Source organism: Pinus tabuliformis, chromosome 9 (genome assembly GCF_031772625.1).
Source record: "Pinus tabuliformis cultivar Carrire ecotype Pingquan chromosome 9, CPIR1, whole genome shotgun sequence".
Taxonomy (NCBI): Eukaryota; Viridiplantae; Streptophyta; class Pinopsida; order Pinales; family Pinaceae; genus Pinus; species Pinus tabuliformis.
In genome coordinates, this window is record NC_142307.1 from 2,016,866 (window position 1) to 2,088,954 (window position 72,089).

Sequence of the window (72,089 nt, forward strand, 5' to 3'; positions counted from 1 at the left end):
TGACACCTAATCCTCAACGGATGGGTGAACTGGACAGTCATCAAGAAGATGAACTGATCCGTCATATTTATGTATATAAATGATAGTTAGCTAATGAATATTGCAATCAGTTTTTTCTTCCGCTCATTCATTCTGGAGTTACCCTGGCCTGACAGTATCATTTTCTATCAAATTTGAAAGAGCTTATTTATGCCCAGTGAAGTGCCTTGAGGCACCACTATCAATCAACCAATTACCCAAGGTATCCGACGGAGAGGCAGTAGAGAGGACAAACATAAGATAAAATTATTTTTGCTTGTTATCTGCAACATTAGATTCATCATACCTGGATTTTCTTGATCTTTTGGGAGGTCAACCATTTCCATATTGAGTAGCGGGAGTATTCATTTTTCCTTTGTTGTTGAACCTACCATTTTTTTTATTGTTGTTGCCCCTGAAATTGTTGTGGTTGTTCCTTTTATCATCATCCCAAGGTGAATCCCTTTTATTAGGACACTCCCTAGCATAATGGCCAACCCTATTACAAATGAAGCTTCTTCCCTTTCTTCCATCTTTGAATCCCTGTCTTCCTTGTCCTTGTTTCTTTGAAACAACATTGTTCTTTTTTTTAGCATCAGCAGAGAATACAATAGGATCATTCGTATTTGAAGGCATGTCTCTCTCATTCATCCTTGTCCCTTCTTGAGTACAGCTAGTCAACAATTCATCAAAACCTCGAATCCGGTCATTTTTTAGGATAATAGTAATGAACACGTCCCATACAGAAGGGAGTCATCCAAGGGCAATGAGAGCAAGCTCCCTGTCAGCTATAACTTCTCCAATAGATAGAAGATCATTTTTTATTTCGGTAATCCTGATGAAGTAGGATTGGATATCTTCTCCTCTTCCCTTCTTCATGTCCTTCAACTTGTTCTTGAGAAAGAGGACTTGGTTTTCATTGCTAGCTTTAAACATGTTAACCAACTTGTCATACATCTCCTTAGATGTGCCCAAATCGGAGATGTAAGAAACTAAATTCTTGTGAATAGAATATTTGATGATCTTCTTGACTTTGACCTCACCTTTCTTGTACTTTGTCTTATCGGAAGGTAGTGCATTTGAAGGAAGTTCAACAATTTTTCCCTGCAGATAGTCCATGGCATCAGGGTCTTCCAAAGTCAAGTCAAGAGACATCTTCCATGCATGATAATCATACTTATCATTGAGTTTGTCATCATATTTGAAGTAAGATGAGGAGGCCATTGAATCTTGTCCTTGTCCAATAAATCTCAATGATTTATCTTCTCACTCTTTCTTTGGCGTTGTCTTCACCTCATCTCTGATACCATGTTAATTTTAGATAACAATGGTATGTTATATGTTTTAGAGCAATTTACTTCAATTTTTCTTATTAGCCCAATATCAATTTCCAAATTAGCAATCACATTAACATTGATAGTAAATGAAGATAGAACATAAACAATAAGCAGAAGACAAGCCAAGACAAGAGGACCCAATATTTGGTAGAAGCCAGGGAAAAACCCCAATGTGGGGAAACCCTTTGATCAAATATTCTTATTATTCTTCAAAAGTTCAGCAGAGAAAGAGATTACATCATACAAAATTTACTTGCCCAAATACTGTCAAAACGATGCAATCAAACTACAGTCAAAAGGTTGCCCTAACCAGAAAGTCAACGCTGGTCAAACCAGTAGAAATTTTCCTCCAAATATGCTTGGTCAAACCAAGTCAACTCGGCCTCCAAAGATAGTTTGAATCAGCCCAAAACAATCATGAAATTCTCAGTCAAACCTGGTCAATGCAAAGTCAACATTGGTCAAACAGCTGCAAATTCCTCAATTTCTATGCCAGGAGATGCGACCTAAATAAATCAAATTTCCTGCCTGAAAAACATAGTTACAGGAGGAGGTTTGACCCTCAATCAACGCTGGACAACGTCCCTCTAATTTGCCCAAAACAGATCTGAAATTTTTAGCGTGTAATTTCAATCAACCCAATTCAATGCATGAAGAAGAAGATGCTCTTGATTCTTGTGTGAACCAATGAGAAGAAAAGAGAGAAATATGAGTGTTGATGGTGTGCAAATGAGGAAGGGACCTCGTCTATTTACACACAATATTGAGGGTGAAGAGACACGACTGTTGGGCTTCATGAGCCTACATTAGACTTTTGGCCAACCTTGACAATTTGTCTATAGAATAAATAAATTCATAATTCCATTTCTACTTGTCAGAATGAGATGATCTTTAGATCAATCTTGCACCTCTCGGAAAGAGGAATCCCATAAAAATATCATCTCCATCATATGAGTTGTCCAAGGTTGAGTTTGGCCCTAGTTGCCAAATTTAAAAAACCTTAATAATAAAATGTTAGAGCAAATCAAAAGTATAAAAGATAAAGAGAAGGATATCAAAGACAAAGTCAACACTTCAGAAAACGAAAAGATTTTATGCTTAAGGAATCATAACCAATCCTGTCTTACACAAACAAAGAAACTATGACAAAAAGTCACTAAATGAAAAGTTAAAACAACTTCAAGGAGAAGCATTGAAGTCCCCAGTCATTTCAGTTGAAGTTGAAAATAAAGGAATAAATATCAATCTAGTCAATATCACAACTCAAGAAGAAGAGAAATCTATATCAGTTAAAACCAATTTAGATATGACAGTTGAAACAATGGAAATTCCAAGTGATGATTTCGTCACCAATTCAACAACAACAGTACCTGACGTAAGTCGGGAAATCTCCACAAACATATTAGGGAAAGATCAAACCATAAGAGTTCCTTATCGACATTTGACTCACAAGAGAAAACAGCTAAGTCAGTCTATATATTTGAACCATTCAAAACGAAAACAACAGATTTATGTTCCTAGGAATACTGAAGTTTGCATAACCCAATTCTATGATAACAATTCATTACAAAATTCCAGTGATTGGAAGATTCCACAAAAGGTTAATCTAGGATGGTCTGATCCATTTTCAGTCCGACAATTTTTTCCATCACTCAGAGCATCATATCGTCTTGTATGAACGAATATGAAAGTATTGAGACAAGAAGATATTCGAAACAAGCAAAGATATCAAGCATTTTCATCAATAAGCTTTGAGGACAAAGCTTTTTGAAGAGGAAGGCAATCTTATAAATAAAAATACATATAAAATAATACAAATAATGTAAAACAATAATGATAATAGATAATGATTATTTAGTAACTAGTTAATGAAAAGGTATGTCCATAAAGACATAGTCATTGGTGAAGAGGTATCTTCCTAGGGTATATAAGCAAGCTCTCACCTTCATTGTAAATATCTCATATCAAGTCTTTATATAATATTTAACATACAATTACTTGTCCTACTATGGATATTTACATATTCCAAGTCTTTTGAAAATTACTCCACCTTCCTTTGGTGAATTCGTCCAGAATTCACAGGAGATCTTAGCAGTGCAGTGCATGTCAATTTGGAGAGTCGGCACAGTGCAACAGATTTATCTTGGAGGCCAAATTTTCATCTTAGCTATTTTGGTTGTATACGCGTGTAACCCCATTTTATCTATTATAATAAAAGTTGAGATTGTTTCTGTTATTTTGCCATATTTTATTGATGATATTTTACATGACAATTTTTAGTTGAATGAACGGTAATTTTATGGAAAAATTTGGTTGAGTTGGATATCTGCAAAATTAGTCAAAAACTTCTCGTTTGGGATATTACAAATGTGTTTCTTCTATTGTTCCTTTATGTTATGATGCATTGATGATGTTATTGTTATTTCTATATAATTGCATGTGTTGATGAATAATGTGGTAAATCTGAGTAATGTTACGAGTTTTGGGGTGAATTCAATATGTAAATAACAAAATGCAATTATCAAAACAAAGAACAATATAGCCCTAAGAAAAATTAACAGTCTAAGATAGAATTTTGTTGATAAAATTGTGGATCTAAACTCAGAAATCATTTGTATAATAATGTAATCAGTTTTGTAAAGAGAAATGTGTGTGCACAGGATAGAACAACGAGATGCTATGGAAACCAAGGTTTGATTTTAATGCCAAGTATGGCCAACTTATTGTAAATTTGACCAGGAGAGGGAGGCCTCTATGACTTTGTAATCATTTTTGTATTAATAAATAATTATTTTGTCCCTGATGTTTTAATTTGATGGATCTATCAGTGTTATAACATGTAAATGAGTGAAGCCCTTGTATGCAAGCATAATTTTTATGATGACTCGTCATTCAGTGTGAGTTTGTCGCAGGAGTTGATATTCAAGGGAGTTAGCTTCAGAATCGTGTATAGGTGTATACAAGAAACTCACAAGCTGCAATATACTAAGCATCAGCACTACTCAAAGCAACTGTATCTTTCTTTCTACGCATCCATGAGATCATGGAGGATCCCAAATTGAAACATCCTCCTATAGTGCTCCTTCCATCCTACTCACTGACTCCCAAGTCGGAATTTCTATATCCAATCAAATGGACGTCATTCTTCTTATCATATTTCGGGCAGTAGCGGATGGTTCCGTGTAGATATCTCAGTATATGTTATGTTGCTATCCAATGATCATGCTTCGGCTCCACTTGGAATTGACTGAGAACATTTATTGCAAAACATGTTTGGTCGAGTATTCATCAAGTACATAAGAGCCAATCAATTGTCTATACTTGGAAGGGTCCACAGGGCTCGATTCGGAACTCCTTAGTCTTTTCAAGCTTGTGATCATTGGAGTTGTCATTGGTTTGCAATCCATCATGTCAAATATCTTCAGCATCTTTATCACATACTTTCCTTGACCCAGACAAATCTCATTATGTCCTTGTCATACTTCCAGTCCCAAAGAGTAGTGCATTAGCCCTAGATCCTTCATGTCAAATTCTGCTTCTAGTTGCTTCTTGCATTCTTCAATTCGTCGTTCTACACTTGTTAAGAGAAGATCATCTACATACAGAAGAATGACTACCGGCTCTCCCTTCACAACCATAATATAAAGGTTCGGATCAACAGAACTCTTTGTGAAGCCTAATCTCTATAGGTATGCACCCATACTAGCATACCATGCCCTAGGTGCCTACTTGAGGCCATATAATGCCTTTTTCAATCTGCGAACAGATGCCTTCTTGTCTTTAACTTAAAATCCCAAGGGTTTCTCTATATAGACTTCCTCATCAATTGTACCATTCAGGGATGTAGTCTTGACATCCATTTGGTGGATGTTTCATCCCATCGATGTTGCCAAAGAGGCAAACGAACGAATACTTGTATACCTTGTTGTCGAAGAAATTGTCTCTTCATAGTCGATACCTTCTTGTTGGGAGAAGCTCCTAGCCACAAATCTTTCCTTTTACTCGTCAGCACTTCCATATACTGCATGTTTGATCTTATAGATCCATTTGGAAGTTACCACATATTTGTTTTTGGGCTTAGGTACGATCTCCCAAACTCCATTCTTCATTATAGATTGATATTCTTCATTTATGGCATCCTTCCATTCTTGGTGATTGACAACTTTTTCAAACGTGGATGGCTTTGCTTCTATTAGTTTGTCATGTTGGTTGCATATCTAGAATATCGTTTGGGCTTTTTGCTTTCTCTGAATGTGCCTTGAGTTGCTCCATGACCCTCTGCATCAAGTAGTGTACACTGTAGACTTCAACCAGTTAGGTCTCTTTCTTGATTCAGGGATGACCACAAGCTATATATGTTCATTGGGACCACCATCTTCATGGTTTGGTTCTTCGTCTTCCTTGGTAACTTCTTCTTCAAATACTGGAAGTTCTTCATCATTAGAGTCCATGGGGAGTTCCTTTGATTTCTTGAATGCAATATTTTCGTCAAATATAACATCTCGACCTACTTATATACGGTATCCTTCCTTTATGTAGATCATATAGACCTTAGAAGAGTTATTGTAGCCAACAACTGTTCCTCTCATGCCTGAAGGATCCAGCTTCTTTCTCTCGTCCTTAGGTATATGAATACATGCAAGACAACCAAAGATTCAGAGATGATTCATAGTTGGATTCTTCCCAATGAATACCTCTTCAGGAGTTTTGTTATCTAGTGACCTGTGGGGACTTCGATTTTGTATGATACAGTTGTCTTCGTGGCTTCACCCCATAGAAAATTCAGTATATATTGATCATGCAAAATTGCTTTTACACTTTCTTCAATGGATTGGTTCTTTCATTCTGCAACTCCATTTTGTTCAGGATTATATGGAACTATTAGCTCCCTCTTAATCCCAGACTCCTTGCAAAAAGCTATGATTTCATTGGATGCATAGTCTTCTCCATTATCAGATCTTAGTATCTTGATTCTTCTTTCTGTAAGGTTCTCTACTTGAGCTTTGTATTCTTGAAATTTGGTAAGTACTTCGTCCTTGGATTTCATCAAGTAAACCCAAGTTTTTCTTGAATGATCATCTATAAATGTGACATAATATAGATAACCTCCAAGTGATTTAGGAGTAATAGGGCCACATACATCGGAATGAATAAGATCCAAGATTTCTTTTGACTCTGAAGCACTGCTTCCAAATGGTTTCTTGGTATTCTTACCCAAGGCACATCCCTTACATACTCCTTCGTGATCTTCTTTTAGTTTAGGGATTCCATCTACGATAGAACTTAGAGTTGGAAGGATTTTGAAATGGAGATGACCAAATCTTCTATGCCAAAGTTCACACGGGTTCATTTCAATGTGAACCAAAGCTTGAGCAAGAGGAGATATCAACCTGTAAAGTCTTCCTTCACCAATGCCAATTACTCTAGCATTTTCTATGCTTAAGTTCTTACTCCATACTACAACTTTTCCATCAGTAAAAGCTATTATATCACATTTATCTTCTATACTTGAAATGGAGTGTAAGTTCTTATGCAAACTTGGAACAAATTGGATGTTGTTGAGATGAATATTGCTTCCATTCTCCAGCGCTATTGAGGTTGATCCAATTCCTCTTACGGGATAACTCTTATTATCTTCAAGTTCTACTGAGTAAGAACATTTTCCTTTTGATAATGTCTTTAGTTGCTTGTGATGACCTGTCATGTATCTTGATGCACCACTATCGATCACCCAAATCTTCTCATCTTGAAATGTGCCAGTAAGTGTCGAGAAAAGTCCTTCATCCTTTGATTTGGTCTCTTCCTTCTTTGTAGTAAATAGAAGATTACATGCTCCCTTGATACCTTTCTTGAGATGGCTTGCTACCTTTGAACACTTCTTGAGAAACTTCTTCAATGTAGAAGAGATCTTCATAATGCCCTTAGCCAACCTTAGCTCTAATACCATGTTGAGAAATCTATAAGGCAGAGCTTAGGGGATTTCTCTTTACTTTGATACGTGCTTGTGATGTCTTTTTACTCTAGGTTCCTTATTAGCTTCATTACTTATTATTATGTTTGTATATCATCAAATAGCGACCAAAACAAGAAGAACAACACAAAATATAGGCTGCAAGCCAAAGCCAAAACCTCTCCACTTGAGAGGAAAACCCGCAAGTCGCTTCTCTTCCTTATAGATTCTTCAATTGACAAATTCCAAGACCTTCAGACTAAGACCAATACCCCCCAAGACCAAGTCCAACCTTTCCGGATGATGTGTTATCCATGTTCAAGTCAAACCCAGTGAAATCTCTTCCAGTAGCACAACTTTGACCTTCTGCTGCAGAATTTCGGCCTTCACTACAAACTTGAAATTTTCAGCCCTCCTACAGTGGTTGTTGCCACGTGTGAGCTTTGTTTAGCCTCCCAAGGCTTCCTTAGACCTTCACTTGGAGTTATCTGACTTCTAGAGCTTGCGAATGACTTCTAGTGACCTTCGCTTGACCTTCTTGCCTTTTTACCTTCAAGATCGAACTTGTGGATGAAAACCCTAGATCTGTTGCAGAAACCCTACTCTTCCTTCACACGTGTGAGTGAGAGATAACCCAAAAACAAAGTCTTCTTCTTCCTCTTCCTTCTTCGTTGCCTTCCTCTTCTATCTTCGTTTGAATGAGAGAGAGATGAATGTGCTTCAAGGAGATCAAGTTTCCTCTTTTATATAGGCTCTTCAAGGTGGATGTGGCTCCTCATTTTAGGCCGACCTGTCAGCGACCAGATCTTGGAGGGTATTTTGACACTTTTAAGGACAAAAATAATTTTCTTTACAAGTTACAATGTGCCCGAATAGGTATTCAACTTATGACAATGACTCTTTTGACTTCTTGACCTAGGACAAACCCTAGAAGCACTCAATGGGTGCTTGACCTATAAAATAAAAGACCTTGAGCATGAAAGCCATGCTTCCAAATATATATATATAATAATGTTCGTCCATTTTACAATTTACAAGAATCAAAAGTACATTTCATATTTATGAAGACCAAACCTAGTTACTAATTTTTCAATGCAATCAACGCAAACTAGACTAGTATTAAGAGCATTCAATGACTAACATTAACATCAATGACAATAACACTCAACAGAAATGTATTAAAAATGTGGCAACATGTATATTGTTCCCATGAGGAACTAGCCCTGAAGCCATAGGGGCACCTTGTGGTAGTGGTCGAACGTGTGATTGCACCCAAACGATCTATATTAAAAATAGTCTCTCGACCCATGCACACATAAGTGGACCAAAGCCCAACCCCATGTCTTCTAAAAAAGTGCAAGCAACTTGAATGGGCCTCATGGTTAGGAATGTATTTCCTCGTTGCAGGTCACAAGTTCAAAACCAGGGAGGTAGAGTTTGTTGATTGATTAATATTGGATCATTGTGATGAGACTCAAGGGGAAGGCATCCCCCTCGCATGGGACGCCAAATGATCAATGATGGGAGTGTATCCGGAAGTTTTGGTCCTTACCAAATCACAAGTTCCTGCTAGTATTAACTTGTGGGTTGTCGACACTAGCTTCACCTAATTTTCTTGTCAAAAAAAATGGTAGTTGTCTGAATAAATATTTTGCAAACTCATTGAACTCTACCCTCCTTTTTGGCACAAAAAAAAATCTATGATGTGGATGTTCTATTCAATAAAACTAGATATTAATCCAAGGTCATCCTGATTCCTACTTTATTACAAAGATTATGGGACTTTGGACTAGTGCAATTTTAGTATTTACAGGTCATTTTATACTATGTATCATGTTCATATTTGTTCCCCTATTTCTTCAGCGAATGAAATTTAACCTATTCTCTTTCAAATGTGCCATTAGTAAAAAATATCTACCCTCCCTACAGACGGTGGGACTAGAGATGACGGAGGAGGATGATAAATATGGTAAGCTATCATAGCAGAGGAGGATGAGGATTTTCAGCCACTTAGTATTGAACAACAAAGACATCTAGGAAGAAAATATTAAAAATGGAGATGCCAAAAGTTAAAACAATCGAGGCTAGAGAGGCATGGACGGAAATAGGACAGCAATCTAGACCAGGAATTATGGGCTCCTTGGCGCATTATGCTACAAACAACCACTGTTACTCAAAGGAGCCCAAAGAATTCAGAAGCTTAAAGATTACATAGTTCCTCATTTCTCTCCAAGTTACCACCGCTTTTCCAATGTCTTTTCTAAAGACTTCTTGTTGTTAAAAATGCCAAAATCAATTGCTCTAATGTTTACTCATGTGTCTTTTACAACACATGAAAAGAGAAATTGGACCCAAGACAATATGTCATGGTTGTCTGCAAATGCAGTTCTATTATAAAACAATGGTTTCCAAAATGAATGTAGGTCTAACATAAAACAATGTTTCCATAATGAATGTGGTTCTAACATAAAACAATTTTCCCAGAATGAATGCGGTTCTAACATAAACTAGTGGTTTGCAGAATTTAATTTGGCCACAGTTCTAATCTCATCCAATTTAGTGTGGGTAAAGATCATCAAAACCCTCATTCATTTCTATGTGGAAGCCTTTAGAAAGAACATGAAATTGTTATGGCACAAGGGTGAAGAAGCCTTGTCTACCTATGCCAAAATTTTCATGAAGATACATATAAGCAAAAACTCGCCAAAATCTAATAATGCTCAACCTACAAGCAACACAGTGGCTGCAACCATTGGATTTAGAAAAACACGACATTCTAATGTAAACACTGTCATTTTTTTGGCTACCTTATAGGGGGTTGTCCAAAGTAGACAAACCAAGTGGTGAATCTCAAACCAAGTGGTGAATCTTAAGAAACCCCCCAAAACTGCCTCAATTAAGAAGGATGAGGATTTTCGGCCACTTTAGTATTAAAGAAAAAAGACATCTAGGAAGAAAATCTCAGAAATGGGGATGCCAAAAGTTAATATGGGAATGAAATCTTAGAAATGGAGATGCCAAAAGTTAAAACAATCGAGGCTAGAAAGGTACTGCTAGAAATAGGACAACAGTCTAGACTAGGATTATGGGCTCCTTGGCCCATTATGCTACAAACAACCACCCTAACTCAAAGGAGCCCAACGAATTCAAAAGCTTAAAGCTTACATATTTCTTCATTTCTCTCCAGTTACCACCCCTTTTCCGATGTCTTTTTTGAAGACTTCTTGTAGTTAATATTGCCAAATTCGATTGCTCTAAAGTTTACTTGCTTGGTACAGGACATATTTGGGGTACCTTGTAGCTTGTTGATTTGAACCCAAATTGAATGGTACAACAAAATCGAGCATATTTAGTACATCGTTTCTTAATTTTTCAATTCCTTGACCCTTACCTTCTATTAACAACAAGTTGGGAAATCCAATATAGATTTTGACCTTAATCAAATCGATCTTTCTGCGAATCTCTACACGTGCAATTCCTCCATAATTCGAGGAGCTATTTATATGCGTTCGTACATAGTTTTCAATGCAAGTACGTATTTTTTGATCTTCTCGGAGATCTTTGGAATAATTCCTTTGTTGTGCGAACCAATGGGAACGCTCATTTTTAGTTACACCAAGTCTAAAACCAAGTGGATTTATTTTTTGCGCCATACATATCCTTTTTTTCGGGATTCTATTGACATAATCGGATCATTCGATCTGGAGATTTCCTCCGATACAATAGTTATATGACAAGTGGGTTTCTGTATTGGATAACCGCGTCGCTGAGCTCTAGGTTGAATCCTTTTAAAAACAACACCCTCATTCACTTCGACTCTACCAACGAGTAAATTGGCTTTGTTCAAACCCATATTGTGATTTGCATTCGCCGCCGCAGAATGAATTAATTGTGATATGGGATAACAGGCCCCATAAGGCATCAGTTCCAATATCATAAGTGCTTGTCCATATGAATGACCACGAATTTGATTAATTACTCTACGCGCTTTATGAGCAGACATACGTATATTTCTCGCCAAAGCTCGTATCTCTGGACCTGGACTATTATTTCCCATTGACTCCATCCTCCCTAATGAATGACAAGTCTTTCTCAATTAACGACGAGATTTCTTATCGTTTCTTGCATGTCCCTGAAAAAGTAGGGTAGGTGCAAATTCCCCCAATTTCTGGTCTACCATACGATCTGTTACATAAATGGGTAAATGTTCCCTCCCATTATGAACAGCAATTGTATGACCGATCATTGTGGGTACAATGACGGATGCCCGGGACCAAGTAACTATTATCTTCTTTTCTTCTTTTATGTTTAGATTTTTAATTTTCCTCAATGAATGATTAGCCACAAAAGGATTTTTTTTCAGTGAACGTGCCATGATCAATTACCTTTATTTCCTTTTTTTTTTATGGATATCCAACCATTCTTACTCACGTCGACGAAGGATTGAAGTATCACTGTATCTATTTCTCTTCCGACTTTTCTTTCCAAGTGCACTATAGCCCCAGGGGGTCACAGGCTTTTTCCTACCAATTGGGGTTCTTCCTTCCCCACCTCCATGAGGATGGTCTACAGGGTTTATAGCTACTCCTCTTACCTCAGAATGCTTACCCAACCAACGTTTAGCTCTGGCTTTACCGAAACTTCTATTGTTTGCAGTGATATTACCCACTTGTCCAATTGTGGTTGAGCAGTTCTCAGATATTAAACGAACTTCTCCAGATGGTAATCTTAATGTGGCCGATCGATCTTCTTTTGCGATCAGTTCTGCTACAGCACCTGCCGCTCTAGCCAATTGTCCACCCTTTCCAAGTGTTATTTCTATGTTGTGTATAGCCATGCCTAAGGGCATATTGGTTGAAGTAGACTCTTATTCCGATGAATAAAAATCCCTTCCCAAACTGTACAAGCCTCTCTCAGGGCATACAGCTTTCTGGATGTATATTATATTCACATATATTGAATAAATATAATCGAGATGAGAAGGAGCATCTATTGTATTCTCTATGTCCCGATTCTCTACATCCTAGGTCTCTCTATTCCATCATCTGGCTTATATTCTTTATGTAGCATTCAGAATGAATGACTTTATCAAATTACGCTAATACTTTCGTATGTTATGGATAACGTAGGAGGCATATTAAACATCTTTTTCTCTTCTCTCTCTTTTTACTTTTTTCCTCTCCCCATCTTTTTATTTTGGGAATTACTACCACTGTCCAGCTCTGAATCCGCCTCTAACCATCAGATCAAATGTGAGTAACTTGTCTTTTTAGAGGGTGCCTCTATCCCATTTTGTTCATGCTTCGGACAAACAATCAGGTCCTCTCCATATTATTATATCTTCGGAACCAATGATCCGATATGAACAATTTTTGAATCCAATCACCTGCTGTCATTTATCCTCAGTTTCCCTTTGGGGTTCGTCCCGTAAAAGTGTCCTAGTTGGATCAGTGATAGATTTATAGGTTTCGCTGTAAACCCAATCGGTTGCTTCCGATCACTTAAATTAATAATTCAAGCCGCACTCAGAGGTAGGGCATTTCCTATTGATATAGGAGCTTTTGGACCAGAAAGAATAGTATCTCCAATCATGAGCCCTCTGGGATGCAGAATATACATCTTATCGCCATTCTTGTAATGCACCTTGCAAATGTATGCACTTCTATTAGGGTCGTATTCTATGGTTATAATTTCTCCTGATATGTGTTCCTTATTCTGTCGAAAATCAATTTGACGATACAGACGCTTGTGACCCCCTCCCCTGTGTCTTGCGGTAATAATTCCTCTTCCATTACGACCTTTCCCACAATGATGTTGTCCAGAGGTCAATTTCTTCTGCGGGTCCAACTGCACTCTTCCATCGAAACCTGATACAGATCTATTGCGTGTATCCGGAGTTAAAATTCTATATGAACGGATGGCCATTTAGTTTCAAATTTGAAATCTTATTGTTCTGAAAAGAGTGGAATAGAATCATCAGTTCTAAGCGTAATAATCACACGTTTACAACGTATTGGATGTCCTATCATTGACACTCTCTTTCCTCCTTTTTCAGGGAGGCGATAACTGTTCATAGCTATTACTTTAACATCGAAGAAATTTTCAATCCAATTTTTAATCTTTGTTTTGTTCGATTGCGAATCGACGTTAAAAGTATATTGGTTCCTTTCCAATAGACGAATACTTTTCTCCGTAAGTACTGGATATTTCACTTCATCCATAAATTTTTTCCCTCCTTTTCTCCTTTTTTTTTCCCGTAAAGCCTGTAGCTATTATTATATCGGATCATATACCAATTTAATTATACAGATATATCATAGTTTAGGTATGGAAGTTATGCACGAACGTAATGCTCACAACTTTCCTCTGGATCTAGCCGCTGTTGAATCTATTTCAATAGGTGGATAATACTCTGATGGATTGTTATCGTGTATTGCTTAATTGAAGCATACCAAGCCTTTCATTCATTTTATTAAAAGGCTTGGTATGCTTCAATTGTTTGGTGTTATTCTTCATACTTCTTCCCATTCCATCAATAATGGATATGTGCAGTTCCCCTGCATCCAGCAAGGGAGGTACCGAATAAGTGACTACTAGAATCAGGATTTTGAGCATAGAGATTCCACTGACCTGTGAAAAGCGGTTCTAAACCTTCGGGATGCGGTAATACATCCAAAAAATTATCCCATCTGACGTGCACTCCCCTTGATTCAGGAATAGCGACATGAACTAAATGCCCTGTCCAAGCTAGAGAACTGACTCCGAAGAGTCCTGACAAATGATGATTGAGACGGGATTCGGCATTTTTGAACCATGAAACACTTGGTCTCCATTTAGGTTGTAGATGTAACCTACCCGCTATTAAAAAGACAACAGAAAGAAATAGCAAGAAAAGAGCTCCAGCATAAAGATCTTCGTTAGTGCATAAGCCAATGGTATACCACCACTGATAAACACCGGAATAAGCAATATTGACCGAACCGGGAGCACCTCCTCGGGTAAAGGCTTCTATAGCTGGTTGACCAAAATGAGGATCCCAAATTGCATGAGCAATGGGTCTTACATGTAAGGGATCGCGTACCCATGCTTCAAAATTGCCTTGCCAAGCCACATGGAACAAATTACCAGAGGTCCACAGAAAGAGTATTGCCAACTGACCAAAGTGGGAAGCAAAAATTTTATGATAAAGGCGTTCTTCGGTAATATCATCATGACTCTCAAAGTCATGTGCGGTCGCAATACCGAACCAAATACGACGAGTAGTTGGGTCCTGGGCGAAGCCTTGGCTGAACTTTGGAAATCTTGATGCCATATACTTTTCAAATCCTCCTAGCCTTTATCCTATTGCAATAATTCTTGCCAGGAAGAACGCCCATGTTGTGACGATTCCACCCAGAAGGTAATGAGCTACTCCTACAGCACGTCCCTGTACAATGCTCAAGGCTCTGGGCTGGATAGCAGGAGCAACCTTCAATTTGTTATGGGCCCAAACAATAGATTCAATGAGTTCTTGCCAATACCCACGGCCGCTGAATAATAACATTAAACTGAAGGCCCAAACAAAATGAGCACCTAAAAATAAAAGACCATATGCAGATAATGAAGAACCATAAGATTGGATCACTTGAGAGGCTTGTGCCCATAGAAAGTCACGGAGCCACCCGTTAATCGTAATGGAACTTTGTGCAAAGTTTCCTCCCGTAATATGAGTTACCACTCCCTGATCACTTATATTACCCCAAACATCGGACTGCATTTTCCAGCTGAAATGGAATATTACTACCGAAATTGCATTGTACATCCAGAATCAACCAAGGAAGACATGATCCCAGGCAGATACTTGACATGTTCCTCCTCTACCAGGTCCATCACAAGGAAAGCGAAAACCCAGATTCGCTTTATCAGGTATTAAACGGGAGCTACGGGCAAATAGAACACCTTTAAGTAGGATTAAAACAGTCACATGGATAGTAAATGCATGAATGTGATGTACCAAAAAATCCGCGGTTATTATGCATAATATTCATATATTTGAGTACTCAAACAATTGACACATGGGGTTCACAAAGTTAAAAAATGTTTAAAGATAAAGAAATCAAAGGCGGGAAAGTAGTGGAGAACCCTCTTTGGCAACTAGTCAGAGTTTCTCCATAGGTTCAGAGAAAAGACAAAGCCTGAGTTGTAGGTAAACCTCTTTATTGCATTTTTTCTGACCCATCTTAACAACTGCATCAATGGCGGCTTCTAGGGTTTCGACATAATTATCGTGAACATACTCCACCAAAACCGCTGTGAAGACCATGGGAGTAGAGTACTTGGGTATGCCCAACATAATTTCTGTCAAGTAACATGAATCAACCTTGCTCCTAATGATGGACATGCCACTCGGAGGAATGACAATACCCATGTCTACCTCGCTCATATACAGAAACCCTCTGTCCTTTCTCATGAATCTGTAGTCATGGGCTAACGCAGAAATAAATCCCCATGTGGAAGCATGCCCATAGATGGCGACAATTTACGGTAACTTCAATTCTATGAGGGTTGTGACGAGCTACATGAATTTGAGGTAGAGGATCTCAAATTGACCCTCTCTATTGCAAGCTTCGATCCTTTCTGCTGTGAGCTTTTGGTGTTGTGCTGCAAGCTTTTGGTGTTGTGAGATGCAAATGTGTCGCAGGAAGCTCGTTATAATTGTTTCAATCTAATGGCAGATGATTCTTTAATCGTTTAACATAATATCGAGCATAATATTAGGCCCTACAAACAGATACACCATGGAAGCTATGAGAGTTGTTTTCAAAGGGAAGTGCCTTTTAATACTTTTGTAGCTGTTCTCAAAAAAATTACATAAACACTTTTTTTTAAATTCCCTTTTTTCACAACATAACATAAGATTATTTTTAAACAAAAATGAATCACCTTTATTTTAGAAATCCTTTGAGACAAGTTTGTTAAAACAAAGGTGTTTGCGGTACTAATAAACTCCACCTAAATCACAATTATTTTAGGAAAGACTTTGAAACAAATTTGTTAAAAAACGGTGTTTGCCTTACTAATAAATTGTGCCTTTACCTTTTTATGCAAACTGACTTTGTGCCGACTTCATGCTTCAAAGGAGTTTTCAATACGCTGACCTCAGCAATGTTTCAGCGATGTTTCAATGGGTGCGTTGAGCACAATGATTATATTGGAGAGATAACCAATAAATGAATGATTGTACTAATTGAATTAAATTGGACAAAGTGAAAATTGAATTAAGATGCCTAGGATGATACTTGGATGGACGGTTAATAGGTTGTTGAAATAAATTCTCCAATAATATTTAGTTATGCACTAGATATCTAACAAAACCATTTGAACCAAATTCCTTACCAATTTTATATGACGCTTGAAGGCTGTCTTCTTGTTCCAATCCCACTTCTTCTTCCACATAAGCATGATTGTTTTACCCTCTAAGGTGTTTTACAAGCAATAAACCAAACAAAAACTAATATAATACAAATTATTGCTAAACTCAATATTACGCAGTCACAACAAATTAAGCAATAAACCAAACAAAAACTAATATAATACAAATTATTGCTAAACTCAATATTAAGCAGTCACAACAAATTTTGTTCCAAGATTAATTTGAACAATTGGAAACAAAATGCAATGTTTTTTTCAGAAGAAAAAATATGTTGTTTTTTATATATAAAAAGAGAATTCATATATATAGTTTTTCATCTAATAAAGTTTTGTTTTTCTCATGTAATATTTATTACTTACAATCTGTCAAATAAACTTTTTAAGAAAATTATAATATTTTAGAGGCATGAATAGTCTTTTCAAAAAACATATTAAGTATTCAAAACCAAAATTAGTAAGATTAGAAGATATTAAAATTGTCGAAGTCAATCTTGTTGTCATGAATGCATGAAGTATATGAGATGACCCCTGAAGTTCTTGTCACACCTCTTTTAAATACCACATCTGCAACATGGTTTTGCTCCAGAAACATGTGTAAAAAAAAAGTGTCAAAAGTAACCCACCATATATCAAATCTTTAAATACCACATCTGAAACATGGTTTTGCTCCAGAAAAATGTGTAAAAAAAAAAATGTCAAAAGTAACCCACCATATATCAAATGGGCTTTCATCGAGTATGACATCCTTGGAGGTTGAAAGCAATTTATCCTTTATAGTGTGCTCTTTCATTGGTTACGGTAGATCCATCGAGATTTTAAGTGTATCTTCTGCGCACTCCATGTTCAATCTACGACACCCACCAAGTTATTATACGAATTATTAAATTCGAACAGAAACCCAAACAAAATTTAGAACGCTTTGCGGGATTGTCGATGTGTTTCAGGATGATGCAGTCCTTTTGTCATAACTAGAATCATCCGTGCGGTGAAACGGTTTGGTGGGCATAACTCTCACCAAATTTTCTGTTTTGTGGAGTATACATGGACGGTGGATATATAACTCGCTAGGTTTGAACCATTCCATGATTACAAATTATTGCATAATTTGACCATGATGCATTAACTTGTGTTCCCATATTTGCGGCTTAACTTACATAAAATCTAACGATCGTATTTCACCTCACACGTGCATTAATAGAACAAATCATATTAAGCCACTCATTTAATTCGTCGAAATATTCATCAATAAATTTAATGAAACAACTAGCAATATCATCAACCCCTGGACAACATTCAAAATTTAAAACATTTGCAGTGAACTAAAAAAAATGATGATTAGATTTATTGGTCATTTAATTGTAATGATATCAATGATATATTTCGATTGAAATTCTTGGCAGTTGAAGTGCAGCAATGTAGTGGAAGTTGGGTGAGGTGAGGTATGTGGAGGGTCTCTTGGCCCATTGTAACACTAATGATTTCCTTTCCTGATGAGTTGAAACTGTTGATAACCCGAAGATGTGGCATATTCTCATTTATGTGGATCTCCTTAGGATACCCCATTGCCTTCAAGATAACTGCACCCATGGTAACACTAATGATTTCCTTTCCTGATGAGTTGAAACTGTTGATAACCCGAAGATGTGGCATATTCTCATTTATGTGGATCTCCTTAGGATACCCCTTTGGCTTCAAGATAACTGCAACTTCACCTGGTTTAAGTGGACAGCGACACTCGTTTTGTTTTTGCAGTGCTAGTGGTAATAAGTGGGAACAATTTTTATAACGGCCAGGCCACTTTTTTTTGTCTGTAAGAAACCATCATTGTATTTTCAGCAAGGGAGCCACATTTTGATGTAATTTGAGCTTTGAAACCTCTTCTAGATAAAAAAAAAAAATCTTCTACAGAAATACCCTCCTGATAAAGTGAAAATAGTCCAAAGAATATGGACTCATTGGCATTTAGGACGTTAAAATAGAGTGGCAAATAGGAAGTGGAATTTATAAATATACATTGACTTAAAGGTCCTGTATATATAGTTGTTTTTCCAGAAAGATTATATTATGAAATTTTTAACTTTCAAGGCCAATTTTGAGCTTTGAAACCTCCTGTAAAACAGAAACAATCTTCTACACAAATACCGTCCTGTAGAATGAAAACAATTTTCTACAAATACCCTCCTGATAAAGTGAAAATAGTCCAAAGAATATGGACTCATTGGCATTTAAGACACTAAAATAGAGTGGCAGATAGGAAGTGGAAGTTATAAATATACATTGATTTAAACGTCCAGTATATATAGTTGTTTTGTGAAATTTTTAACTTTCAAGGCCAGTGATTAATTACCCTAATTACCCTCATCTGATACCTACCTCCAAACAATATACCAATAAATAATTGTACACATTGGCCAAAGTTGCAAAACCTCTTCTCATGAGAATTAAAGCAGGTAGCTTATGTGAAAACTTCTCATGCATTTCGGCACATGGTTTGCGTGAAGTTGTTGCGGAGCGTGGATTCTCACTAATTGTTAGGGAAAACAGAACTATGGAATATAATCACTGAAACTTTCAATAAGATCAGGAACAAAACATATGTTACTTTAATTAAACTAAGGCATATTCTACTAGAACCTTCAGTCAAGTTAGAGCTAAAGAAAAATTAATTTCAAGCAGAGATAATTATCTCCTTCTCCGATGCAATTTCAGTGGACAGTAAAGAGGCTCCCAAAATTAATATTTGATTACAATAACCGGAATAAAATCATAACCTCGTGATATTAAAAGCCAGTTAGGGTCATATTTGATAATTTGAATAAACTTTTTCATAAAGTGTGTTTAACAGAAACCTAATAGCCTGGGAAGAAGAAACGACCTAAAATTTACCTAATTAAAATCTAGATTATTCTAGATTTATTAAAAACTTGCATAAAAGCAAAAAAAATAGTTTCGGCGCAATCAATTCTATAAATCTGCAGATGCAATAGAAAATTACTTTTCCTGATCCAGGAAAGCAAATTCATGAACTTACACTGATCCAAAAAAGCAAATTCATGGGTTGATTGGTGAAACAATTACAGTCTGGAAAGAAAATGAACTTACATGTGGATAACGAAGAACAATTCCTTCTTGCACAAATATGGAGGATTTTGCACAGATCGCGTGGATTACTTCTCTATTGAGCTCTAATCTAGGTGAATACATTCGTTATCTCCATGTAAATATACTCCAACCTAACAAATGACTAATCGTTGGTCCCAATCTGTTAAAACCCGGTAACCTAAGTGTGATTACATGGCTAAATACAGTGTAAAATAACAACAATAACAGTACATCAATTTTACATAGAACAAGAAGCAGTTAAAACTGCCTAAACGTGGTTGAAGCGGCCATAGCTAAATCTGAAACCCTCCTCGAGAAACTCTTGGGTATAAATTAAACAGGGTCCATGCATTAATAACAGAAATAAATAAGCTGGCAGGCTTGGTAAAAAATTTGTCAACCTAGAAAAAGAAAGGGAGAACTTGGTTATTTACGGGAAAACCATTTCAAACCACCTTCAAACTTGGATTGAGAACTGTTCACTCACCTGCAAACAAGAAAACAAGAGTAGAAAGGGGAGAAGAACGATTTTGATAAGAGGCATGAAGCCAGGTTCTCATAAGAGTTGATAACTCGTAGCAAAAAGGGGAGAAAAACTACTTTCATAATAGGCATAATAGGCATGAAACCAAGAGAGAAACCGCAAGAGGAAGATGATGATGAAGAGCCCTTGGGGAGCCAATTACCCGCCAAATGATGACACAGAGGAGCATTGTTGAAACAGTAGGTGAGCAAGGTTTCACTCTTGTAAGCCCAGGGAGAGGCCGAGGATTGGTATCACCACTCCAGGCCTCAGGGAATGGCTCCCAAGGTGCCGTGGCTCTTCCTCTGCTTCAGAAGGTGCCACATTATCTTAACCTTTCCCTGCTTCCGGGGTGGAATGTGGGCAAGGAAGCAGAAAACCAAACCCCCATCTGCAGAAGAGAATGAATCAAGACCGCTGCAAGAGAGCCTTTCTTGGGCTCCTGGGCTCCCATGAAGGCTATTTTTGTCAAACAGTTGGAGCACCCGTAATGCCCAGCTCGAAAGAACCTGCAGAATTGAGGCCATAAGAAAATCTCCGTAACTAAATCATACTAGATTTTAATCGGACGGTACACATGATTTCTATCGTCTAACATTTAAATCAAAGGCATACAAAAAGACAGGTGGCACTGCAGGGAGTTCTTTTCATAAGGAAACGCCTTACGGCGTAATTATCAACCATGGGGAAGAATTTTGTATAGTATTTTAATGTGTTAATAAAAGTTTCAACTTTTTTCCACGCAGCAGATTATTCTATTTCTATTTCCTGTTATAAACGTGTCCTCATCCAAAAGAACAAAGAACTAAGCAGCAAATATGAGATGGATAGTCAAAATTGTGATTATTAAGAAGTTCAGTGATAGTCAAATACTTCAAATGTTTAAACGACTACAGAATTGTCACAGCATATTAAAATTGTTGCGCTGAATTCAAATAGAATTCATAAGCATGGTATAGACTGTTTTGAGGGGTAGCCGCAGCTTCTATCCCCAGACTACTGATATAAAAACCAGAATAACAGAGCACGACAAGGAAACAACTTATATTGTAGCCTAGTTACATTTTCAAGGTACTGTTACAAAATAGATAGATGCTTTGAGTCTGCTTCACATGTACATTTTACCCCTCCATGGAATGTTCTTTTTGCTGCTTAGAGATGGAAACTTCAACTTTCATCTTCTCTGCCTTTGTTGGCAATGTAAGCCCAGGCTCTTCTTGCATAGCAAGCGGAGCTTTGACCAAATGAATAGCCTGCTCCAATTCTCTAGCATCCTCTTTAATTTGTTTAGCTTTATTGCCCTTCATCCTATAACCAAGAAAAAGAAAAGCAACACATCATTTTGAAACGATCAGAAGAAGAAAAACATAAAAGCATGCCCAACATTCTAGTTGACTCATTTAATATTGCAGCTAATGTCAAACATTCGATCATGTTTTTGAGTTTATTTCTATCCACCCTAGCTTAGATATAGCCACAAGTAGACTGATATTAAGAAATATTAGAACCAAGGACATCACAGAAGAGCACCACAGGCATAGTAGTTAGAGATGGGAAAAAGTATCACCCAAAAGAAGGTAAGATTTGAGAATGGACCAATGGTATATACCAGTTCTAATGTATTTGGACACACAAATTATAAGCAAAACAATCAGACATAACCAAATAGCTAATTTCAGTTATTAACCTTTAACTCCTCTATAAGGGAAGTTATTGAGAAGAGACAAACCTGTTCTCCCATAATTTGGCCTCCCTGCTAATACGAACTTCCTCAATCTTCTTGATGGCCTTCAAGGTATTTTGAACAACATTTCTATCATATCTCTCAGGCCTGTTTCTTCTTCTCTCAAACTCAAACGTTGTGTCCTGTTTGTTTCAAAACAACACCATTAATTGAAAATTTCCCATGTCCAATCATCTCATCAAACTAGCTCCATCCATATCCAAATATGGTCTTGAGCATTTGGTATGGCCTGACAAATGAAATGGTTTTACTTTTGTTCTTCAAAATTGATAAGAAAACTACTATTGTCACAAAATTGACCAATTTCAAACTTTATTGTCTAGTAGTTATCTTAGTCCAAAGAGGCCAACCACTGATGAACTAGTGATCTGTTTTACAATTTAGGATGAGAATTGTGGCACAACATGGGCAAACTTGTCAAATGCTCAAAAGAAACATGAAAGATACCTTAGTAAGCTCTTTTCCATGTAGCTTTCTGTATGCTTTGGTCCACTTCACCTTTCGCGGGTTACGCTTCATTTTGAAATTCTTATGACATTTGGAACGGCAAAACCGGAATATCTGCAAAGAGAGAAGTAAAGAGATAAACATTGATTGAATTGTAACAAGCTAGGAAGAAACTGGAAATATTAAACGATATGGCCTTTTTTGACGGCTCTGTTGAATTTTTGTAGCTATGGTCGATCTTCATAAATTATATTTTTATCATTGATTTCCTTGAAACAATAAAATTATTATTTGTCTAGCATGTTCGTCATGCTCATGTATTTGTCAAATGTAAAAAGGCATGTTCATCGTGACCTTATGAAAAGAAAAACTGAATTTATTGTTGATTTATGGCTCCACAAGTTGTCCAAGTCAGCCCTCCTATGATCATGTCGGCCTGCCCAAGGAGACACCCATTCGTCCTTCAAAAAGCCTATAAGTAGCTCATTCGTCCTCCATCCAAAAGGCAGTTCAGATCAAAAGTGTTACACGTATATCTCTGTTCTCTAGCGAAGGAAGACAAGAAGATAAGGAGGCTAAAAAGAAGAACAAGTCATCTATCTGCCCTCGCTCAAGTGACTACAGAAAGCCAAGATCAGTCCGAGTTTCTGTGTTGATTTTGAGAGGTGCAATTCGAAGTTTCTGAGGTGAAGTGCGAGTTTTTCTGTGGCAGCTAAAGAGGTCAAAATTCAACCCTAATACAAACTTGTAGCAGACCTTGACCAAGAGCATTTGTGGACAGTTTGTGGATGTTTTGACTTGGAATTTTGTGGAGCATTGACTTGGAACTTGTTGGACCATCTTGGCCAGTTTGTCTATGACTTCGATCTCTCTTGTTGAATTGATTATCTAAGGAAAAAATTGCTGGGTTTTTACCCCAAGTGGGTTTTCCCAGTGTAAACATTGTGTCCATTCTACGCATTGCGATCTCTACTTTTCTTATTCTTGTATGGTTGAATTTCTGAAGTATATTTGTTTGACGAAGAAGTTGTTAATGCTACAAGAAGACACATAAAACATCAGAAGTAATTATCATGTTCAGAAATTAGTGCTAGTCTCTATTGCACTTGAATTTTCAACAGGCTCAAATTCTGCATTGGGTCCCCAGAGTCACACTACGCTGTGCTATAATGCAAAGCCTGGGAACATCTAAAACCGATTTTTAATTTTGTTGTTTTCAGTTTTATTTCTTGCTAGAAAATCTGTGTATAAAAGTACCAAAGTTTTATTTTAGTTCTCTTAAGTATGTTCATGAATATTCTCAAATCTAAGCATCCATGCACCTTGATTTTGAAGTAAAGTTATAATAAGAAATTTAGAAAATAAAAAATATAGAGAACAGATTTCAAAAAGATAAATCAGATTTTATTTTCTGTTTTTATGATTTTTGTTTCTTCTGAGAATTCAGGTATGTCAGTGCCAACAATAAGTATGTTGCTGGGTATAATTTTCACCGGTTTTCCCTTCGGGGTTTCCCGCGGACTTTTCAATCCAAAATAATTGTGTCAAATTTTTATCTGTGCATCTATCTTTTAGTACCTGATTTTACTTCTGAAGCGTATTTTATTTGTGAAAAATGCATCAGTGAATTATTTGGTTTGTCGTAATCAAATAAATTGCTAATCAGTTAGGAGAATAATTTCTAGTTGGTGCATTTAAAGAAATTTCAGAACTTCCAGTTACAGCTGGTGAACTAGGGCATTGGGGTGTCCTTCAAATTGGAGCCTGTAAACTAGGGCATTAGAGCCTCTTTCAGTTGGAGCTAAAAATATTGATGTGATTTTATTGAAGACAAATATTAAGATTCAAGAAGCGTTCGGTGGTTTTTCTCAAGGAAGGGTTTCCACCTAAAAAGCTTGTGTCTACAGTCTTCATTGTCATGCATTGTTGAAACTTGAATGGTGTTGTTTATTGTTCATGAGATGTAATATTGATTTATGTTTGATATAATGCTAATCTTAATTAATGCTCTGTAAAGTTAAAAATTAACTATTGAAGGAAATACTGATTCACCCCCCCTCTCAGTGTTTCCAACAGGGTGTACTCTTCATAGGACCTCATTTCAGCCCATGTCGTGCACTCCAACCTCGAGTCAGCAAAGGTTATGGTTCTATTGCCCTTCCTCAAAGACACTGTTTCTAGAACCACTTCTACAACATATCATCCAAGTTGTCTCCTAAATACTCTAGTTTGACTCACTGTCCTATATAGTTCTAAGGTGTGGGGTCCCGGGTTACTAGGGTCAAATTGGTTTTCAACAGAGAGCACAAATCATCCTCCTTTGCCAAATCATCAGGTGCAAGTAGTCAATCCCCCAACCCATCATCCTTGCAAAGTTTAGAGCTCATACCTTTTAATTTGGGATAATATTTGGCATCATCTCACTGTTACACTACATTCCGAGTTTCGCTGATATGGCAAAGGGACAGGAGTGATACTCTTACTTGGCTTATTGATCATTAGAATCCATTGCATCCATGAGTTCTCTGGCAATTGGGAGAAGGGTGAGACCTCGAGGTTCACCACAACCCCCCCCCCACCTTTTACGAGACAGACATGTATCTTTGAAACTGTTAAAATTGGAAACTAGGTCCAAACTTCACATGGGTCATCTTATTTATGACAGCTGATATTTTTCTTGGATTCCTCTCTCCGAGAGGTATAGGATTGATCTAAAGATCATCCGATTCTGACATGTACAAATGAAGATATGAATTTATTTATATTATGGACAAATTACAAGGTCGGCCAGCGATCTCATGTAGGCTCAGAAGCCCAACAGTCATGTCTATTTATCCTCAACGCTTCCCTATAAATTCATGATGCCTCATCCTCATTTGGACATCACTCATTCACTCACATTCTCTCTCCTCGTCTGATTGGGTACGCATTTCTGGGCAGTCTTCTCTCTCACACATGCGAAGGAAAGGACAGAACTCTGTTTGCTACGTTGACAGAACTGCTGGGAGGCTGTTTGACTGCGTTGACTTGATGCATTGACCTGTTTTGACTTCAGTTTGGGTGAGGAATCTCTGTCCTAGCAGGCCGCAGATCTGGGCACAAAAGGCGAGGCAATTTGACCTCTGTTTTGACCAACGTTGACTGTACTAGGGCTGGCCACAGGGTTGACTTTCGTTGACCAGTTTTTACTAGACTTTTTCGGACTGTTTTAAGCTGATTAGACTTGCTGTTGGAGGCCGAAGTTGACTGGGTTTGACCAAGCTAAATTGAGGGTCAAATCTGTCCTGTTGACCAGCGTTGACTTTTCTGATTAGGGCTCTTTTGCTGCTGTCATAAATTATCAGATTTGTAAATTGTACTATCTCTCTCTCTGCTGAACTATTGAAGAATATAAGAAAAATTGATCAAGGGTTTCCCTACATTGTGGTTTGTTCCTGGCTGGTGCCACATCTTGTGTCCTCTTGTCTTGGCTTGTCTTCTACTATTTATGTTTATGTTCTATCTGCATTTTACAATCATGTTGATGTGATTGCCAATCTAGATATTGATATTGGGCTAATAAAGAAATTGAAGTAAAATTGCTCTAAAGCATAAAACATATCATTGTTGTCTAAAATTAACATGGTAACAGAGCTAAGGTGAAGACAAAGCCCAAGCAAGAGTGAAAGAGCGATCACCAAAGACAGTTGGACAAGGACAAAAGGCTCAATGGGTTCCTCATCCCACTTCCCGGCTGAAGACAAGCTCCATGATAAATCTGACTATCATGGATGGAAGATGTTTCTCGATTTGACCTTGGAAGAACAAGAAGTGATGGATTATGTGAAGGGTAAAATCCTTGAGCCTCCTCCAAATGCACCAGCTGCTGCGAAGACCAATTACAATAGGGGTGAAGTCAAAGCAAAGAATATTATCAGAGATTCCATTGACAAGCATCTGGTGGCCTACATCTCCGAATTGAAGACCTCCAAGGAAATCTACGACAAGTTGATTAGCATGTTCAAGTTTGTAATGCTAATCAAATTTTATTTCTCAAAAATAAGTTAAAGGATATTATGAAGGGCAAGGACGAGGATATTCAATCCTACTTCTTAAGGATCACTAAGATCAAGAATGATCTACTTTCGATTGGAGAAGTCATTCCTGACAGGGAACTTACTCTCACCACCCTTGGAGGACTCCCACCTGAGTGGTATGTATTTAAAACCACCATACTCAACAATGATCGAATTCCAGGGTTTGAAGAATTGATGTCGATATGCATTCAAGATGAAACAAGAATGGTGGAACAAGAAATGCCTTCTAATAAAAGCAACCCCACTACATTCTCCGCTTTCTAAGGGAGGAAGGAAGGGCGAGTGCTTTGTTTGCAATATGTTTGGCCAATATGCAAGGGAGTGTCCAAATAGAAGGGACACATCGCATGATGATGATCACAATCATTCCAGGGGCAACTTCAACAACAACGATCAAAGGAATGGCAGGTTCAATGGCAAGGGAAAAAGGAATGTGGGATATCAAGGAAATGGTCGACCCTCCAAGAAAGCAAGGAACTCCAGGAAAAGAATCAAATGTTGTTAACAATAAGCAAAAGGAGTACTATCTTATACCAGCCCTCTCCACTACCCCTCCAATGGACACTTTGGGGAATTGGCTAATTGATAGTGGTGCCTCAAGGCACTTCACCGGGTACAAGGAAGCTCTCTCTAATCTGATAGAAAAGGAGACAAACTTGGATATCATCCTTGGAGACAATGCCACCTATCCCGTGAAGGGAGTAGGGAATGTTACCCTTCAATTGAATCAAGGTAACACTATTCATTTACAAGAAGTACTATATGTACTTGATCTCGAGAAGAACCTGTTGTCCATTTCTGCAATGGAAGACAAAGGATTCAAGGTGGCATTCATCGATGGAAAGGTACGTGTTTGGAAAAGAAATTGTAAAGATGCTTTTACTCTTGGGTTCAAGGTTGACACTTTGTATCAAGTTGGAGGAAGTCCATTGGGAGCCATGTCTCGTGACACATCTCTACAATCTGAACTATGGCACCGGAGGTTTGCCCATTTTCATTATAAGGCCCTACCCGATGTGAGACAGATGGTGACAAGTATGCCCAAATTCAAAGTAGAGCATGAAGGTGTATGTTTGAGATGTGCCGAAGGAAAGCTTACAAGGGGACCATTCCCTTCAAGTAATAGCAAGACCACAGATATATTGCAATTGATCCACTTTGACATATCTGGTATGATGCCCGTAAACGCTTTGGGAGGATACTTATATTATTTCACCTTTACAGATGATTATTCTCGCAAGACCTGGATCTACTTTTTGAAAAAGAAGGATGAAGTGTTCACCTGGTTCCAACACTTCAAAGCCTTGATTGAAAATCAAGATATTGAGAACTGATAATGAGGCCGAGTTCGAATCCAATGAATTCCAAGATTACTGCAGAGAAGCTAGCATTAAGAGAGAGACTACAACGCCATACACTCCCGAGAAAAATGGCGTGGCTGAAAGGAATAATTGCACTATTGTAGAAGTTGTTCGTGCCATGCTTCATGATCAAGGGCTTCCGAAGTTCCTATGGGTTGAAGCTGAAAATACTGTCGTGTATGTTCAAAACCGATGCCCTCATCAAGCATCGAACTCCAAGGCTCCTGAAGAAATGTTCACTGGTAAGAAACCCGATGTCTCTAATTTTAGAATTTTCAGAAGCCCCGTATATTTTCATGTGCCGAAAGATAAAAGAAGCAAATTGGGTGCATTTGGGAAGAAAGGAGTCTTTGTGGGGTATAGTGAAAATTCTAAGGGATATAGAATTTATGTGGCTGGTCAAAGGAAAGTTGAGATAAGTCATGATGTCACCTTCGACGAAGATATAGCCCTCAGAAAGGTCAACAACCTTTCTATCCCAAGGAAGGGCAAAGAAGCTGACACCAGAAAACAGGGTGCAAAAGAAGATGAAACAATGTCTGATATTGATGAACCTATGGATCCTATTGATCCTCCTCCTCAAAAGCCCTCCTCCTCCAAGAGGAGACCCTCATGGCTTAGGGAGACTCTCGAAGATGCCGAGAGACATATTGCACCAAGGGGGACTTTCTATGAAAGCAAGAAGTTGAACAGGTATCGAGGATACTTGACCATCATGAGCACTATCATTCAAAATGAGCCTTCATCATTTGAAAAAGTCGTGAAGCAACAAGTATGGAAAGTTGCTATGAATGAAGAATACGAGTCAATTATGAAGAATGATGTCTGGGATGTGGTCCCTAGACCCCAGGACAAATCGGTTGTCACCTCTAAGTGGCTCTACAAAATCAAGCATGGAACCGATGAAAGTGCAGAAAAGTTCAAGGCTCACTTTGTTGCTCGAGGCTTCTCTCAAAAGGAAGGTGTAGATTATGATGATATATTTGTACCTGTTGCCCGATACACCACCATCCGCTCGATCATAGCCCTTGTTGCCTCGCAAGGATGGAACTTACATCAAATGGATGTCAAGACTGCATGGTTTGATCAAAGAGGAAGTCTATGTGGAAGAACCCGAGGGGTTTGAGGTTCATGACCGAGAATCTCATGTATGCAAGTTGAAGAAAGCTCTTTATGGTTTGAAGCAAGCACCCCGAGCTTGGTATGAGAGGATTGATAGCTATCTGATGAAGTTGAGATTCACTAGAAGTGAAGTCGATCCGAACCTTTACTTCAGGTTGAAAATGATAAACCTCTCATTCTGGTACTTTATGTGGACGACCTCTTTCTGACTGGTGCAGACCCTCTCATTCACAAATGTAAGACGGAGTTGGCTTCTAAATTTGAGATGAAGGACCTAGGATCGATGCACTACTTCATAGGGTTGGAGGTTTGGCAAAAGCTAGGTGGAATTTTCCTATCACAAGGAAAATATGTTGTAAAGATATTGGAAAGATTTGGGACGGTAGACTGCAAGCCTGTGACTACCCCGATGGAACTTAACTTTAAGAAGTTATGTGGTAGTGGTATCAAACCTTAATAAGGAAATGCTTCTGAGTATTGGAGCACTAATGTTCTTGGTGAACTCCTGTCCGGACTTATGTTTTGCAGTTAACACATTGAGCCAATATATGGTTGAGCCTCATCAAATACATTGGATTGGTGCCAAGAATCTTCTGAGATATCTTTGGGGCACAACCACTCATGGACTGAGAGATATTGTCGCAGATGTGAGGCTGCATGGTTATTCTGATGTTGATTGGGCTGGTAGTTTGGTGGATCGCAACAGCACTTCTGGATGCTATTTTTCTTTGGGTTCTACTTCGATATCCTGGATGAGCAAGAAGCAGAAATTGGTTGCCTTGAGCACCATTGAAGTCGAATACATAGCTGCTAGTATGGCCTCCTGTGAAGCTGTCTGGTTGAGGAAGCTCTTCAGTGCGCTGTTTGGACACGTGTTGGATACCATCGTGACCCTCTACGACAACCAGAGTGGGATCTGATTATCAGAGAATCCTATGTTTCATGATCGCTCTAAGCATACAGATATCAGGTGCCACTTTATCCGAGATATGGTACAACAAGGAGCAATAAGGCTCCAGCACATTAGGACTGATGACCGGGTCGCCGATATTCTGACAAAGCCCCTGGGGAAGGTCAAGTTCTTGGCCTTCCGAGAACGACTTGGAGTCGTGGAGAGACCCTCTTATGAGGGTCCTGTATGATATAAACATTGAGCTCTGGAAGCTATGGGGGGCTTGGGGTACTTCTTGGAGCGATGAGCAACCATAGGGTGAGTGGTTCAACCTTCCCCTGTGATACCCCTTGGAGACACGCGATGAGCAACCATAGAGTGAGTGGCTCAGCCTTCCCCTAGTGGTTTGTTGTGTACAAGGTGAGTGGTTCAACCTTCCCCTATGATACCCCTTGGCAACACGTAGGCAAGAAAAGTGGTTCATCCTTCTCCTGCAGAGACATCCTAACCATGCAGTCTAGGACTCATGGGAAGTACCTCTCATCTGGCCAATGAGTAGGGAAATGAGGATAGGGACCATAGTACTACCGATGGATGCATCGTGTACTACCGTAATCCCTATGCTAAGATGACCGATATTGATCAGGGATTGATTGGAACTGACTTCGGATCAGTAAGAGTGGTATGAGACACTCTTTTGATTGGAACTGCCTTCAAGTCAGTAAGAGTGGTATGAGACACTCTCTTTTGATTGGAACTGACTTTAGGTCAGTAACAGTGGTATGAGACACTCTCTTTTATTTGGGACTGACTTCGGGTCAGTAGAGAATGGTATGATACATTCTCGATCACTTCTTCTTCTTCATAGTTCAGCAAAGCAAAGCAGAGCAGTGCATTGATGGTAGATATAGTATAGACTGGCAAATGGACTAGCAGGTGGAGTTCTCCCTAGTTGAGAGGGAGTGTTAAAATGGGCAACTAGGGCCAAACTTCACATGGGTCATCTTATTTATGACAACTGATATTTTTCTTGGATTCCTCTCTCCGAGAGGTATAGGATTGATCTAAATATTATCTGATTCTAACATGTACAAATGAAGATATGAATTTATTTATATTATGGACAAATTGTCAAGGTCGGCCAACAATCTCATGTAGGCTCAGAAGCCCAACAGTCATGTCTATTCATCCTCAACGCTTGCCTATAAATTCATGATGCCTCATCCTCATTTGAACATCACTCATTCACTCACATCTCTCTCTCCCCTCATCTAATTGGGTAAGCATTTCTGGGCAGTCTTCTCCCTCACACGTGCGAAGGAAATAAGGATAGAATTATGTTTGCTGCATTGACCAGCGCTGACCAAACTGCTGGGAGGTTGTTTGATTGCGTTGACTGATGCGTTGACCTGTTTTGAAATTTAAGTAAAATTGCTCTAAAGCATAGAACATACCATTGTTGTCTAAAATTAACAGAAACCAACTCGGAGATGCAGTACCATGCCTTAGTCGACCAATCCTCCGAGAGTCAAAGGGAATAGTTTGAGACATAGACAGCACAGGGCGCCTCCCGCCCACGAAACCTCCTCCCAGCCACAGCATAACAGACAAAGAATCATCAGTAGCTTCTTCCTTTCAACCTAGATGTTAGGGGTAACTTTCACTCCTCTACTCCCACCCAAGGCCATACAATTGGATTTCCCTATGGTTCCAGAGGACCCGAACAAGGAGAGGCTCAACCCCCTCACCATCAATCATCGGATCCGAGAGATGCTGCCCTCATTGAGCTCATTTTTAGCTCCCCTTTACTTCTTTAGAGTTACACAATCCAGTAGCAAACATAGTCTATATTTCTCATTTTTTGGTCATTTCATGTGATTTTTTACATTCTCTTATTGTAACTTTATTTCATTCTAGTCTTATCTTTAGTCATATTTCTAGTCTTTTTAGCTTTGGAGTTACAATGGAGTTGCATTTGCACTCCAACATGTTTTGTATTTACACCAGATGTATCTTCTAGTCCCATTGACCTACTCTTGTGGTCACTCGATGACATTAATCAAATAATCTTATCTTATCCTTATATGGCCCATTCTCTATGCTAGTATGCTAGTGTCTTTGATCTCTTAGCATCTTTTGGCAATACGATTGAATGTCTCCTCTCTTTTAGATATGCCTTGAACACACCTAGTCACCTTCTACCTAGCAAATAAGAGTTGGACATGATCACTAGAGGGGACATCCACAAGCAACGTGAGGGTCACTTGGATCAACCCTCAAGGTGGGTTACATCCAAATATGGACTTCTCTGCAAAGCACTTCATGGCTATGAGAGATGGACTTATTATTCAACCCCTTGTACATCTCCCCATTAGAGGCACGTTGTTTGGATACCCCTGGGCGACTTTAGAATGGTCTCATATATTACAAATCGAGACTAAGCACCAAATTAGTTGCTCGAACAGGATCTACAAGTTGTGCTATCTCCATGAAGTAGAGATGGAGGAGCACTTCATCTTCCATTAACTAGTTTATTATGAGATATGAGGACAGTTCCACTCTCTTCTCCACAATATACAAACACTTGGCCAATTCTTTAGGTACCTCGATCCAAAATGTTTGGCCTTATATATGCAAGACACTCTTCGTCTCTCTGCTTCCATCCTTCAGTCACATCCACTCTAGAGATCAACACCTACTTGACAAATTACTTCCCTTTTAACGGTGCTCCCAAATCTAGGCACCTAGTGGCAGATGGAGATAGATGATTCCAGATCATTGAGGACATAGGGCTCTATTACCATCTCAATGAGATCCTAGCAATAACACCAAACCAAAATCCTCATTCCAACAAACAATACAGTGGCCCATTGAATCTTCCAAACCTCAACAATGGGCCTTTCCTTCTAAGCAACCAAATAGTTTGCTCTTGAGCTCCTCACCCTACTATTCTTCTAGCAAAACATATATGCTAAGTTTTCGCCATTCAGCCTCGAAGGTTGTGAGAGCTCGAGTGGTCCAATATTGCCACTTACACTTGGTACCATAGGCTAATTAAGCCACTCATCTTATACATCTTTCTCCTAGACTGGCGCTGCATTCTTTGGAGATGGTCTTCTAGGGTTTGAGATTAGAATGCTCTTTCATTTCCTAGTTTTGTCTTATATAGGGTTCACTTTAGCACTCTCACTTACAACATTGTACCTAAAACAGTCCCATTAATCTACTTTTGTGGTCATCCTTTTGACATTAATACATTTATCTTATCTACACCCAATATAATCCCAGTTGCAACTTATTTCATTGTCTTTCCCTCATTTAATAGACGTGTTGGTATGTCCACCCCATGACATCGAAAACACATCACCTTACTCAAGTCCACCTTTCTTGTATCTGTACCTTCCTACTGCTTATAGCCTTTCTCGCTACCCTTCTTCGTCTTCCTAATGAGATTAATTGCATTTACTTCCCATTGTTGCCCTAAACAAGACTACAATCTAACTTTTCCATGCACAATATCAATCCAAAGCTTTGTGAACTTTAACAAGTTCTCAAGAGTACAAACACCTTAAACAAAAGGCAACTAGGAAGGAACAAGTTTATTGAAAGCAATGGACACTAACTCCTAATCAATCTATGTTCCAACGGCAACTAGCTAATCTTTCAACTCAATGATCCCAGTTAAGTAGCTCATTGTTGATCCAGGTGGATATTGGTGGCCACCCACCTATTCCACCTAGACCTCTAGTCATTTTCATCAGTTTCCTTGTTTATAGCAGCATTTACTATTTTTAGCAGTTTTTCGGGTCCTGAACTTCCAGAGCAATTTTGACCCCCTAAATGACATTGTTTTGAGGTCCACAATAGGCCCATAGCAGTAGACAAGGGCTTGCCGCAAATCTTATAGTAATTGGAGAGATATTTCCAACAAGGTATCGTACGCACCAAACAGAGATAATATGACCAAGTTACGACCCCAAGAAGTTGGATGCCGAACTAACCCCAACGGGACCCACAAACTCTTGTCGTTCCATCTACTGGGGTTAGGGTTTTGGCTGTTTAGGGTTTTCCCTTGTTGTTCAATAATAAAAAGGTCCTTGAGCCTCAATGCAACACAGTTCTAAGGTATGTAGCCGCCACATCTCTTCTCAGAATTAAGCTACCATTGCCCGAGCTAGTTTATTTCCATTTCTGTATGTAAGCATATTTCAGTTCTTTGATATTAATGAAATGAAGTTTTATTTCTGCTACATCTCTTTATTTATGTGTATCTCTGTATTTTGTTGCATTCCTGCATAAGTCCAGATCAGTGGTTTGCGCTTTCTCTGTTTTTCTTTCCATGTCCCCAATGTGGTCAGGGTATAAGGAGTTAGGGCTCGAACTGGTTGAACATTAGCAAGACTAGCCTCGCAAACCCCAAGGACCTCCCATGCCAGAAGAAAAAAGAAAAACGCAGGGGCAGAAGATCCTTTCAAAATATTGCTCGAAGAAGCCCTCAAGCGACAAAGAAACGCGATGATGGATAACTTTGCCCAGATCCTTCGGCGGCTACCCACAGGCAACGCATCTTCATCCAGCAACCACTATGGAGGCACCACTCCTTTTAAGGTACAAGTTAACTTTGACATTCCCATATTTGAAGGCCAGATAGATGCAGACGCCGTAGATAGATGGTTAAATCGATTGGAAGGATATTTTCAATTAAAAAATTTTCCAATCGGGAAAATATTACTTTTGCACTCCTCAAAGACGCCCCACATGTCAAGGACTAGTGGGAAACCTACTGTGAACAAAAGGATGAGAGGGAATCCTCACTATTTTCAGCCGCACTGATCCAGGTGGATGTTGGTGGCCACCCACCTATCCCACTTGGACCCCCACAACTATCTCTTTCAGTTTTTCAGTTTCTGTAATTGTAGCACAATTTACTATTTTTAGCAGTTTTTCAGGTCCTGAACTTCTGGAGCCATTTTGAGGCCCTAAACAACGTTTTTTGGAAAATCTAGAAGCAACATGGATCCATGGACCAATGCTGCTCTTCCCAAAGTTGTAGTGCTCGAATAGATCTTTCTAATGAGCTATTCTATGCGTCAAACGAAGATCGGGTGTCAAAGTTACAACCCCAAGAAGTTGATGTACCAACTTACCCAAGACAAGGCCCACAATTTGGCGTTTCATCTTCTAGGGTTAGGTTTTGGGATGTGAAGTGTTTTCCATTGTTTCTCAACCATAAATAGGCCTTCGAGCCTCATTGTAACATAGTTCAAAGGCATGTAGCCGCCACATCTCTTCTCAGAGATAAGCTACCATCGCCCTAGCTGGTTTATTTCCATTTCTGTTTGTAAGCATATTTTAGTATTTTGCATTAATGAAGTGAAGTATTATTTCCGTTGCATCTCTGTATTTATGGTTATCTCTGTAATTTGTTGTGTTCCTGTTTAAATTCGGATCAGTGGTATCAGAGCGGTCTGCTTTTTCTTTGTTTTTCTTTGCATATCCCCAATGAGGTCGAGATATAAGGAGTTATGGTTTGAACTAGTCGAACCTTTGCAGGACCAGCCTCGCAAATCCCGACGGCCTCCCATGGCAGATGATAGAAATACTAGGGGGCAGGAGATCCTATCAAATCTTGCTCGAAGAAGCCCTCGAGCGACAAGGAACGCGATGATGGACAGCTTTGCCCAGATCCTTCAGCGACTATCCAAAGGCGACACATCAGCTTCCAATAGCTGCTCTGGAAACGCCACACCCTTTAAGGTATAAGTTAATTTTGAAATCCCCATCTTCGAGGGTCAAATGGACACAGATGTCGTAGATAAATGGTTAAATTTGCTAGAAGGGTATTTTTCTGTTCATGAATTTTCAAGTCGATTAAAGATTGTTTTCGCTCTTCTCAAAGCAGCCCCCCACGTCAAGGACTGGTGGGAAACCTACTGCGAGTATAAGGATGAAAGTACGGGCTCACTGTTCTCAGCCGCACCCACTTGGAATTCATTCCTGGATGCCATCAAGGAGCAGTACTACCTTGTCAAATGCTATGAGGACAAATACATAAAGTGGACCACGCTGCGGCAGGGAAGGGACCAAGATGTGCTGGAGTTCACAAACATTTTTCATACCGTTCGCACACAGTTGGGTATCAAGGACTATGAGCTACATTTGGTACTCAAATACCACGGCTGCCTACACAGATACATCCAGGAAGAGATGGAGTTCCTGAACATCTCCTCGCTCGGCACAACGTACCGATACGCTGTCAAAATCGAGCAGAAGTTTAAACAGAAGAAGTGAGACTTTGGATCTGCGAATCTGAAGACCAAAGGACAAAGCCAAGGTGGGGTGACCCAAGACAACCCGTCAAAGCCACAATACAAGAACAACACCACAAAGTCAAAGGACACAGGAAAGTGTTGTGAGTTCCATAAGAGCCCCACTCACAACACAAGTGAGTGTCGGACCAAGCAGTGGCTGGTGGCCGAGTTGAAGGCTTCAGAATCAGATGCATGTTCCGACCCTGAGTCAAAACCCGACAAGGGGAATGGCAAAGGGAAGCAGATCATTGATGCAGAGCCCAGTGTCATTGTTGTACCGCCAAGATCCAGAAGAATGAGCCCGAAGACCCAGAGGAGGGGGAGCGTCTTTTCCACTCACAAAAGTGGGTGAAGGGTTCACCGTTGCAATTCATTGTTGACAGTGGGAGCCAGAAGAACCTCATTTCAGCAGAGATCATGAAGTGGTTGGGCCTACCAACTACACCACACCGCAACCATACAGTATCGAGTGGCTTCACCAAGGACGAGATCTCCGAGTTCGCTAGCAGTGTCGCCTTCCCTACAACGTCAAGCCCTTTACAAATGAAGTATTGTGTGATGTTGCACCTCTTGATGTTTGTGATGTATTATTAGGCCAGCCATACTTGTGGAGGCGACATGTTGTGTATGAGTCAAGGCCTCACACTGTCATTATTTCTTTGTGTAATTCATTATACAGTATACCAAAGGTAGCCCCACCTACCACCACCTCTTTGATCACTACTAAGAAATGCAGCAAGATCATCTCCCAAACCAGGGAATCATTTCCTGTCTGGTTCGCTCCCAAAGTAAGGGGAAGATCATCACCACATCCATAACCCACGGGAAGGGTTCCTCCACGCAGCAACAGCAGTAGAGGGATACGGTCATGAAAGAACACAGGAACAATTTCTCCTCACCCATAGGGGTACCACACAAACTTAAGGTGGGAAACAAAGTCTGGTTTCATCTGCAGAAAGAACGCCTTACAAGAGCCCATCAGAAGTTCCGACCATGCCGACATGGTCCTTATACCATTACCAAGGCTATGGGAAATAATGCTTTGGAGCACAACATTCCCCCATTCCTTCACTTGCACCAAGTGTTCAATGTGGACCGTTGTCGACCATGCTTCCCACCATTACTGGACACATCAGAGATTGCAGAACAGCGCACCAGGGACCAAGTTCAACAGATGGAGGAACTCAACGCAATGGGGACCATTGCTTCCTAAGGGGGGAGGAATGATCCAGGTGGATGTTGGTGGCCACCCACCTATCCCACTTTGACCCCCACAACTGTCTCTTTTAGTTTTTCAGTTTCCGTAATTGTAGCACAATTTACTATTTTTAGCAATTTTTCGGGTCCTGAACTTTCGGAGCCGTTTTGAGGCCCTAAACGATGTTTTTTGGGAAATTTGGGAGCAACATGCGTCCATGGACTGATGTTGCTCTTCCCAAAGTTGTAGTGCTCGTATAGATCTTTCTAACGAGCTATTGTACGCGTCAAACAAAGATTGGGTGCCAAAGTTACGACCCCGGGAAGTTGATGCACCAACTTACCCAAGACGAGGCCCACAATTTGGCGTTTCATCCTCTAGGATTAGGTTTTGGGATGTGAAGGGTTTTCCGTTATTTCTCAACAATAAATAGCCCTTCGAGCCTCATTGTAACACAGTTCAGAAGCATGTACCTGCCACATCTCTTCTCAGAGATAAGCTACCATCGCCCTAGCTGGTTTATTTCCATTTCTGTTTGTATGCATATTTCAGTATTTTACATTAATGAAGTGAAGTATTATTTCCGCTGCATCTCTGTATCTATGGTTATCTCTGTAATTTGTTGCGTTTTTGTTTATATCCGGATCACACACCCACTTGGAATTCTTTCTGAGCCGCCATCAAGGAACAATATTACCTTGTCGAGAGCTATGAAGATAAATACATAAAGTGGACCACGCTACGACAGGGAAGGGACCAAGATGTGTTGGAGTTCACAAATGTTTTCCACACCCTTCGCACGAAGCTGGGTATCAAGGATTCTGAGCGGCATTTGGTACTCAAGTACAGCAGTTGTCTACACAAGTACATCCAGGATGAGATGGAGTCCTGGACATCTCCTCGCTTGGCGCTCCCTATCGATACGTTGTCAAGATCGAGTAGAAATTTAAACCGAAGAAGCAAGACTTTAGTTCTGCAAATCTGAAGCAATGGAAAGGCAACCCCAAACCGCAAAACAAAGGACAAAGCCAAGGCAGGGCGACCCAATACAACCCGCTGAAGCCGCAAGCAAACAACAACACCACGAAGGCAAAGAAGGACACAGTGTTGAGCCAACAATCACTAGTGGTCAAGCTGAAGGCTTCCGAATCAAATGCATGTTCCAACCAATGTTTTACAACTCGGACTCGGCCGAGGATCGACTCCGACTCGGACTCCGACTCGGTAATGACTCGGCCGGCTCGATTTCAATGACTCGGTCGTTGTAAAAAATACATTAAATATTTATTTTTTTTATAAAAAAACATAATTTTAAAGATTTTCATTCAAGTTTCCAAACACACAACATTATAATATACATGGAAGACAACATATGATCAAAGTAGGCTCATGAACCAATCCATTATATCAAAATGGTACGGTGGTACCCAATGGCAATAGTAAATACATAGTCAACTGTAGTCTGTCATACATGATCAAAGACTCAAGAGTCAAAACAAAATACAAATAACCAAGGAGGCTAGTAGCCACTGCCAGAGGAGCCAAGATCATCTCAACCAATCTCTGGATCATCATCATCAGAGTCAGACAAGGGGCCCCATGGCTCCTCCTCATCATCATCGTCTCCAACTGCAACTGTAGAAGTGGTGCCAGTACCACTAGGCTGTGCAGCAGATGCAAGCTGAGATAGAGTACAAATGCGGCTGCGCTTCTGTCGTGGCTGAGCAGAGGAAGGCGAAGCACCTACAACTGAAGTCCTACTAGCTGGCTGTGAGACTGAGGCTGGTGGATCGGGATCTGCATTCAACTGAACAGGCTGCAGTGGATGTTCAACATCAAGTTGATCAATCTCAAGATCCTCATCAGGATCAAACTCTGGTAGACGACTCTCCACTACCCAATCTGATGTTGGATCAATGTCTTCCAACACAATGGGATCTGAATCAGGTCTTTTGTTCAGCAATTGGTTCCGTCTGAGCCGAAGGTTGTATTGGACAAAAACTAGATCATTCAACAGTTTTTGCTCCAAACGGTTTCTCTTCTTTGTGTGAATCCTCTCAAAGACAGACCAATTGCGCTCACACCCAGATGCACTGCAAGTTTGACTCAAAATACGAATTGCAAACCTTTGCAATTCAGGGCACTGGCCACCAAAGGCCTCCCACCATTGTGCTGCAAAAAACATAGGAGTGTAATGAATTATGAGTTAGATGAAGGCTGAAGCTCAACAAAATTACAAATTATATCTAACTTTCAAATTATAAATGATTTAACAAACTTTAATAAAAAAAGTAAAACCATTAAGAAATTGAAAATTGAAATTTTTGTTTACCTGGCTCATCTGCTTCTCTTGCAATCTTTGCTAGGTTGTTCCCAAAGGTACCTGTTGCATTGCTGAAGGATGTGACCTGCTGATGTATCAGCAGCTGATCAGACTCCGATGGGACCATGTGCTCAATGCAATCAACCAGTCCATCTCTGACCTCCCCCCTCAAAGCTCCTGACTCCTTAGCTTTATAATGATACCGTGGGTTCAAAAAATACCCAGCTGCATGTATAGGGCGATGGAGTTGATTGTTCCATCTTTCATCAATGATTGCCCAAATGGGCCCATACTTTGCCACTCTATCCTTGTATGCTGTCTTTATTTGCTCCTTTGCTTGATCCATAGCCTCATAAATGAAGCCCATAGCCAACCTTTCCCCATCCACCAACCGCAACACCTTAACTAGTGGCTCAGCAAGCTTCACAATCTTTGCTGCCTTTCTCCAAAAAGTTTCATCATGGACTTTCCTTTTCAATTCTCTGCCTTCTGGTTTGTTAGACCAACTGCTTTGATTCCAGTCATCATTGGAAAACATCTTTTGCAAGTTTCTATGTTGGGAAAGCATAGATTGCAATGTCAAAAAATGTGTAGCAAATCTAGTGATGGCAGGCCTAATAATATCCTTGCCTCCAGTGTGTTTCCTCATGAGACTCAAAACCAGTGTATGATTGTAGATAAATTTTGTTATGCTTTTGGCATTATCTACAGTGTTTCTGACCCAATCTAATTTTCCAATATCCTCAAGCATGAGGTCTATGCAATGTGCAGCGCATGGGGTCCAAAAGATGGTCTTGTGTTTTTCCTCTAACAGTCTACCAGCAAGAACATAGTTAGAGGCATTGTCTGTGATGATTTGAACAACATTAGCCACCCCCACATCCTGAATAACCTCATCCAATAGCTGAAACAACAAGTGGCCATCTTTTACCTTATCAGATGCATCAACTGATTTTAAAAACATGGTTCCCTGTGGGCAGAAGACAAGAAAGTTTATGATGGTACGGTTTCTTTGATCAGTCCATCCATCTGACATGATGGTACACCCTGTTCTTGCCCATGATTCCTTGAAATCTTGCAAATATTCATTAATTGATTTAATTTCTTTCTGCAAACGAAACGCCCTTAGCTCTTGCATAGTAGGGCCTTTGAAGCCTTTTCCAGCAGCATGTATGGCCTCAAACATAGGCTCATAATATGGTGAACGAGCAGCATTAAAGGGGATATCAGCATCATACCACCATCTAGCTATGTAGTCACAAGCAGTCTCCCTCAATTCTTTCTTCCAATGGTCATCTAAAGTGGGCTGAGCAAGACCTTTACTAATACTAACTTCAGGACCATGTGCATCTGATGGAGAGGAGCCTGAGTGAGTGAAAAAACTTTTGATAGTCCCATCACCCTTCATTCTACCCTTTCCCTTATCTTGAACAGAAGCAAAAGAGGGAGGAACATAACGGAAAGGGTTTGATGCATCAGTTTGAGGGATAGAGGAAGAACCCTCAAACTCATAGTGGGGGTTGGCAGCCATCATTCTTTGTATCTCCCTCTTCCTCCCAATTTCAGCCTGTATCTCTTTTTGCCTAGTCTTTTCTTCTTTAAATTTTTCAAAGCTTTCCAACAAATTCTTTCTAATCTCCCCAATTTGATCAGAGGGGCATGGAGTAATATTGCCTTTAATCCCTGCCAAGTGTTGTTTCAGCCTATGAATCCCCCCAGGACCTGACTTAATTTTCCCATGGCAAAACTTGCAACACATCTCACTATCAACCATTTCAACATATGCCCAAGCAGGATCTTTTGCTCTAGGTGCCATTTTTTGACTAGGAAAACAATCTGAAAATGAAAAAAAAAAAAAAAAAAATTGATTCAATGTTCATTTATTTGACTAAAAACACTCTCTAAGCTATCTTGATATGCACCTAAAATTTACTAAGTAAAAACAGATTTATAGAGGTGGAAAAAAATACCTCCAGGCACAAACTGCCTCCTCAAGCTTGCTCCAAGAATCAGCTCCTCAATGCTGCTCCAAATGGCTGCCCAAGAAGCTCCTCACTCCAGCTACAATGCTCCTCCAAGACTCCTCACTGCTGCTCCAAAACAAGCTCAAGAACTGTTCACTAACTCTCAAAGAAGACTCTCACTCAAATGCATAAGACTGCTGTGAGTGAAATGAGAGCATTTGGCTGTCTTAAATAGAGTTTGGGAGGGGGAAATGGACCCCAAAAGCATTTAACAATCTACCATTACCCTTTGGAATCCACAAACCCTACTTAACTTTACCAAATATCAGCAAAAAAATGAATTTTTTTTATAAAAAACGCTGCCCAGCCGTCCTTTTCATGACTCGGCCGAGTCAATACGGACCCGGCCGGGTTGACCGAGTCAGCTATGACTCGGCCGAGTCATAGCTGACTCGGTCAGCCGAGCCGGGTTGCTGGCCGGGTCAATGTTTTGGCTAGTGACTCGGTCCGAAACGGCCGTTTCGGTTTCAACTCGGCCGAGTTGTAAAACACTGGTTCCAACTCTGAGTCAGAAATCGACAAGGGGAATGACAAAGGGAAGCAAGTTATCAATGCGAAGCCTAGTGCCACCGTTGCCACCACCAAGATCCAGAAGGATGAGCCCGAAGATCCAGAGGAGGGGGAGCAACTCTTCTACTCACAGATGTGGGTGAAGGCTTCTCCATTGCAATTCATTGTCAACAGCGAGAGCCAAAAGAACCTCATTTCAGCAAAGGGTCATGAAGCGATTGGGCCTACCGACCACACCACACCAGCAGTCGTACACCATCAGGTAGCTTCACCAAGGGCGAGATCTCTGCGTCAGCCAACGGTGTTGCCTTCCCTACAACATCATGCCCTTCACGGATGAGGTACTGTGTGATGTTGCTCCTCTTGAAGTTTGTGATATATTATTAGGCCAACCATACTTGTGGAAGCGGCATGTTGTATATGAGTCTAGGCCTCGCACTGTTATTATTACTTTGGCCAATAAGTTGTACAGGATATTGGAGGTAGCTCTGCCTACTGCAATTTCTTTGATCACTGCGAAGCAATGAAGTAAGATCATTTCCTAGACCAGGAAATTTGTTTTCCTTATGATTCGCCCTCAGGGCAAGAAGAAGATTGTGGCCACAGCCTCCAGACAGGGTTCTCCGCATGGCAACAACAGGTGGACAACGTTGTGGAGTACAGTAACATCTTCACCTCACCCACAGGAGTACCTCTACACTGTCAGGTCAAGCAGTCCATTGATCTAACCCCGGGCCATCAGGGAACAATATTACCTTGTCGAGAGCTATGAAGATAAATACATAAAGTGAGAGAACAGGTTTATAGTCAAGATCGATCAATCATCCAAATGAACCCTTAATCCATGTTAGAATGCCCAAAACATTGAGTAAAAGCACATGATAGCAAGATGGTTAAAGTACCTATTAAACAATTACCCACCTTCCGTCAAGAGGAATGTTGGATGGTGAGAGGTGTTTGACCAGTGCAAATGGTGGAGGATCCTAAGATAATTTCATGTACCAAACAATGTAGGGCCACTGACAGGCTGGCTGTCCAATGAGGGAGAAAAAAATTCCCCTATGGGGTTACCCATATTTTGGTGGGTAACAGGGCCCACTTCCCCTGCATGAACATTATCAAAACCCGAACATCCTTAAGTCAATTCCATGCCTCCATGGAAGCAACCAAGCTATCACGTTCTATTTAGAGACAAATGCCCTCCTTTTAAATGCCAAACACTCCTCTTTCAATGTAGGGTGTTCTCCAAACAAGCAAGCTCCCTCGTGTGGTCAACAGGTAAAATGTCACCAAGGTGTTTGAAGATATCTAATGCTCTAAGGAAAAATATCATGCAAGTAGCGAACAAAGGTCAAGCAACCAATAATTATGCCATCTCTAATGTGCAAATCCATCACAAACCATCCAAGGATTAATCGTACACGATGTGCCCCATATATCATGAAGTGCCCTTAAACATGGTATAAACACTTTTGGAGTAACCCTCAAAGTTAACACCCCTCTTTCCAACGAAATTGTTTTCGCCAACAGCTATCAACTCCCTGTGCAACTCCACTAAACCTATCACTTGCAAATTTGCACCTACTATAGCCTTGAAATCAATTGTTGTTTATTGAAAAAGAAATTATCACCCATTCATCACAGGATGCTATCATAGTTTCTTGAACCTCCAAAGAACGTTGACCATCTGTGATTCTAAAATAAGTCCACTTGTCAATCTTAAAAATACAAGCTTGGAGTATAGGTTACAACCCATGTAAGGCTATTAACAACATATGAATAGAAGAATCCCTCTCATACAACTTGTTACTCAAAACCTCTAGCAACTGAAACAACCTAAATTAGGTCAACTCCCTCATCCTAAAAGAATCTTGAAGCAAGAGCAAAATCATGGTCGATTCCCTCTATATATGAGAATCTAACAACCCTATCCCTGTACTCTACAACAACCCATCAATCGTAAACCTAGAATCAATCGTAAACTTAAAACTTTTAAGTCCTAAGACATTTAAAATTTTGAATCTTAACGTATAAGATTGAGAGTTCAGTATTGACTTTTCACTTAAAATATGGTTGTATTCCATTTTTTCACTTAATGTATGTTATAAAATTGTGTTAGAATTTTGTAATAGTAATAACTTATCATCTTATCTTGAGACGTAGATGATCTATATCAAATATCTTCTGAATTTTTTATTTTCTAAAATAGGATGAAAGTACAATGTTGATAGTGTATAGATGAGTTATGAATGAGGATTTATGATTTATTAATTATTATATTATATTATATTGCCATGTATTGGATTATAAAATTAAAATTATTTATGTAAAAGGAATTTAGCTTAAGTGGTATGGTTCATGATTTGTGTCCCAAGTAGCGTGGATTCAAGTTTCTCAAGACATGTTGTCTCATTGTGGCATTTATGAAATAGTTCTACTAATGGTAGAATCATTGTGACATTTATGAAATAGCTCTACTAATAGTAAAATAGTGGCAGCCATTTCTACGAAATTACTGATTGTGCCTAGTAAAATGTACTCATTACTATTAAAAAAAATGATTTATATTTCAATTTTCATTTTCATGTATTCTAATTTAAAGTTCAGTTTTTGAACTGGGTCCTCTACATTGAAGGCCCAACATCCCCTTCAATGTTCCCTAAAATTTGGGGGTACTCGCTAAAATTCGGGGGTACTTTTACACATATGCCGCTCCCACATCCCAGAAACTTGGTGGAACATTGAAGATTTCTTGTGTCCCCCTTCCTATATTCAGCTGACTTTTTGGATTATTTTGCATTATTTACTGAGTGGAACATTGAAGATTTCTTGTGTCCACCCTTCCTATATTCAGCCGACTTTTCGGATTATTTTGCATTATTTCATAGAGTGCAGTTCAGTGTTGACATCGTGGTAGACAGAAACCTCAGTTTCCCATTGTCGTTCTAGCTCCTTAACACAATATCCTTCCTGGGTGGCTTATTAGCAGTCTTAAATATATCTATTTTGAAACAATGCCTTGGGAAGCCATTTGATGGCTGAAAACCCTAAGCTTGACTTACTAGTTACGCTTTCTTCTGAAGAGTTGAAGTTTTCTTCATTCCCCCTTCCTATATTCATCCGAGTCTTTGACTTACTAGTTACGCTTTCTTCTGAAGAGTTGAAGTTTTCTTCATTCCCCTTCATATATTCATCCGAGTCTTTGGACTATTTTGCATTATTCCATAGAGTGTGATTTAGTTTTGACGTCATAGTAGATGGAAACCTCAATTTACCATTATCGTTCTAGCTCCTTAACACAAGATCCTTCCTGGGTTGTTTATTAGCAGTGTTAGATATATCTTCAAGATCTATTTCGAAACAATGCCTTGGGAAGCCATTTGATGTTTGAAAAATCCTGAGCTTGACTTACTAATTACCCTTTATTCTCAAGAGTTGAAGCAGACATTATTTTGATGAGAGAATGTAAAACAGCTATGACAGATTCAAGCCATGGTATTGTGATGATCAGTGCTCTTAAAAACCTTTGTAGAGTGGGAATTTTTAACAAAGCTTTTGTCTTTTGGCACGAAAAGCAAAAGCTTGACCAACCCCTGATGATGTTACATATACTACTACGATTTCTGGTTTGGCTAAGCCTGGGAATGTAACTGAGGCCTATTGATTTATTTAGGAAATGAGATACTAGAAGACTTAAGCCTCATTTCGCTTATTATAATGCTCTTATCACCGGGGCTCAGCAGTGCAAACAGAGCAATGGAAGCATACATCGGTTGTGAACAAGCAAGATTGAAAGGCTGTAAAGTACGTTTTAAAAGCTTTATTATATTTCTTGATGCCCTGAACAGGGCTGAAATTTTTGAGCAGGCTACAATCGTAGGTGCCGTCTCTAGGGAATCGTCAGAATCTCGACAGGCTGCAAAATCTTTGTAATCGTGAAATACATGAATCACTAATGGTCAATTTCTCAGATTCAGAGAATTACAGCTTATGTGCAGAGTCTCAACGGGGACCCAAGTTTAGAGACAAAAAGTGCAAATAAACAATGAGTTGAAATGAAAACGGGTAGTACCTTGCAATCATTACGCACGAATTGGATCCCATGACCCGGATAAATCGTGGAAGAGCAAAACCAGCACTTCTCGAGCCTCATTGCTCGGCTCCGCTCCTTCTACTAGTCCGAACCCTTCCTCGATACAATAATACTGGAAGCTTTCTGAGTTATTAAACCTTCTTCACTCGAGAGGACCTCCTTTTGTAAAACCTGAGATGCAATCCACTCTTCCAACATGCGATTCCAACTTCCATCCGTTGCCTTGTTGAATCCGTCACTACAAACCCACTCATTCATAAAGTGGAAGAACCCTTCGAATGGAATTTTCATTATGGGAAATTTCTTAAATTATTGGAAATTTTTTAAAATAAATTTTACACTGGCTTATGTAAAATTAAAGATTTGGTAAAATATTAAGTGCTTATGTAATTAATTTTCATTATGGGAAATTTCTTAAACTAGCATTTGCACTAGATGTTGCAAAGGAAACGCCGTAAGGCATAAATTGAGGAACAATCATGACACAGGAATGGGAAAAATGGGAAAATCTAAATAAGATGCAGAGATGGTTAACGTTTTTTTGTGTTTCCTCATACTGTTGATGATGCTGGCAATTTTTTTGACATGATGAATATATTGGGCTTTGATAATAAAGCATCTGAGCTATTTAGGGTGTCATTGGTCTGGAGTATGCAGATGGTAAGAGTTGTAAACAAAACAAGGTACAAAGGCTAGCCAGTCTCCCACAGACAACCAAGTTACTGTTCTTGGTGAAAATTTGCATGCCACTTTAGAAAGTAGGGTTACAAACGGAAATCAAGTCGGATATGACCAGAATAATGTTGTCTTGCCAATAAACACAATTCAACGTCAGATGAAGAATATGGAAGCTAAGGAGGTCCAGAAAGGCAGCAACATCTTTCTGCCAATTACTCGCCCTCTTATTTAAAATGACGGTTTGAGCCAAAATCTGAACACTGCTCTGGAGATCGCAGATGGACAGAATCATAAAAGAAAAGCAGGTACAGAGGCTAGCCAAGCTCTCGCAGACAACCAAGTCACTATTCTTGGAGAAAATCTGCCTACTACATTGGATAATGGAGTGAAAAATAAAAAGCATGTCAGATATGCCCAGAATAATGTTGTCTTGCTCATGAATGCACACCAACATCATATAAAGAATGTGAAATCTAAGCAGGTCCAAGTAGAAAGAAACACCTTTCCACCAATTAATCTTCCCCTTCTTCCAAATGATGCTTTAAGAAGAAATCTGGACATTGATCTAGAGATCGCAGATGTACAAAATTATAATAGGGAATTTTTGCGGAATTTTGCATTGCCACCGAATTTAAGTACAACAAGTGTTAATATAGCTGAATCTTGTGACTATGATATCACAAGCCATTGTTCTCACTTTACCTCGTTGACTATCAAGATTATTCACAAATTAAATTTAATTTAATTTGATTATAGATTCTAAAATATTCTGGAAATCAGATAAATCCTGAAATATTCTCGGAATAAGATAAATAGAAATTATGGTTGAGTCCAAAATATTCTGAAATCTGCCATCTAAAAAAATGAGTTACCCAGATTAATATTGAAACAATTCCTTTTCCTCTCCTTCAGATGGAAGATTTGTTCTTCATAGGTCTGATCAATCAAGGTACAAAAAAATGTGGATTTGGACTGAGGTGAAAAAATAGGCCTCTAGAGGCTAACAGAAGAATCTTGCACTGCCATCATATCCCCCTCATGGAACTTGGATGCATTCTCCTCTGATAGAATTAAGGAGAATATTAATGGGGAACCAAATCCCAATTGGGAGATACCACTGTACTAGTAAGACTTGCAACATTGTGGACATCACCACGGAAGAGGCAACCTTTCTCTCTACCTAGTTCATTGAAATGGGATAACATGGAGATTCCTTAACAACAGCATATTTGGCAAGATAAACCATCCCTGATTCAGTCCAAATTCAAAAGGTTTGATCTTTAGTATGAAGTTTTAGACTATGCAGGGGTTTAAGTAGGGCCTATTGTGGTTCTTAGCCAATTTGGATCCTACGGCGAAATATTCATAGCTGAAGTTGATGGGTTTTCTCTCTACTAGTTAATTCAAATGGGACAACAGGGGGCATTCCTTAACTGCGACACATTTGGCTAGGTAAATCATCCCTAGTTCAGTCCACATTCAAACGGCCTGATCTTTACTATAAAGTTTAGACTATGCAGGGGTTTAAGTAGTGCCTATTTAGGTGCCTGGCCAATTTGGATCATAGGGCGAGATATTCACAACTGAAGTTGATGACTTTGATTTTCCAAGGCTTATAAGATATAATAATAAAACACAGGTTTTTGTGGTTATCCTTATTACATTATGTCATACATTCAGAGAAGAATTGAAATTAATTATCCCAACCAGCTTCTAAAAGTTCAACTAATGAGGCAGTGAAAGACTCTGAGATTAAAGAGTCCTAGTCAGCAAATCAGAACCCAGTTGATGTTATGGACTCTAAAAACAGTGTTAGAGACAAAAATCAAGTCAGATATGGCCAAAATAATGCTATCTTTTTTATGAATGCTAAACAAACTGATGGTTTGAGCCAAAATATGAAAACTGGTCTGGAGTATGCAGATGGACATATTTGTAAAAGGAAACAGGATACAGAGGCTAGCCAGCCTCCCACAGACAACCAAGTTACTGTTCTTGGTGAAAATTTGCATGCTACTTTGGAAAGTAGGGTTACAAACGAAAAGCAAGTTGAATATGACCAGAATAATGATGTCTTGCCAGTAAACACAGTTCAACATCAGATGAAGAATATGGAAGCTAAGGAGGTCCAGAAAGGCAACAACATCTTTCTGCCAATTACTCGCACTCTTATTGAAACTGATGGTTTGAGCCAAAATCTGAACATTGGTCTAGAGATCGCAGATGGACAGAATCATAAAAGAAAAGCGGGTACAAAGGTTAGTGAGGCTCTCGCAGACAACCAAGTCACTGTTCTTGGAGAAAATCTTCCTACTACATTAGAGAATGGAGTCAAAAATTAAAAGAACGTCAGATATGCCCAGAATAATGTTGTCTTACTCATGAATGCACACCAATATCATATAAAGAATGTGAAAGCTAAGCAGGTCCAAGCAGAAAGCAACACCTTTCCACCAATTATTCTTCCCCTTCTTCAAAATGATGCTTTAAGAAGAAATTTGGACACCGATTTGGAGATTGCAGATGTACAGAATTATAATAGGGAATTTTTGCGGAAATTTGCATTGCCACCGAATTTCAGAACAACAAGGGTCAATATAGCTGAATCTTGTGACTATGATATCACAAGCCATTGTTCTGACTTTACCTCGTTGACTAACAAGATTATTCACAAATTTAATTTAATTTGATTATAGATTCTAAAATATTCTGGAAATCAGATAAATCTTGAAATATTCTAGGAATAAGATAAATAGAAATTATGGTTGTGTCCAAAACATTCAGAAATCTACCATCTAAAAAAATGAGTTACCCAGATTAATATCATTTCCTTAAATACAAAATCTTCGTTCAAGAAACTTGCAAATCAATGAAACGATTCCTTTCCCTCTCCTTTAGATGGAAGATTTGTTCTTCACAGGTCTGATCAATCAAGGTACAGAAAAACGTGGATTTGGATTGAGGTGAAAAAATAGGCCTCTGGAGGCTGACAAAAGAATCTTGCATTGCCATCATATCCCCCTCATGGAACCTGGATGCATTCTCCTCTGATAGAATTAAGGAGAATATTACTGGGGAACCAAATCCCAATTGGGAGATACCACTGTAGTAATAAGACTTGCAACATTATGGACATCATCACGGAAGAGGCAGCCTTTTTCTCTACCTAGTTCATTGAAATGGGATAACAGGGACATTCCTTAACAGCAACATATTTGGCAAGATAAACCATCCTTAATTCAGTCCAAATTCAAAAGGTCTGATCTTTAGTATGAAGTTTTAGACTTTGCAGGAGTTTAAGCAGGGCCTATTTTGGTGATTAGCCAATTTGGATCCTACAGTGAAATATTCACAGCTGAAGTTGATGGGTTTGCTCTCTACTCGTAATTCAAATGGGATAACAGGAGGTATTCCTTAACTACAACACATTTGGCTAGGTAAATCATCCTTGGTTCAGTCCACATTCAAACAGCCTGACCTTTACTATAAAGTTTAGACTATGCAGGGGTTTAGTGCCTGGCCAATTTGGATCATAGGGCGAGATATTCACAACTGAAGTTGATGACTTTGATTTGCCAAGGCTTACCCAACGATGCTTATGATGATTGAATTCCATTTTGAAGAAAAAAATTCATCGCTGACTCAGTTTTTAGTGGTGATAAGAGGGATTGAACCTCAAACGTGACTGTGACAAGAGGTGCTGAGAAAGCCATATACGATTTTGACATGAGGGACCGAGAACCAATTCGGTTTGATATATGATTTGATGGCAGTAGTAAATATGTTCATAGGTACCCTTCACTATGGCTCTCATGGACCTGTAATTGAATACTATGAGGACTTTCATTTTTCTCATTTTTATTCAAAAATGATGGGAGAAAGTAATTTCTTGCAGAAAAGAGTAAAACCAAAGCCTCCACCTCATGAAAATTCATCTTATGCCACTAATACAAAGAAAAGCGAGTAAAGAGGCTAGCCAGGCTCTCGTAGACAAACAATTCACTGTTCTTGGAGAAAATCTGCCTAATACATTGGAGAATGGAGTCAAAAATAAAAAACATGTTGGATATGCCCAGAATAATGTTGTCTTGCTCATGAATGCACACCAACATCATATAAAGAATGTGAAAGCTAAGCAGGTCCAAGCAGAAAGCAACACCTTTCCACCAATTAGTCTTCCTCTTCTTGAAAATGATGCTTTAAGAAGAAATCTAGACACTGATCTTGAGATTATGTACAGAATTATAATAGGGAATTTTTGCAGAATTTTGCATTGCCACTGAATTTCAAAACAGCAAGGGTCAACATAGCTGAATCTTGTGACTATGACATCATAAGCCATTGTTCTGACTTTACCTCGTTGACTGACAAGATTATTCACAAATTTAATTTAATTTGATTATAGATTCTAAAATATTCTGGAAATCAGATAAACCTGAAATATTCTAGGAACAAGATAAATAGAAATTAGGGTTGAGTCCAAAATATTCTGAAATCTGCCATCTAAAAGGTGAGTTACCCAGATTAATATCATTTCCTTAAATACAAAATATTCATTCAAAAAACTTGCAAATCAATGAAAGGATTCCTTTCCCTCTCCTTCATATGGAAGTTTTTTCTTCATAGGTCTGATCAGTCAAGGTACAAAAAAATGTGGATTTGGATTGAGGTGAAAAAATAGGCCTCTAGAGGGGGACAAAAGAATCTTGCATTGGCATCATATCCCCCTCATGGAACCTGGATGCATTCTCCTCTGATAGAATTAAGGAGAATATTAATGGGGAACCAAATCCCAATTGGGAGATACCACTGTAGTAGCAAGACTTGCAACATTGTGGACATCACCACGGAAGAGGCAACCTTTCTCTCTAGCTAGTTCATTGAAATGGGATAACAGGGACATTTGGCAAGATAAACCATCCCTGATTCAGTCCAAATTCAAAAGGTCTGATCTTTAGTATGAAGTTTTAGACTGTGCAAGGGTCTAAGCAGGGCCTATTTTGGTGCTTGGCCAATTTGGATCCTACGGTGAAATATTCACACAGCTGAAGTTGATGAGTTTTCTCTCTACTAGTTAATTCAAATGGGATAATAGGGGGCATTACTTAACTGCAACACGTTTGGCTAGGTAAATCATCCCTGGTTCAGTCCACATTCAAACGGCCTGATCTTTACTATAAAGTTTAGACTATGCAGGGGCTTAAGCTGCGCCTATTTAGGTTCCTAGCCAATTTGGATCATAGGGCGAGATATTCATAGCTGAAGTTGATGACTTCGATTTACCAAGGCTTACCCAACTATGCTTATGATGATTGAATTCCATTTTGAAGAAAAAAATTCATCGCTAACTCAGTTTTTAGTGATGATAAGAGGGATTGAATCTCAAACGTGATTGTGACAAAAGGTGCTGAAAACACCATATACGAGTTTGACATGAGGGACCAAGAACCAATATGGTTTGATATATGATTTGATGGAAGTAGTAAATATGTTCATAGGTACCCTTCACTGTGGCTCTCTTGGACCCGTAATTGAATACTATGAGGACAACATCATATAAAGAATGTAAATTCTAAGCCGGTCTAAGCACACAGTATCATATTTCCACCAATTAGCCTTGCCCTTCAAACTGATGCCTTCAGAAGAAATCTGGACAGTAGTATGAAGGTTGCACGTAGACGGAATTGTAAAAGAAAAAGGGGTGCAAAGTCGAGGTTGATTCACATAGACAACCAAGCTCCTATTCTTGGAGAAAATCCAAATTCTAATTTGGAGAGTCAATATAGTTGAATTCTACTTTAAAGAAATGAAAAACAAATGATATTTCTACTTTAAAAAAACAAACATTTTGCCTAATAAAAAACCTGGAAAATACATACACATAAACAAAATGGTAATTCAAAAAGGAGACATGGATAAGTATCAACAACAAAATTACGTTATCCATAGCTTAGAGCCCACACTTAAAATGAAAATTTAAACATCTGTAAGGTTAAACCTGCTTCAAAGTTCATGCCATGAAGTGACGACCCTAGAAGGCTCTAAAGTTCTTTCTTGACCTTTTTCAGGTTTTTCCCTTTCTTGCGTTACTTTTAGGAAAGAATTTGGTCCATACCGGTTGAGCTGGTCCAAAGGTTCAGGTCCAGCCAGACTTGAGCCAAGTCCAACAAAACCTCGTAATTATGAACCACAGTGGGTGGCCATTGCAAACCTCACAAGGCATGCTCAGAACGCCGGTGCCTAATATTCACAGAGTTATTTTTGAGCCCTGATCTTTGCAGCACAAAATCAAAATCAAAAGCTCAAAAAGTATGGGTTTCTCAATTGTAATGCAACCCTAGCCTAGCCATTGTAGAGGAACCAGATTTGTAAAGGGTTAGTGTTTTATAGTCTATCATAGGGTTTCAGACACGGTTTCCCAGGTGCCAATATCAGCCCCAGGTATGTTTTAACTTTGTACAGGTCCAGAAAGTGCAAATAAACAATGAGAGTTGAAATGAAAACGGGTAGTACCTTGCAATCATTCCGCACGAATTGGATCCCATGACCCGGATAAATCGTGGAAGAGCAAAACCAGCACTTCTCGAGCCTCATTGCTCGGCTGCGCTCCTTCTACTTTACGAAGCGTCTGAGCACAGTTCACTCGCGTTGATCAATAGTATTGCCGCCACTCCCGGCCGGTTATATCACTTCTCGAGCTTCTAGCAGGGTTCAATTTATGCGCACAGAGGGAACATTAATTCTGGGAAAGGAAAGACATATGGGACAACATGCTGGGATAAACCAGAGGGCCAATACAGGTTATTCATGCATCCACTCTTCCAACATACGGAAGAAGCCTTCAAGCTTTCATCGTAGCTTGTACTGAAGACTTTTATTACTAATAATTTAGAATTAGAACATAGTCCATATTTGCTATTCGGAATAAAATTGTTTATGTTATATTATTAATAATATTTTAATTGTAAATAATGCATACCAATGCCATTTAATTGATTTTCTTTATGTGAAGTTTTTTGCATAGTAGAAAGTCATAACCAATTCCGCATTGATATTGGAAGTTCCTATTAAATTATAAATAGATTAAGCTAACGTATCTTTATTCATGCTCTTGTGCGGAAGTGTGGAGAAAGTCCATCGTACGAAGAAAGTTTATCGTATTATTAATAATATTTTAAATATAAATAATGTATATCTTTGTATTATCTTTTCGTTTTATTTTAGTTATAAATAAAGTGTTCATTGTGCGCATATTTGTAACTTCGCACTAAAGGCTTCTATTGTTGATATTTTAGTATTAAATTATCCATAGGTGTTGTTAGCGAGTTCAATTTTCGTTACATTGAATAGGTTCGCAGTTGGAACTAAACGATTTGTTTGAGTGCAGAAGTTGAGCGCAGAAAAGTTCAAAGTTAATATACCATACTACAAAAAGTTTTTCATTACGAACTTTTGCCCATATTGTTAATAATAAACAATGCATATTCTGATAGTCAATTTGCATAGAGTTGTGAATAGAATCCATTATTAAATAATTTTGAATTTGTTATAAAGTTGATTTAGTTTAATTTTTATTTATGATTTTTAGATTTATAGTTTTTTAAGTAGAGGAGTCTTCAAGCAGAGGTTTTACTATCCGATAAAGCTTCTTTTGCAAAGTGAAGCTTTTCATTGTAACCTTTGGACAAAGAAAACTATGTACAAGGATTAGAAAAGGTCAAAGCATTTTTTTGGGTAAATTTATAGAAAAAAACTATCATAACATTGATAGAGATATCACTGTGTGGAAGAAACTTGCTCTGCACAACGAAACCTTTCATTGTAACCTCTGCAAAATGAGAACTCTATACACAGAACTAAATAACATGGAGCTAGCAAACGAAGCTCAACAGTATCAAAATTGTAGTACCAAGAGTTATTATGTTGTGAGCAAAAAGGGTGTATCAAAAACATAATTAATTAATTACTTTGCGAAATGAAATTCATGTAGATTTGAAGACATTGTGTCAGTATTATATTATTAAAAGATACATTTCTAAGATGCCAAACCATTGTCAGATGTCCAATTTCGTTTAAAACAACAACACAACACTAAATGTAATAGAAAAGTTGAAACCATATTTTTCAAAAGTTATAGAAAACATTATCATAGTTCATTGATACATAATCAAATTAAGTAAAAATTATAGTCAAAATAAAATGCCAGTGATCGTGGGCATATCTCATATTTGTACAAGATCATATTCAAAACATAGTCTTAAAAGGCAAAATTATTGAAATGAATCGGAACTATGCAAAACAAGTTGTAAAGTAGATGGATTTGTTATAGCGGAAATTGGTGTTTCACTTCCTTGAACACCATCTACAGCCACAAAACAACAATTTTTAACATGTATTATGAGTCCATGACTTGTTGAAGAAACACTCCACCATTTTTTTAATGTAGGTCATGTCGGGGGAAACTATAACTTCCATATTCATGATTTTAGTGAAAAAAATATTTATCAATTTCCCTAGTTTCTTCCTACACTTGAACAATCGACTCAACATTTTGCTTATTGACCTTGGAAAAAGTAATTAGCCACGTGTCAATATGTTCTATAGTAAAACCAGTGATGTTATCAAACTCTACTACCATTTTCTATTTTTTCTCCTTCAATTTAGTTTGTAACATGTCCTTTGAAATTAACTTTGAATCCTACAACATGCGCGGAGTATCTAAGGCTTTCATAATGTCAATTTCCCTTAGATAAGCATTGCCTCTCCTTTTGCATAGGTCACTATAGGCAGAATTGATATTCTCAAGTGCAATGACCCTTTCCACCCATCCAACTTCCAATTGCTTCACTTGTTCAGTATCTAGCAGTCGTTTGTTTTTCTTTTCGAAACAAGAGAATGTTCTAGCCTCCGCTTAAAAATATCTAATTCATTGTCAACAAATTTCTTGTCTTCGGTAAGCTTAATGTTAACTAGATCCATAAATATCGTCAATTGCTCTTGCAAACATGTTAAATTGAAAATTTATTGCCATGCATCATCAATAATTTATAATCTTTGGCATATTTTGTCGAGGATATATGTCTTCACTGCATTAAGAAGATTCGTGGCCTTGTTAAATGCTTGTGGCATTGCAACAACAAAAATTGACAATGAAGGTGACAATATTGGCAATGGAGTCATTAACAAATGAACTACATTTGCAATGTCTTGTAGTTCTTTTAATTTGTTCTCTCGCATCTCATTTTCTATGAGCATGTTGGTAACATTTTGAGTAATTGCATCATTGGTAGATTATTGCAATACCATTATAACAACCCCGGATAAAAATCCACGTAATAAAGTTAATAAAGGCAAAAACAAGACCAAGGTGATGGGACACATATTCCAAGTTGAAGGTTGGGCAAAATATAGTGATGGGTATCACCTGTGATTAATAAATGACTATGGAAATTGGAAAAGGATTTGGAAAGGCAAAGAGGCATTAATTGACATTTTATTTATGAAATAATGAAAAATAGTAGAAAATGAAGGTGAAAGGTCACAAGTTGCATGTCACGAGGAAAATGAAGGGAAAATAGAGGAAATTTAAGAAAATAGAGGCCCTAGAAATAAAAATGCTTATGAGGATCAGTTCACAACTTTTGGTTGGGTAAGCTTTGGTTAGTTTGCTTGGAGCTCTCTTATATTCTCTCTTTCATACTCTGGCACACTTAGAGAAATCTTGGAGCATGCCTGGAGCACTCTAGTTTCATTGGATTTGGAGAAAGAAGACAAAGAAAAGTAGGAAAGCACAAGGGGACAATGGGATTAGCAGCTACAGTTGGATTGCTTTGCAGGTACAGAGTTGCATGTATGATTTCTTACTAGTTTTGGCATGCATGGTATATGCATGTGGTTATTTGGTCATGATGTTTCATTGGCATGGAAGATTGCCTGGATTGACAGTGGTTTTGCCTAGCCTTGTCATTTCCCAGAGAGTCATGGTGTTGTGGGTTTTTCCCATTTGTTTTTCTGATTGGTGCTCATGTTCCTTATGGTTGTGGATTGATTTACTAGTTCCTGGAGCCTTGGTTGGACAAACTCTCTGGAAGCCCTGGAACAACTTGGGTTGAGTTACTAGTCCTGGAGCCTTGGTTGGAAAAACAATTTGGAGCACTTGGTGGGTTGAGTTACTAGCCATGGAGTTAGGTTGGAACAAACGCTCTTGAGCCTTGGACAACTTAGGTATATACTGATTTTGTTGATGTTAGTGATGTCCGTTCATGAGGTGGAATCACTAGTTGAGGGTTGAGGTGGTTTGGCCTTTGGAAGCCCTGGTTTGATTTTGGTTGGTTTTGTTAGGCCAGGAGGTAACTCCTCAAAATGAGAATATATTATTCATTTAAGTTGTCTAAAATTATATACAAGGGAGAGATTGTTCAGTTTCATCTCTCGATGAATCTCCATTTCCTCTATTATTTATTTACACTTATTTATAGTTTCTCACCCAATCCCTATGATTAGGTGTCAACATTCCCCCATCTGCTCATTAGTGGAACAATGGTGAAGATGGATTGTCTTGGCCTCAACATGATGTCGAATCAGATGATATTTTGTATTGATGGGTTTCGTTCGATCATGGAACTTTGGGTTCTTGGCCAACTTTATTGTCGAGGCATTGTCAATCATGAGTGGAGTTGATTGTACTTGTTTTACCTGCAAATATTCTAGAATTTTCCTGAGCCACACAATTTCTTTTGTTGCCTCAGTTGCTGCCACATATTTTGCCTCTGTTGTGGAATCTGCTGGAACTAATTGTTTGCATGATCTCCAGGAGACAACTCCTAATCCAAGACTCATAGCATAACCTGAAGTAGATACCCTGGTTTCTATGTCTCCATCAAAGTCTGAATCAGAGTATCCAATCAAGCTGAAGTCGCCCACCTGTGTATACTTGATTCCAAAGTCTTGAGTTCCCTTCAAGTACTTTAGAACTCTTTTTGCAGCAGACCAATGTCCCTCACAAGGCTTTTGCGTAAACTTGGAGAGGATTCCAACAACAAACGAAATGTCTGGTCTGGTAGTAGTCAGGCAGTTGAGACTTCCTACAAATTGTCTATACTTTGTTGCATCCTCAAATTATTTTCCTTCAATGGATGTGAGCTTTAAGTTTTGTTCCATTGGAATAGTCAGAGGATTGCATTCGGTCATGCCAAACCTGCTCAACAGATCTCCAATGTACTTCTTTTGAGAAAGGAATATGGACTTCGGATGTTGAGTTACTTCAATACCAAGATAGTAATGAACATAGCCCAAATTAGTCATTTCAAAACCTTTCCTCAATTCCTTCTTTATGGATGTAATGTAGCTCTCATTGTTCCCTGTTATCAAAAGATCATCTACATATACCACAAGATATACAATTGTTTTGCCAACCTTCTTGACAAACAAAGTTGCATCATCAAGATCATAATTTTTGCAATTGAGTTTTAGAAGATGCTCAGTTAGTTTTTCACACCAGGCTCGCAGTGCTTGTTTGAGGCCATACAAGGATTTCACAAGTTTGCATACTTTATGTTCATCTCCTTTTATTGCAAATCCTTCAGGCTGAGACATAAAAACATTCTCTTTTATATCTCCATTCAAGAAATTAGTTTTGACATCCATTTGATGGACTTTCCAACCATTCTGAGCTGCTAGGGCAAAGAGTGTCTAAATGGTAGCCCATTTTGCTGTGGGGGCAAAAATCTCCTCATAATCGACCCCTTCCTTCTGTGTAAAACCTTTTGGCACAAGCTTAGATTTGTGCTTGTCAAGTGAGCCATCAGCTTTATACTTGTTCTTGTAGACCCACTTGCAGCCAATTGGTTTGGTTCCCAATGGAGGATCAACCAGCTTCCATGTGCCATTCTTTATCAAGCATCATACTCCTTTTGCATTGCTTCTTTCCATTCATCATGAGAAGCAGCTTCTTTGAAGGAAGTCGGTTCAAAATCTGTAGACAAATTCAATTCACAATCATAAGAAACATCCATATCAACAGGTGAATCAGAGTCATCTACATCACCTCCATTTTGTCAGGTTGAATTTCTAGTTCCTATCTTTCCAACCTCATCAGGATGAACACTTTCAAGTATCTTTGTTAGCCACTTTGGGGTACCCTTCTGAGATGGTCCAGGATGCTCCGTTGATTGAGTTGGGAATGAATCAAGATTGAGTCTCTCAATTTTGTCAATCACATCACTCAAAGTGTCATCCGTTATTGGAGTTTCATGCGGTAGAGAGAGTGCTTCAGAAGAAGATTCCACGGGTTGATCTAGTATAGGAATCCACCCTTCAAGATGTGGAATCTGATTATCAAATTCTTGAAATGATTTTGCATTTGCGAATCTATCCAAGCGATCAAGTTGCCGCTCAACAACATTGTCAGTTTTGGATGATTCAAGAAAGATTACATCTCTAGATACAACAAACTTTTTATTGACTTCATCATAGAGATGGTATGCTTTGGAGGTGTTTGAATACCCCAGGAAGATACACTTACGACTTGTTGCACCAAGTTTGTTTTTATGTACCTTTGGTATCAAGGCATAACAGGTGGAACCAAAGACCCTAAGATGCTTTACTGAAGGAATGTGCCCTACCACATTTCATAAGGAGTCTTATTTCTAATAGCATTATATGGACATCTATTCTTTACATATACAACACATAGAACTGCATCAACCCAAAACATCAATTTTACATTTTTGAAAAACATCATGGAGCGCACCATATTTAAGATTGTCCTATTCATTCTTTCAACTACTTCGTTCTTTTGGGGATTATAATGCGCAGTTGTTTGATGTTTGATCCCATGTTGGTGAAGATAGTTTTCAAATTCATTTGAAGTGTATTATTTTCCATTACCAGTACGAATAGAGCCAATATGAGATTGTGCATCATTTTCAATCCATGTATGAAAGTTCTTGAATGTTTGAAAAGCATCAGATTTGTTCTTCAATAAATAAACCCATCACATTCTGGTGTAGTCATCAATAAATGTCATCATATATTTATTTCCATTTGCAGAAGGAACAAGCATTGGACCACATAAATCTGAATGAATGAGTTCAAGTTTTCTATGTGCTTTGGAATGTGAATCATGAAAAGGTTGTTTGTTATGCTTTCCTAGAATGCAAGCATCACATTGCTTAAGTTTCCTAGGAATTGTAGGCAAACCAGTAACACCATTTTTCTTCAATAAGCGGAGGCTGTCATAGTTCAAGTGTCCAAATCTAGCATGCCATAATAAACTTCATGGAAATGTACCTTCTTCATAATGAGAATTGTATGAGAAATTTTGTGCACGAGAAGAGGTACCCTGCAGCTTGAGAAGCCTTTCTTATCCCTGACATGACAAGTGAGTGGTCTGATGCTTTTCTCACCTCAAGCTTGCCATCAAAGATATGAATGGAGTGTCCTTGCTGGCGGATGTGGACCAAGGAAAACAAGTTTCTTCTCAGCTGTGGGAGATATAAAACATGATGCAGAAGAAAGTCTGGAAGACCAGGCAATTTAAGCCTGATTGTACCAAGCCCTGATGGCTTGGGTTTTGATTTGTTTGCAAAGTATACTATTCCATCAACATTTTCAGTAAATTCTTCAAAAAACTCTCTTCTAAAAGTCATGTGGCAAGTTGCTCCTGAATCAAGCAACCCATCTTTTTTCCAAGAAGCAAGTGAAGCATTAAATAAGTCTTCATCTACTCCAATATTACAGTGTGCCACAACATAGTGAGAAAATTCATGTGCTTTACCTTTCTCTCTATCATTAGTTTTACCCTTGGGTTGTTTCTTTCCTGCTCAATTTTGTCCTAAGGCAACTTGCATGTGGATGCATCAAGCGATCCATCTCTTTTGCAGCATATGCAATGAAATTCTGACTTTTCTCCTTGAGAGTGTCTGCCTCCCTACCTCTGAAATTTCTTCTTCTTCCTCTTCGACCACCTCCTCCTTTAGAAGAATCTTGAGCAATATTCTTCTCTCTATGTGCAAGGCACACAGCCTCTTCAGAAGACTGAGGAGTTGTCTTCTTCCCAAAAGCTTTCTCTCTTTTAGTAATTTTTTTTACAAGGGAGTCAAAGGTAATATATTTGAGGTTTCCATTTGCTTGCAATGACTCAAGATAATTTGAGTAAGTGGGATAAAGTGCCTTGAGAAAAGTTATCAGAGCAATGTCCAGTTCAACATTAGTGACTTTGATATCATGCATAATAGATTTTACTTCTGAGGCAAGAGAAAGAGAATCATCATTTTGTAATTCAAGGGTGAACAATTTAATCATGAGTTGAACAACTTCAAGTGCAAAGTGTGAGTCATAGAGTTCCTTCAGTTTTTGTAAGGCTTCGAAAACATTTGAAAATGGTGAAATATGGTGACTCACCTCTTCATTTATTGATGCCGCAATCAATGCATAAGCCTTGTTGTTCTTATTTTCCCAAATGGCGAATTCCTTGTCTGAGGTAGGCTGTTCTGGCTCTTTGTCTCTATTTCCAACACACGCTCCTTTCCACAGCTCATTAAAAATGAGAGTGTGTTTGATTTTCCGTGACCATTCTGCATAGTTCTCCTTCCTTGTGAGAACCACTCCCACAATAGATATCAATGAATGCATTTTTTTTTAAATGTACCCTGCTGCCAATATATAAAAAATGCACTTCTTGTGGTTAAAAATTGCACTCTCATATATTAAAAATAGAGGTATTATTGGGGCAGGTAATATATGGGGGAAGAAGCTAAACAACGTGGTATATGGAAACAACGTTGCATATATACCAATGTTATATATGGGGAGACAACATTATATATGAAAACAATGCTTATAACTTGGGAGACAACATGTTATATATGGAGACAGCATGAAAACAATGCTTATAAATATGGAGACAACATGTTATATATGTGGAACAGAGTTTATAAATATGGAGACATCATGTTATATATGTGGAACAACGTGGAGTTCCCAGATTTTAGAAGCTAGCGTTTAGGAGCATGTTATATATGGAGATAGCATGAAAACAACGCTTATAAATATGTGGAACAACGTTTATAAATATGGATACAACATGTTATATATGTGCAACAACGTGGAGTTGCCAGCTTTTAGGAGCCAACATTTACATACACGAGGGAGCGGCGCATGTAAGGGAGCCAGCATAACCAAAGCCTGTAGCAGTGTTTATGGAGCGCTTATGCAAAATCCTAGAGTCCCTTAAGCAACATTACAACAATACCCATAAAATAATACTATTCCAAAGTACGATTGAGCATAAACTGTGTAAAAGGACGCTTAAGAAGTTACAGCCTTGAGAATCAGAAGAGGCGAGGGCACCACACCCATAAAATCATGACCATTGCCTAAGGGAAGTATTATCAAACTAATCCAAAATTGACCAAAGCAATAGTTGCACAAAAACATGTCTTCCACCTAGCAGAGAAATAGTAACTTCTTACTCACAACGCCAGAGGGCTTGCTTCTGCTGTGCCAGAGGGTTCCATCAATCAAAGTGTGAACCAGAAGAAGTTCAAAGCAGAACTGTATTTTCTTTTCATCAGCGTAATATGCAGCTGGGAGAGGTATGGGAGAGCAATGCATGAAAGTGGAGGAGCATGGGAGACGAGTTGTTCAGTTAGGAATAGAAACGCATATGAAAGTGCACTATTCAGGCCTCTGGAGCATGACAAAGGAGTTAGTTCTTCAAAACAAGCAAAATATAGGCCAGGAGGGAGTGACAAGGGCAAACTGTGATGCCAAAGATAAAGTTGGCTCTGATACCATGTCAGGCCAGGAGGTAACTCCTGAAAATGAGAATATATTATTCATTTAGGCTGTCTATTATTATATACAAGGGAGAGACTGTTCAGTTTCATCTACCGATGACTATCCATTTCCTCTATTATTTATTTACATTTATTTACAGTTGTTCACCCAATCCCTGTGATTAGGTGTCAACAGGTTTATTCCACGAGATCCCACATTCATGCTTGGAATATGGTGTGCGAATGACTGGCTGAAGAGAGATTTGGTTCGGCCCAATCTATGGTCGGGTGGTACGTGGAAGTCCCTGACTTGGTTGGATTTTGCATATGTGAATAAGAGCTCTTTCCTCTTGTAATTCATGAGTAAATGTACTTGTTATTATGTGGATTTGATGGTTGTTTTTATCATGGTGTATATGTTGTTCATTTGTTGGTTATATGTTGGTTATATGATATATAATGGCAATGGCTCTTGATGTATTTGATTTGTTGATGAATGGTTAATGAATGCATGAATTAATAGATGTTATTGCAAATATTATGAGAGGTCATTAGACCTTCTTGATGAATCTCAGATAAGTATCAGATCCCTATGTTCATATATGCATTCATGACCTATAGATTACATGTTCTTAAAATGTTTGACGAAATGACTGTCATGGTTCGGCCTGGTTAGGTCAAGTCCTTGATCAATTTTTGTGTTAAAGGCTTTTTCTATGTGTCATTTATTGTTTTATAGAGTCTCATTAAGTTATGGGCAGTGGTTGGGAGTTAGGCCCTGAAAAAGTGGCTAATAATATGGGGTTGCAGGCTCAGAACTGGAAAATTTAGGCTACAATCGTTTGCTTGCAGGTTTATGCATGTGACTGGAGGCCTACATTGACATGAAGGCCTTTTCATGCATGTGACTAGGGACCCAGGTCACTAAAAAAGCAAGTTAACTCACGATTTGGGCACTGGGAGTGGTGGTATTGCCTCTGAGTGTCTTGTGGACCCTAGAGGATGTATGCTTGTGATTTTTAAGTTCTATTTGTAGGCTTGACTTTCTTAATTGCATATAGGAGGTTGGGCCATATCATAATAACTCTTCGTCACATGTTTACCTCAATAGATTTGTGAACGTGGGTAAATGTGGGAGGAGGTGGTTACAGGGTGGTATCAGAGCTCCCAAGTTCAATACCTAGACTGGATGGGCGGAATGTGTTTGTCATGCATGTATGTTAGTTGTATATGTGCTTGATAAGTATGCATGGTGTTGGTAACTATTGCAATTGTGTCATCGTGAAGAAACCGATGATGTTGATGTTGGTATGTTGATTTCATTATATATATATATATATATATATATATATATATATATATATATATATATATATAGTTATGTTAATCTAGACTAATTGGTGCAGACGAGATAACCTACTGTGAACTTCATTGAGGTACGTTTGATTTTGTTTATATTTGGTTATCTGACATGGTATGTTTGCAGGAAGTAGAGGATCAAATATGACTAGAAAAATGGTGGACTACAATTCACGTGATTCTCGCTACAAATCAAATGAGAAACATGGTGATGAGTACTCCCCTGACATAACAAACACATTGAGAATTTTGAAAGTAGAAATAAGAAGTTGTAAGGCGGATAATGATAGAATAATTAGATCATGGGAAAGGCTTGCTAGGGAATAGGAGAAACGAGTAGAGATTATGCAGTTATCCTTCAAATTTTGTCAGATTTGTAGAGACAGTGACTACTTAGGATCAGTCATGGACAGGAGGAAATCATTAATGGGGCATATGGAAACAAGTCTCGATCAAGACACAAGTTGGATAAAGAGTATATAGTTAGAGATGGCATATTTCTAGATACACCTGACTGGAGGGGCAGTGATCATGGATTCTATCCTAGTTATGGTTCAGGGAGACAACATGGTCATCATCATTACCATCCATATAGGAGGAGTGAGAAGTAGTGCTTTCCAGATGATTTCAAGAAAGAAAAGGCACCTACATTTGATGAAGAAATGAAGAAGTCAAGGGATTTAGAAGATTGGTTGCTTGGGATGAATAAGTTCTTTAGATTGCGTGATTACTCAGAAAACATGAAAGCCATGATAACTACATTCAGTCTTAAAGGAAAAGCAAACATTTGGTGGGAAGATGTAAAGAATCTCAGAGGTATTCATGAAGAGTAGTTGACTTGGAGTGAGTTTGAGAGCCTTTTTAGGAAGAAGTATCTATCTAAGATATACTATGATGATAGGGCAAAGGAATTATGTGAGCTAAAGATGGGGTCTATGACTGATGAGGAGTATACTAACAGGTTCTTAGAGTTGCTGAGATATATGCCTTATCTTAAGGAGGAGAAAACAAAGATTCGGAGATTCATTAGTGGGTTGTTGGCAGCATTCAAGTACATGATCGAGTTTGATGAGCCTATATTGTTGGAGGAAGCCATCAGAAAGTTGAAGCAATATTATGAGCAATCAAAGCGTAGGTATGAATCTAAACAGGATTGGAAAGGTAACGACAAGAATAAGGGAAAGTTGAATAAGAAATTAGGAAGACTACATGTCACGCGCAACAAAGAGAATGTAATGTCACACAAGAAGTTCAATACAACTGACAAAGGATAGGGATTGTAGTTCAAGGAGCAGAACAAGGGTGATGGCAGGAAGCCTTTACAGTGTTGGACTCTTGGCAAGGATCACAGCTGGAGAGGTTATCCACAACATTAGGGTGGAAGACCGTAGATTTATAGTGTTTAGGAGGCATAGATAGTTGGGGATGTTGGAAAAAGTATTCCACGGATTTATGCAACTTTGGATAACAGGCAGGTTGATCATCAAGCATATATCATTGAGATGGAAGGTAAGATTTGTGATCAAGTTGTTTCTATTTTGTTTGACCTTGGATATAACTATAGTTATATTAGTCCTGACCTAGTGTATAAGTGTCGTAAGAAGTGCATGCAAATCTTGGTTAGTGCAGTTGGCTACAAGTACAAAGAAAATAGTTCATCATTGGGTAAGATCTTGTTCATTTGAGTTGAACGACATGTTTACGTTAGCATATCTAAATATACTTCCGTTGGGATCATACAGTATGTTGTTGGGTATGGATTGGTTGTACATTCATGAGACTAAGGTGGACTACTATGATAAGGCTATTGAGTGCTTGGATGACAATGGAGAACAAAGAATTTTGCAGGGTAAGAAGAAGGCTACATCAGTGAGGATGGTTACAGCTATGCAGGCCAAGCGCAGTAGCGGGAAAGGGTCTGTATTATTTACAGTTCATATTTCTAATGATAAAGGTAAGGATGTTGAGGATGTAGATTTCTTGAAGAGGTATCCAATTTTACAGAGGTTTCAGGATGTGTTTCCAACAGAGATCTCAGAGTTGCCACCTCACAAGGAAGTGGAATTTTCTATTGAGTTGGTACTAGGAGCAGCACTAGCATCGAAAGCACCTTACCTGACGAGCACTCCAAAGTTAGTGGAACTGAAGTTACAGTTGAAGGAAATGATTGAAAAATGATATGTTAGGAAAAGTGTGTCGCCTTGGGGTGCACCAGTATTGTTTGTGAAGAAGAAGGATAGTACTCTTAGGTTATGTATTGATTACAGGAAGTTGAATAAGGTGACGATTAAGAACAGGTATCTGTTGTCGAGGATTGATCACTTGTTTGATCAGTTGAAGGGAGCAACAATTTTCTCGAAGATTGATTTGAGATTAGGATATCATCAGGTACACATCAAAGAAGAGGACATCTACAAGACTGCTTTCTGGACCAGGTATGGGCATTATGAGTTTGTTGTAGTTCCTTTTTGTTTGACTAATGCTCTAACTACTTTCATGTGTTTGACGAATAGTGTGTTGTGTCCTTATCTGGACAAGTTCGTGATAGTATTAATTGATGACATATTGATATATTCTAATAATGAGGAAGAGCATGTTGAACACTTAGAAGAAGTGTTGAGAATACTGAGAGAGAATCAGTTGTATGCCAAACTTAGAAAATGTGTTTTCTTTCAGACAAATGTACATTACTTGGGGCATGTGGTTTCTAAGGAGGGTATAGTAGTAGATCCAAAAAAAATTAGAGCTATTATGGAATGAGCAGCTCCTAGAAATGTGGATGAGGCCAAATCATTTATGGGGTTAGCAGGTTATTACAGGAGGTTCGTCAAGAACTTCTCGCGAGTTGCCTATCCTATTACATCATTGCAGAGGAAAGGAAAGAAATGTGAGTGGACAGAGGAATGTGCAACAATTTTTGAGCAGTTGAAGCAGTTATTGGCAAATTCTCTAGTTTTAAAGATTGCAAATCCAAACTACGAGTTTGTGGTATGCACAAATGCTTGCCAAAGAGGACTTGGTGGAGTCCTTATGTAGGAGAGACAAGAATTATGATATGAGTGAAGGAAATTAAATGAACATGAACAAAATTACATGACAAACGATATTGAGTTGGCAGCGATCATCCGTGAATTGAAGATGTGGAGACACTATCTTCTGTAGGTTTTAACCATGTGCAACAATTACCTGCAAATGAATTCTTAGAACATAAAATATACAATGGCGAGAACATAAAACAACTACATAAAGATTTTCCCTTGGATCCTAAAACTGAGACTACCAGACCAATTTTTCATAATATTCCTTTAAATGTTACAATACATATATATAAATGTTGAAGCATTCATAAACCCCAATCTATTAACCATGGATTAGAACATAATCGTAGTTCCCTTTACCAGATCTACAAAATACCATGGGTAGAAACCATCATGCCCAAAACCATGTGCAAAACCCATGAACAAAACCATGGGTAGGTCAGCCCACCATCTTTGAGTTTGCCCCCAATCGTGCGTGTGACTATTCATGGAAATAATATAACACACACCCAACATTCTCGCGCTTGTTGTTTTCTTTCCACACATGGGGTTACATGAGAGCTTTATCATTGGTTTAGTCCTGTAATGCCCATTGTTTCTCTACACCAAGAAAACTTCTCAGTGTTGACAGACTTCGTCAATGCATTTGCAACATTCTTCAAAGTGTCCACCTTTACCAACAACACCTTTATTTACTCAAACATATCCCTCACAAAGTGATACTGAACATCAATGTGCTTTATCTTCGAATGATAAGCAAGGTTCTTTGCCAAGAAAATTGTACTTTGGTTGTCAAAGTCTATCCTTATAGCTCGTTGTACCAACCCCATACTTGAACACAATCTCTGCAACCAAACTACTTCCTTGCTTACATGAGTGCTTGCCATGTATTCAACCTTTGTAGTTGAAAGATCCACTACAAACTGTCCCTTTCTCATCCAATTGACCGCTCCTCCAAATAGGTTAAACACATACCCACTTATAGATCTTCTTCGATCCAGATCTTCAACCCAGTCTGCATCAATAAAGCCACAGATGTCCAAAACTATGTCTAATCCCAATCTTCCTTAGTAGCACAAACCATAATCACTAGTGCCATGCAAATACCTGAAAACTCGCTTCATTGTTGTCCAATGCTCCTTCCCTAGTATTGACATAAACCTGCTCAATACTCCCACTACATGTGCAATGTCTATTCTAGTACATACCCTTGCATACATCAGGTTATTGACTTCACTTTCGTATGGAACATGAGACATGTCCTCTTCCTCTTCTTGTGTCATCAGACACTATTCAACAGATAAATTTACATCTACATGAATAGGAACCTTCATCAGTTTACTATCCTGCATATTAAACCTATACAGTACTGTCTCGACATACTTCCTCTGGTTTAACTAGAGCTTCCTCTTTGCCCAATCTCGTTTAATTTCCATGCCCAAAATATAGTTTGCAGCACCAATATCCTTCATGTAGAATTTGGAGGATAATTGGGTCTTCAAATCCTGGATAATATCTTTGTCATTTCCAATCAGCAACATATCATCCACATATAAGACCAAGTAAATAACAGGGTCACCAATTAATTTAAAATACATACAGTGATCTACTTTGCTTCTGGTGAAGCCAAGTCCCCGTATATATGTGTCAAATTTCTGATACCGCATCCTTAGTGACTTTTTTAGCCCATACAAAGACTTTTTTAACCTGCATACTAGTTCTTTCTTACCCTTCACCACAAAGCCTTTAGGTTTCTTCATGTATATCTCTTCTTACATCCCCATGAAGAAATGTTGTCTTCACATCCATCTGTTCTATTTCAAAATCAAAAGCAACAACAACAGATAAAAGTAATCTAATTAAAAGCTAATTTTGCAACAGGAGAAAAAAATAACACCAAAATCAATTCCCGACACCTGGGAATAACCTTTTGCTACCAATTGAGCTTTGTATTTCTCCACCTTGCCTTATGCATTCATCTTCTTTTTAAACACCCATTTTCTTCCAATGGGCCTTCTTCTAGTCGACAACTACACCAGATCCTATTGAATTTCCACGACCTTGGGTCTATGTTAGAGTATTAAAATCATTGACGATACCAAACCAAGAATCTCAACCATAAACTACTTTGCACACCAGAAATATAAAATGGTAAATCACATATGCACAAATATACATGCTTTTTAACAAATATTGTACAATCACCAATCTTCGTTAAACTAAACCAATATGAATAATACAACAATCTATGGTATACAATATACAATGTCAAACTTTGCTACAACTTTTATGTCATTTATTGTCTTGTTGGTCCTTTGCTTCCATACTGCTCACTAGCTGCCCTTTAGTCCTTCAAAGGAAAACACATCGAGACTCCAGGAGGGCTGCCACCTAACACTATTGCAAGTCACTTCTGCTACATGTACACACGCTCATCAATCTTCTCTCTAGGTTGGCCACTTCCCCAGCTCCAATCTGTCAGGCTAGAATTCACCTTTGTCCATCAAGGTACTGCACTTTGGCACCAATCTTCACCCAACCTTCATCTCCTCTTCATCACTTCATGGTAGCTCATCTAGGGCTACTTTTGGTAGCCAACAAACTTCCCTCCACCAGATCAATGGTACCTAATACTACACTATAAGATGTACACTGATGAAGGCTTACGATCACCCAATCAAGACTCCAAATTGGCTCCCACAAGCTACCCAACACTCTGATCCAAATCTGACCCAAAATCATGGATCCAAAACCTCAAAAATACATCTCAGCTCATTGTTTGAGGTCCTCTTTGACTACTGCAATTTTGGTTATGGTTAGGGCACAATACACAGTCCTAACAACCCTCACAAAACGACTGCAACAGTTCTCCTTTTGTTGTGGATTCCCTACTCTAGCAAGATTTAAGCCCCACGCTACCTATTCACCACTACAACATCCTTGAATAGGCCTTACGACCCTCCTTCCTTGCTCATAACAGGCCTACGATGGCTCTAAGGCCTGCGGCTGACACTAAACAGGGATTTCCACCCTCAAACAACCCTAAAACAACTCTTTCTTGCTGCGGCCTTCTAGCACAACTCTACGGCTCCCTCTCCAACTCTTGATCACCTTGAGACAACCTTCAAACAATCCTTTAAACCACGCTGGTGTGCCCTTAAAGCTATGACCTAAAACAAAGTTATTTCCTTCTCCAACGAGCTTTTTTATGATGGAAGTGTTGCATAATGGATGAGGAAATGTCCTCCACTCCACCTCTATATATACACATAAAGAGGGCTCCACGAATTAGATGAAGGGTCATGTCTATTGGATGAATTCTTTAAGCCCACATGACTTGTCTTGTCCAAATATGAATGAAAACTTAAAAAATTCATAACTTAATTTATAGAGCTCTGATTTGAGTGATCTTTGGAGCGTTGGTATCGATACGCAAAGCTCTATCACTTCAAATTTTCTCATGCTCAAATTCATCATGGTTTTGACCCAAATCTCGATGGGTGAAAAACCCCTACCTTGGGTTCCAAGCCCACAAGTAACTCTTGTGACACTTTGTCCTCCATTCCTCGAACCCTAGGGCTTGGAGTACTTCCCAAGCTACTCAAAAATCAATAGTCCCTCTTAGAGAGGGAGTTAATTCCAAGACTAGGAAGTAACTCATCATCACCATCACTACTCACAACATTCGCCCAACTCTTGGTGCTCACAATCGCAACAATCCCTATTCTGTGAACTACACCCTTCTCGGAAGTGTCAATGTCACTGGAAGCAACTGACTTCTTCTTCTTCTCTTGTATTGCTTTCCAATCTCTCCATGATTCCTTCTTGGTAGTTGTAGGAGCACCCTTACTCCCCACTAACCATGTGCTCTTCATTAGACATCTCGACGAAAAATGACCCATCTCACCACAGTTGAAACACTTGAATTTACTCAATTCCTTCTTCTCCTTACCCTTCATTCGCGTTGTAAGTGCCGTGTCATCATCGAAAGTCTTCCTCTTTGGATGAAGATCCTCGTCTCACAACTCTTCCTGAATGAAGTCATCCCACAACCTATTACATTCTGGCAACTTCTCTCTGGCAATGATTCCTTTGATGAAGGGCTTCCATTCCTCGGTGAACCCCCAGATCCTGTTGACCTGTAACACCAAATTGATCCTTTCCTTCCATGGACTATAGTTGGACAACCCGTCCATCCTGTCCTCATATCGGATACCAGCCCACAGTTTCGACATTGTCACCTACAATGTGACCAACTCCCTCTTAAGTTATACTTCGTTGTGCACAACTCTAATCCGCTGACTTCCAAAGTAGCTTAGAAACACTCTGATACTATGGTTAATTTCCACAAACTTGGGTCTAGGTTAGTGTCTTAAAATCACTGACGCTGCCAAACCAGGAATCTCAACCATAAACTACTTTACACAGCGGAAATATAAAGCGGTAAATCACATATGCACAAATATACACACTTTTTAACAAATATTGTACAATCAATAATCTTCGTTATATTAAACTAATCTAAATAATACAACAGCATATGGTATACAAGATACTGTAATAAACATCGCTACAACTTCCATGTCGTATCGTGTCCTATCGGTCCTTTGCTTCCGTATTTCTCACTAGCTACCACTTAGTCCTTCAAAGGACAACACTTTAAGACTCCATGAGGGCTACCACCTAACACTGTTGCATGTACATAGGCTCATCAATTTTCTCTCTAGGTTGGCCACTTCCCGAGCTCCAATCTGCGAGGCTAGCAGTCACCTTTGTCCATCAAGGTACTGCAC

At 38.8% G+C, this 72,089-nt stretch overlaps 1 protein-coding gene across 2 annotated transcripts; it reads right to left on the reverse strand.

Annotated features, from left to right (window-relative positions):
- Positions 1 to 21,160: 21,160 nt before the first annotated feature.
- LOC149146815 (putative ribosome biogenesis protein RLP24) lies at positions 21,161 to 53,997 on the reverse strand. Of its 2 annotated transcripts, XM_089445698.1 has the most exons (5): positions 46,583 to 46,689; positions 46,422 to 46,535; positions 22,533 to 22,646; positions 22,071 to 22,207; positions 21,161 to 21,649 (listed from the first exon to the last, which is right to left on the reverse strand). In XM_089445698.1, exons 2-5 carry the CDS (start codon positions 46,500 to 46,502, stop codon positions 21,463 to 21,465), a joined length of 519 nt encoding a protein of 172 aa, XP_089301824.1. In that variant the 5' UTR covers positions 46,503 to 46,535; positions 46,583 to 46,689; the 3' UTR covers positions 21,161 to 21,462. The 2 variants fall into 2 exon arrangements, with proteins under 2 accessions (XP_089301824.1, XP_089301823.1); XM_089445697.1 differs by lacking the exons at positions 46,422 to 46,535; positions 46,583 to 46,689 and adding an exon at positions 53,634 to 53,997.
- Positions 53,998 to 72,089: the final 18,092 nt, after the last annotated feature.

Coding starts and splice junctions, on each gene's coding strand:
- LOC149146815 (XM_089445697.1), bottom strand. CDS start 53,714: ATGAGGCTCGAGAAGTGCTGGTTTTGCTCTTCCACGATTTATCCGGGT. Junction 22,647..53,633: donor TCGTGCGGAATGATTGCAAG/GTACTACCCGTT, acceptor CTCTCTTTGCAG/ATATTCCGGTTTTGCCGTTC. Junction 22,208..22,532: donor ATGGAAAAGAGCTTACTAAG/GTATCTTTCATG, acceptor TGAAACAAACAG/GACACAACGTTTGAGTTTGA.